The sequence below is a fragment of the Cyclopterus lumpus genome, chromosome 7 (assembly GCF_009769545.1).
Source record: "Cyclopterus lumpus isolate fCycLum1 chromosome 7, fCycLum1.pri, whole genome shotgun sequence".
Taxonomy (NCBI): Eukaryota; Metazoa; Chordata; class Actinopteri; order Perciformes; family Cyclopteridae; genus Cyclopterus; species Cyclopterus lumpus.
This window is the reverse complement of record NC_046972.1, coordinates 11,898,087-11,952,056: the sequence shown is the minus strand read 5'-3', so window position 1 is coordinate 11,952,056 and position 53,970 is coordinate 11,898,087. Positions and strand designations below refer to the sequence as shown.

Here is a 53,970-nt window from a genome sequence, read left to right as displayed (position 1 = left end):
ACATATTGATCCAACAAAACAAAAGAAATGCATAATTATGGCTGCTGCTCTCTGGAAATTACAACAAACAACAGAACACACATTGTGAAATAAAGAGGTATGGTAAGTTGGTCAAATGGGGGAAGGATGATGGATGTGTCAAATTGTGTCATCATCAACCACATCACAAAACCATAGATTCAAATATGAGGAAGGATACCTTCCTCATCAAACCGCAGGTCCAAAACGTCACACCTCCTCTTCATTAGGACATTGATCGGTACAAATAGTCATTGACCATAAAAGACAAGTCTCAATTGCAGCTAATATGTTTTTATCCACTTTTAGGAATTGGAAAATCATTTTTCAACATGGGCATTGACAGGGACTTCCCCCTCTACTTAACATGGAGTATTTACTTAAAAAGAGATGTTTATTTTCCTGCATCTGAAGATGCTGCAGAGCAACTGAGTAAACATGTTCGGGAGGAAAGGATGTCAGCAGTGTGCTCACTGAAAAAAAGCCCTTCATCTGCAGCTTTGGTTATTCATGTGGGAACGTAAATGAGTCATGACATGAGACACATCCTTCTCCACAACACTTCAATACTCACATACCTCTAAATATCCACATATACAATACGTACCCAACACAAACACTGCTGCACTTAATAGGTAACCTCAAGATCAACGGACATAGATTCTTTCTTCTTTTGTTTCTTTTCTATTTTTTTTAATGCATGGCTCAAACTGTTATGTAACAGAAATGTGCTTGGTAGAAAATTAGGTGCAATGCTCATGGACAAACAAGACGTTTAAGTCATTTCTAGTGAATTGGCTCATCTTGTGGAAGAAGCCAGTGAAGATGTTGCATCAGCAGCAGTGTTGTGATGATGATGCTGGTAGTTCCCCAAAATCTGGCCAACAACAATAATGTAACACTGCAAATAAAATCACATTTAATTAGATTGGGATTTCTTAATCAACTCAATCGTAGAACACTTAATATAATAAAACAACTGACATGTGACATTTCTGTCAGAATTTACTTTAGGCTTGACCTAGTTTGATATTTAATTCAGTATCAGGTAAAGAGGAAACAAATCTCTATTTATGAAAAGTGTGGAAGAAACTTTTTATATCATTGCTGAGACCATATTAATAACAGAAGTGTCTGGCTGGGTCCCATGATCAGTGTGTAATGTAACAAGACATTAACATGTCAAGAAGATCATTTCACATGAATTAAAAGGATGATCAAGACAATGTCCACTCAGCATCTACATATTGTGTTTATGCGCTCTTTAGATTATTTTTTTATTGTATTATTATTTATTTATTTATAATAGCAATTTTAAAAGCTCTCAAAATAACTGGTAATGTGGTTGATAATTTGTGTGGGTTTTCAGGCAGTGTGTTTACTTTATTAACATAATATGAATGCAACCATAATACTTTGCCATAATCAGTTTTATCCATTACTGTCATTCTTCACCTCCTCCAGCTTGAAATATTTCCAATAAAGAACAATTAGCTAACCACTCACTAGCTGTTAGGTAAGGCTAAATGTGGAAATTCTGGAAATTCCCCTTGTACATTCAACGTGCAGTCTGTCAAGATGTAAGTGGGAGGGTTGAGGTTAGTAGTGGGTGGGGGCGAGGTAAAGTGACTAAGACGTTACGTTGCATAAAAACAAGGTCCACAACCAAGGGCACACAGAGACAACAGGAGCCAGTCAAAACAAAGAGGGGAGCTAACACTGAAGGAGAAACACTGCTGATTGTCAGTGGAGAAGCTTTTTCATCTTTTTTTGTCTAACTGAGCACTTGTTCACTGCAAGGCTCTTCGTATATATTTAGCTGCAATTTATAACAGGTCTCATCATGAGGTGCTGTGCTTTAGCTGTGTGTTTAATTTTGGGGATAAGCATCCAGGATGGATGGAGCGCTCCTCTGAAGTCCGTCTTTGTCACCTTCCCAGGAGACATCATGAAAAACATGACGGATACCGAGCTGGCAGAAGTAAGTAGCAGATGGTTCATTTTGTCTCGATAGACTAAAAATCCAGCAAACAAGTTTGCAATCAAGCTGTGCAGGCAAGTAATTACCTAGGCAAATACCTCTTTTATGATGTTAATACAAACATATCATCTTCTGAATTCAAGCTATATGAGGGTGTAAAAGTGAGAACAAAAACACTTGGATGTACTTTTCCAAACCAAAGTTTATTCCATAAGAACCCACTCTATCCTGCTCATCACATGACATAAACACAATATGGACTCATTATTGTGGTTTCTCATGTTCTCCTGCCAGGGTTATCTGAAGAAGTTTGGCTACATAAACACGCTGAAACGCAGCGGCTTCCAGTCGATGGTATCCACCTCCAAGGCTTTGAAGAGGATGCAGAGGCAGATGGGGCTGGAGGAGACTGGAGAGATGGACAAGTCCACCCTGGACGCCATGAAACGGCCTCGCTGCGGGGTTCCCGATGTGGCCAACTACAAAACCTTTGACGGAGACCTCAAATGGGACAATCGTGATGTCACTTATAGGTGAGTAGGTAGAAATAATCTGTTAATAGACTGGATGCTATATTATAATGGGTGTGCTTTGTAATGCAAGGCACCAAATAAAAAGTGTATCTCTGATGGAGATGTAAGTTCCTTCACTTACATTGTCAATTCTAAGTCTGAAAACAGTGTCATTATTCTCTTCTCCACAGGATCATTAACTATACTCCAGACATGGATATTTCTCTGATTGATGACGCCTTTGCCAGAGCTTTCAAGGTGTGGAGTGATGTGACCCCTCTGACTTTTACCCGCCTCTTTGATGGAACAGCTGACATCATGATTTCATTTGGAAAAGCCGGTATGTGTTTGTGCTGTGGTCCATTCATAGGCGTTGTTCATACTGATGTCACATACTTGTATAATGATTTTGAACTAATGATTTTGAACTAAGTTTAAAATCAAAAGACTGACGTGCACTTTGATCTTCTGTTCAGACCATGGAGACCCATATCCATTCGATGGTAAAGATGGTCTTCTGGCCCATGCTTATCCCCCTGGTGAGGGTGTGCAGGGTGACGCCCACTTTGACGATGATGAGTACTGGACCCTGGGAACAGGACCAGGTAATAATAAATACCAAAAGAAAGTACTTCACCACCAACAAATAATATGTGGTTGTCTCCCTCTAGTGTTCACATTACACATTACATAACATTTTTGTTTTTTTCTGTCACTGAAGCTGTGAAGACTAGCTATGGGAATGCTGAGGGTGCCATGTGCCATTTCCCCTTCACTTTCGAAGGCAAAGCCTACACCACCTGCACCACTAGTGGGCGTACGGACAACCTGCCGTGGTGTGCCACCACAGCTGACTACAGCAGTGACAAGAAATATGGCTTCTGCCCAAGTGAACGTAAGCTTGACAATTTGTTCCGCAAGGAAAATCAGAGGTCAGAGGTCAGCTAGATGTGTTTACATTCGTGGCATGCTGACTCGCTTCACCCGCTCATCCTTGCCCCTTATTCTCATCCTGACAGTTCTGTACACATTTGACGGAAACGCAGATGGGGCGAAGTGTGTCTTCCCCTTCGTCTTTCTGGGGCAGGAATATGACAGCTGTACCACAGAGGGCCGCAATGATGGCTATCGCTGGTGTGCCACCACAAGCAACTTTGACAATGACAAGAAATATGGATTCTGTCCCAGTCGTGGTGAGTGATAGGAACCAGATTTCCTGAATACTGTGGAGTACTGCCACAATGGCTTGTCATCTTACTGTTGGTATTATGTCTTTGTTTGGCCAGACACCTCTGTGATTGGTGGAAACGCTGAGGGGGAGCCTTGCCATTTCCCCTTTGTGTTCCTGGGTAAAGAGTACGACTCCTGCACAAGTGAGGGACGAGGAGATGGCAAGTTGTGGTGCAGTACCACTAACAGCTATGATGACGACAATAAATGGGGCTTTTGTCCTGACCAGGGTGAGTAATATGAATACAAGAATAAAAATATAGGAAAGTGGAGAAGATAAATGCTATACGTATTTACCCTTGCCATTCATTAATATTCCTTTCTGCGTGTGTTCCAGGTTACAGTCTGTTCCTGGTGGCAGCCCACGAGTTTGGACATGCTCTTGGCCTGGATCACTCCAACATCAGAGAGGCTCTCATGTACCCCATGTACAGCTACGTGAAAGACTTCTCCCTGCATGAAGATGACATTGAAGGCATTCAATATCTCTATGGTGAGGTCATGAAAAACGGTGTTATTATACAAAATCGCATTAAAATGCGTAAATGTCCACTTCTCAACCCTTTCTCTCAACCAACACTATTTTCTTTTTTCAGGAAGCAAAACAGCCCCTGATCCCACCCCCCCTGGGCCCATCACACCCACCACCTACCCAGACACTGATGAGACTGACTCTCCAGATGGACCCACTGATCCCACCACAACTGCCACCACACGACCTGTGGATCCCACCAAAGATGCCTGCAAGTTGACCAATTTCGACACCATCACTGTGATTGATGGAGAACTACATTTCTTTAAGGACGGGTAAGCAATTAGTCTATTTTTCTTTGTAATAACAGCAACATTAACACAAACCAGCCATGCTGATGTGTTAATTGTGTGTTGTGTTTAAATGTGTTTATCAACAGACATTACTGGAAGATGTCCAGTGAGCGTAATGGAGGGCTCCAGGGACCATTTTCTATTTCACAGAAGTGGCCTGCTCTGCCAGCAGTCATTGACTCTGCCTTTGAGAACATTCTGGCCAGGAAATTGTACTTTTTCTCAGGTAATAAAGCTACATACAGTGTATATGAGACCACTGACTCTAAGGACAAAAGTGCACAACATTTTTTTCTAAGGATAATTTTTTTTCTGCAGGAACCCGTTTCTGGGTGTACACAGGGAAGAGTGTCCTGGGGCCCCGCAGCATAGAGAAGCTCGGCCTCCCGAACAGCATTCAGAAGGTGGAGGGAGCCCTCCAGAGGGGGAAAGGCAAAGTGCTGCTCTTCAGTGGGGAGAACTACTGGAGGTGAGTTAAAATTGTGTAAGAAATAAGGATGGGAAGATTTTCAGCTCAATTTCAACCCTGTCAGCTCTTCTTTGACTATTCGTCTTCTAATCCAATGACATCATCTGCTATTATCAACACAGGCTTGATGTGAAGGCCCAGAAAATCGACAAAGGGTACCCCAGATACACAGACGCCGTTTTTGGTGGAGTCCCCAGTGATGCTCATGATGTCTTCCAGTACAAAGGTAATTTTAAACATGTATACTAAGCTCAATAAACAAACTTAGCATATAACAATACATTGTTTCATGCAAGAATCCTCATTTTGTCTTTTCTGCTTTAGCTCACATCTACTTCTGCCGAGACCGCTTCTACTGGCGTATGAACTCCCGCAGGCAGGTGGATCGTGTTGGCTATGTGAAATATGATCTTCTCAAGTGCAAAGATGCTTCAGGCACCAGCTACTGAGGAGATGAACAAACAAGGATGAGCTGGAAATCATCTTAAATGTGGCAGCACCTACTTCTCTCTCCTGTGCAGGTGTCAGGGAGAATGTGATGCAATATTTGTCTGTTGTATGATGTGTTTGCTATCTCGGATGTCAACGATTTCCTGTCATTGACGTTGGCTAATTCTATAACATACAGCATTGAACCAAAGGAAAGCAAAGCCAAGTGATCTTTGGCACTGCCTTGCCCTCAGGCTGATAATCTGTGAACTGGTTGGTTTTGGTGGTCTAAAATTTGAGAGCCATAACTACAACAAATATTCCCAAAAGCTATCTGGATTCCAGATTTGTGATGGTATCTTTATGTCTGACAGGTTGATACTCAGTATTAGATTAGTTTGGTATTTATAGCAATATCTAATAGTATGTCTGTGTCCTAAAGCTTTTTTGGTTTGTATAAATATATTTGTGTATTTCTGAAAATGGCTTTAAAGCCAATCACTTGCACTGGAAGACAATTTAATGTCTCCTTCACTGAAATTATTTATGAGACTGATATGTTTTGTATTTGTCTAAATTCGTTCTTTCAATGCAATAAACGTTATGTGAGAACTACATCCAGTTGTGTCGATCGTTCACTAAAACTGATCATGCTGTATTATTATTGCAAAAACAAACATGTATAATTCACATATTGCTAGTAATGAAGATACACTGACGTCGTAATTTCCCACGTAGCCAGTAAGGATAACACGACAACGACCTGACTAGAAAACTAAATGTAATACATGTCTGCAGTACGGATTATGGAGTCTCCTTAAACGACGGTCCTAGTGAAGGCATATTACTCCGCATCTAATTGCGTAATACGCCTTCCTCTAAAAACAATAGTCCACTAAGGGATTATAACCATAGCTTTTGCCGAATATATGAAACATATAACGATCAATCTATCAGTAAACACAAATTGTTAAAATAGGTAAATATACCAAAGCTCGCTGAACAACAAGCGTTTTCAACTAAAACAATAAATAAGATCCGGTTGCACGGACAGGAAGCAAGGAGAGTCTCATGGCGCCCGACTAGAAAGAAGCAACAATTATCCGTTGCTAATTCCTGTTCTATCCAGCGCGTCTACACGAACGGAAACCCTTCGACTCGAAAACGCACGGTAAGAAAAAAGCGCGGAGATTCTTGTACCGGACAGGGACAACATTTTCATTTTCTTCAGGGAGAGCATTTGGGCGGTCTGCCGCAGCTGAGGCCCTCGAGGTCCCCAGTAGAGCTTTCAGATGCCTGAGTGTAAAGCGGGGCTACTTGGTGGAAAATGGCGACGCGGAGCAGGCAGGATCAAGGGCAGCTGGGCCCGTTTAAAACGGCTAACACGCGCTGTTTAGGTCGCTGTGTTTACACCTGACCTGCCGACTGTCTTATAACTGCTCTTCATTCACGACGCTGTCATATTCAACCACTCAAACTGCCATTTTAGTTGTTTTCCAGCGTCATCGAACGAGATACCGAGCTGACAACAATGTCTGCTAGCCAGCTCAAAGCTCACGGCTCTGCTTCATCGTGAGCTGGCGTTGGTTCCCGTAGTCTCCAAACAACTTCACAGAACAGAGCCTTTAATTCACACCGACGTCCTGGAATGACAAGACTTCGTATAACTTGGCTAACGTTTATTAATGTAGACTTCTGCAGAGAAACTGCTGGAGCAAACGGGGTTTAGGTTTAAGTTAAATATACACAGTGATGTACGTGTATCACTAGTTAACTAACAGACGTGATGACAACTCAATATTATTTCCTGAAATCAAAGGGAAAATGTTATACATAGTATCACAAACACATTCACTGACATTCGGTGCAGTGGAGTAAAAGTATAAACTGTCAGTAAATCAAAGCAGTTTATCTTAGTAAATGTACTCATGCTATTTCACACTCCTAGATGGAGATATTGCTGTTAGCTATTTTAACCTTGTGTTTACATCTGCACACTATTTGATATGAAGGAATTTGCATTTCCACAAAACCCATCACGGTATCACAATCTAAATAAAGACCTCACAAGACAAACACTAAATGTAAAGTGCCAAAGAGACTTTAAAACCAAAAATGAATTACTTGAGTTACCTTTTCCAATATATGCCCTTGCACACATTTAAAAAACGTTGACAAACTTTCAGTTTTCAGTCTTTAAAGTTCTTATTTGCTTTCCATACTTTCATACTACTGTTAATCTAATGTCAAAGTAACGGGGACCATGAACAATCTTAATTATTGCAAACCCTCATAACATGAATGATGAAAGTTGTGTTCATCTTGACCAAGCCATGCTTAATTAAACATGACACAAATTTCAAATTGATGGTGTTTTTTGTTACATTTTGGTGGATAGTTATGGATTCGGAGGAGAATGAGGTGGAGAGCAGCAGTGATGCCGGTCCCTCTGGGATGGAGGAACCGTCCGAAAGCGGCATGGGTATGGAGTCATCAGAGGCCATGTCTGCAGACAGCAGTGATGCGGCTGCCTCTCATGCACAGGCCCCAGAATCGGACTGCCATGTGGGCCAGAGCTCAGAGGGACTTGTGGTAATTTTTTTTTTTTTTTTTTTGTATTTGTATTTTTTTTAAAAAGAAAAGATTTTCAGTAGCGTGTTTAAAAATTTATAGCGGTTTGGCTTTTGTCATTAACGCTTCTTGGTATTCCAATCCGGTTCTGTCAAGGTGTTCGTCTCAGAAACCAGCTCCAGTACAGACGTCAGAGTTTCATCAGTCCACCTCCCAGACTCCTCCTCAGTGGCCCAGTCCACCAGCGTGTCCAGCGTGTCCACAGTGACGCAGTCAGTGATGGTGTCTGAGTCAGTCCAAGTGCTGGTCCACTCAAGTGCTGCATCTGAAAGAGCCATGATGGTTTCTGACTCAACTGCTTCTACCTCGTCAGACCTCGGGTCTGCCATTGACAAGATCATTGAGTCCACCATCGGCCCCGACATCATGAATGGTATTTAGCTGACACTCCACTTTCTGTTGTATTATAGGCTGAGAAGCTTTTATGTTGAGTCAGTTTGAGTATTTTACCGTAGCAGACATCTGATGTTGTCTGCTGTTCTTCTGTTAGGTTGCATAGCTGTGACCAGTGCAGAAGATGGAGGTGCAGAAACAACCCAGTATCTGATATTACAAGGACCAGATGATGGTAAAACTGCTGTTGTTAATGCTAACTCATTAAGCCTTTCTTCAAACCTTGTAAAAGTTAATGAGGAAATTATAAACATGTTTATATATAATATAAACACTATACTGAATACTCTGGTGGGATGTTACTCGGACAGCATTTATTTATGTATATATATATATATATATACTCCATGTCAACTTGTTATGACCCAACTTTATTCTAGTCCTATAACAAGTTAATTTATAATCCACTTACATTGGTGACACACAGTATGAGAATATTTTGTAGTGTGTTCAATCCATCTCTATGTATTTGTCTGCTATAGGGGCTCCTATGGTAGCCCAGATGTCATCTTCGGCCCTCTCTGATCGTATAGAAGGTCTCGCAGAAGGGCCCACGTCCACCTGTCTGGACCAGGGAGACCTGCATGGCAACCTTGAACCTGATCAGCCTGGTCCTTCTGGTTACCCAGAGGACAGCAGCAGTCAGCCTGACCAGCCCCAGCACTCCCACCCCTCCCAGTATATGGACTGCAGTGCAGATGGTCCAGACCAGACAGGGGAGTCTTCATCATCCTACGTGGAGTGTTCAGGCGAGGAACCTGACCAGACTCGCTCCCAGTCAGGTTTCCCTGACTACAGCGGAGATAACAGTGACCAGGACCTGCCTGGATACGTGGAATGCAGTGGGGCTGACTCAAACCTTACCAGCCGAGGTCACTATGTGGTGGAGTGCAGCACTGGGTATCTGGAGTGTGGGATGGACGAGGGAGAGCAACCGCATCATTCACGCAGTTACATTGACAGTAGTGAGGACCACCGGACACAGACAAGTCGGCAGTATGGGGCAGAGTATGGAGGAGAGTGTGTTGCAGCTGCAGACTCTGAGCAACCCGGTTGTTCTCAGTATCAAGCGAGAGACGATGATGACGAGCGGAACCAGGATCCAGACCAGCCGCAGCACTCCCAACAGCAGCCGCAGCACTCCTGTTATATGGAAAGCAGCAATGGTCCAGAGGCCTCTCTCTATGCCGATGACAGCTCCTCATCAGACCACCCTCTGGCAGACACGGTAGGTTCAGGTGGGCTTCCTGAGGCACTGGAGTGCAGCGAGAGCCAGCCTGGGCCCTTCATCAGCAGCAGTGGGACATACACCGCCAATCCAGAGCCTGAGCTGCCCCAACAATACTCACCCAGCCAAGAGCAGCCCCAAGGCTCCCAGGGGCCTCAGGGTGAAGCTGGGCTGGTCAGAGAGATGGAGACATCAACAGTGGCAGAAGGCTCTGGACACAGAACACCAAACATGGCTGAGCTGGAGGAGATGATGGAAGTAGTAATTGTTCAGCAGTTCAAGTGTAAAATGTGTCCATACAAGAGTGCCTCCAAAGACACACTAATTAACCACATGAGAGACAAACACTTCAAACCTGCAGGTAAGGTAGTACGGATGATTATGTATCACAAAGACATATTGCTTTGACTTTTTAAGTTCAGATTTTTTAAAAGATGTAATACTAATAACAATACTTTTTTTTGTGGTATAATGTCTGGATTCAGGGGACATGTCAAAGAAGCGTAAACGTGGACGGCCTCCTAAAAATGAGACATTTGCCCGTCGTCAGGCAGAGAGGGAAGAAGCTGAAGAGAGGAACGCAGCAAAGGCGAAGGCTGCTCAGCCCCAAAAAGCAGAGGAAGAGGAGGATGATATTGTGGATGCTGGTGCTATTGATGATCCTGAAGGTCAGAGAGGAAGATTTTTATTCAACCCCCATTCTTTTCTGACTTGAATCAGTCAAAGGGAAAATAATCATACTCACTTTCCCTCTCTGCTCCTTTGTTTATTCCCAGAGGACAGTGACTACAACCCTGCAAATGAGGACGGCAAAGGAAGACCACCTGCCATCATGAAGAAGCCCGCTCCTCCCATCTCTTCCTCCTCTCAAGGGCGTCCTCGACGTAAGGTTGGCCGTCCAAGGAAGTACAGCCTTCTAGACGAAGGCTACAACGGCAAAGGTTGGCTTTTAGTTTTGAAAAAGTAAAGCAAAAAACAGTCACTGCACAGGAAAGCCTCCACATTCTTCTCTTTCATTGGTTTGTTACAGAAGCAGAGAGTATTGCTAAGAAGCCCAGTGAGGGTGCGGATGCTAGTGTACCTGAAGAGGCAAGTTCTTCTGGGCTAAACACTGGTCCTGCTATAGGGACAGATGGAGACATAGCTGAGGCAGCAATAAGCCAATCAGACTCTGAGAACAAAGACCCTTCATCCAACACACAGCCAGAGTTCTTTGAGAGGAAACGCGGCCGACCCTCAAAGCGTTTTCTTCGCAAGAAGTATAAGAAGTATATCAATCGAAAGTGAGTATCAAATTATGAAATAAACTTGTGTTAAAATAATGTGTTACATAATATTACAACAAGCGAATTGCTTTTTTCTCTTAATTTTCTTACAGTCGGTACTATAAATCCCTGAAACCGCTCCTGAGACCTCACAACTGCTGGATCTGTGGCTCACGCTTCCTCACCCAAGAAGATTTGCACTTCCATGTTGACTCTCATGAAGGCAATGACCCAGAGCTCTTCAAGTGCCTGCAGTGCAACTATCGCTGCAAGCGCTGGTCTTCACTCAAGGTCAGTTACAATAGAGCAGGTCACAGCAATAGGGTTAACCTCAGTTTACATTCCTGTTTGTACGGTGCCCTAAAAGTCTGGTGGGCTGTTTTGCAGGAACACATGTTCAATCACGAGGGCATTAAGCCGTTTAAGTGTGAGGAGTGTGAGTACACGAGTGTCTACAAGAAAGATGTAGTTCGCCACGCAGCAATCCACAACAAAGACAAGTAAGTAACTCAGTCAACATAGAGCACATGCATAATAAATTATTAAAACTACAGAACACATTTTTAATTTTATTTTAAATAATGTTAATTGTCATCTCTACAGGAAAAGAAAGACGGAGTTGGTAAGACATTTTAGGACTCCTTTATTTGAAAGATGTTTAAATGCTAGTTAGCATGCTCATGGTCTCGTGTAGCAGAATTACCTTCAAGTCAATTTGATGGCTTTTATGCTCATTGTTGCAGGTACCAAAGGTGTCGGAGTTCCTCTGCCCTGTGTGTCACAGGATTTACCCCATGCAAAAGAGACTGACTCAGCACATGAAGACCCACAGCTCAGAGAAACCACATATGTGTGATAAGGTCAGATGATAAAGATTGTAACATTTTAAGAACATTTAATGAACACCAATATTTGTGGCACATGGCACAGAATATTTTAAGTGGTTAAAGTAGGCATAGGACAATATGAAAATGTCCTTTCACGACGAACCTGGCAAAAATAATTGCAACTTACAATACTATACAAATAATTGTCAAAGTATGCTTAAAATGGCACTAAAGCAGCACTTTACCTTGCATTTTGTGAAGAAACAGTTAGGACACACCTCCTTTTAGAAAACATCCTTTGAAGTGAAAAACAAACTGTCTTAAATAAGTTCATCCTAAATCATAAGGCTCCACCTGTTCTTTCTTTACATGATATAAATCCAGATGTTGGAAATGTTCTTTGTCTTTCTTTGTTTGTAGTGTGGCAAATCCTTCAAGAAGCGCTACACGTTCAAAATGCACCTGCTGACTCACATCCAGAGTCTTGGAGACAGCAAGTCAGTATTGTTATTATATAGTCATTTATCATTCTGTATTTTAAAAACCATGGATGTAACAGACATGTCTGATCAGCAATGTAGTCTAGAATATGCCTTAATGAATCAGCATTCATTTGTCGTTGATGTGAGTAATAATGATAATATCACAATGATTAACTCTTGGATGTGCATGTGCAAGGTTCAAGTGTGAATTTTGCGATTACACTTGTGACAACAAGAAGCTGCTGCTCAACCATCAGCTGTCCCATACCAACGACCGGCCCTTCAAGTGTGACTACTGTAAATACTCTACTTGTAAGGAGGAGTTCCTGGTCTCCCATCTGGCCATCAAACACACAGGTCTGTGGAGCAGAAAGACTTCCATTAAGTCTATTTAAGATGAGTATGTTCACCTCATGAATGCAATACCGTACAACCCCTTTACAATGAACACCGTCTTCTACAGGGGAGAAGCCTTTCTCCTGTGATATGTGCCACTTCACAACCAAGCACAGGAAGAACTTGCGTCTGCATGTGCAGTGTCGCCACCCTGAGACGTTTGACGAGTGGTCTGTGACGCACCCTGAGGAGCCTGTCAGGAGGCACCGCAGGCCCTTCTTCACGCTGCAGCAGATAGAGGAGCTCAAACAACAACAACATGAGGACAAACAGGATTTGCAGAACACTATTGTGAGTCTGTTTGAGGTTTTCTGTTATTCATCTCTGGCCCAATTTGGATTTTGTTTCAGGATGTGTAATGTTTTGCGGTATTTGGTGATAATTGTTTTTTTCACCCGTCTTCATTAGGTTGCAGTGGATTCTGCAACACTCCAGGCCATGCAGGGAATGGAAAATGCCTCTGTGTCCCAGGATGCATTGGGAAACACCACCATCATCTATGAACATAGTCAGTCTTTTTCTATTCAACAGACATTAATAGTATTTCTGGTATGTGACCATCTGTATGTCTGTGTGTACCTCTGGGGTACACACAGACACCAGAGGTATACTTACCACTACTTGATTTGATCATGCCACCTTGACTTTGTCAATCAATTTCTTCCTTATCACTTCTTATCATTGTTTTCGGTTTCTGTATTAAATGGTGCTTTAAAAAAAATAGCATCGTATTGGTATTTTAGGGGATGCGTGCCCCAGTCATAAGCACCTAATTCCACTTATGCAATTTGTATAGACGGACGCATTGTCTGAACCAGTCATCGCTCGTTGAGTCTAGGGAAGTGAAGAAGAGCTTGGTTGTATATTAATATATCCATTATCCAGCAGCAAAAATGTACCTGTAGTCAATGACCCACAGCCTGTACAAGCTCATTTTAGATGACAATCTCAGAGCCCTGAAGCTAATGAACTAAGTTTTGTTTAAATGAGTTCACATTTTGCTACAATGATTTTTTTCCAGTAGTTTATTCTTGGTTTCCAGATTCGGTAGTCCTTGTTTGTTAAATATGTTGGTAGGATGAAGGTTGAAGATAAATGCTGACTTTTTAAAAAACTTTTCGTGTGCTCCTCAGTTGAATCCAGTGACCAATCTGCCCAGAACGCCCTTGACCTGCTGCTGAATATGAGCAACGCCCGGGAATTGGTTGGAAACGCCTTACAGGTTGGTGCTCATCAAAAGATTTAATTTGACATAAGCGGGTTACATTTATGTGGATAGTATGTATGCATTTTGTAAATAAGATGCATTATGTTAAAAATGACTCAATGTGCTCCTCAGGTGGCGGTGCTGAATTCAGAAGGCAAAGCTTTAGAAAAGGGCACGTGGAGTACGGTGACCACAGCATCAGGCCAGGCGCCAAAGGTTGTGACCTTTCACGTGTCTGAGAACGGTGAGACGGTGCTACAAGAAGCTTTCGAGGCAGCCACCTCCGAAACAGGAGAGCTGACTCAGATTGCCATCGAAGCCTACGAGGGCGAAGGGGACTTCAGTGTGGTGGAACAGGCGGCGGAAGAGATCCACAGCCCTGGATACAGGTAACTTAACACAGAATGAGGGTAAAGCCTGAAATTGACCGCCTATTTCACTCAGCATTCTCCTCCCTTCAACTTCTTACCTGTTACCAATTGGCAGGGGCACCATTGCTGCATCCTTTGCTTGGACAATTGTGATTTGGTTTGAAGAAATACAAACAAGCCAGAGCCTTTTTCCCTCTTTAGCAAAATGATCATGTGGGACACATTTTTTTCGCGCTGACACTGCACTGTGGAAATATCTCTGGCTATGTGAGACTACATAACACACAGTGGGATTTTCTCTGATTAGGTGGAATTACTACTTTAATTTGAATGAGACCATGAAGGTTATTGATGACCTTTATGATCTCTTCTCAATCTATAATGTCATAAAACTGTTGTCTTTGCAGTAGTAACGATGAGAGCAGTCCTTCTCAGGCTGTAGAAGTCTCCGGGTCAGAAAGCCTGAAAAGTGACAAGTACTACTTAACGTCAGCACTGCCTGATGGTGTTCTGCAACAGGTGGAGGTAACTGCGAGAGATCAGTTGTTTTGGCATGTAGAGATCTGTCTACGTCGTGTACCCCTCCTCTCTGACTGCGTCCTCTGTTTTCTCTCAGCTGAGCAGCGAAGATCCAGCCTCTCCCTCTGCTGAGAGCTCTCCCGGTCTGAGCACCAAGAGGTTTTCCTGCCGAATATGCATGGAGTCTTTCCACGGACGCTCTGACATGGAGAACCACAAGAGGGCCCACTTGGACCCCAACACCTTCAAGTGTCCTGATTGTGATTTCACCTCCACGTCCTGGCAGGAGGTCAAGGTGAGTCTCTAAGTTGTGCAGCACTGTCTTATCAAAAACACATGTTTTTTCCTAGCAAATGCCATAAATTGACCCCAGATTTGTCAATGACACTTGCATAAATATCCAATAGCTCATCAAACATAGTTTTAACAGGGTGAAAGACGACATACGGGCATTTCCACCCTTTGTGTAATTTGTAGGTCATTTGTATGCCATTTTTAAAGCATTCCTGTTTTGAACCACTCTTTTTGAATGTGATTATATCCTTTTCTTTAGGCTCACATGGAGCTGCATTCTTACTTGCGCCCTCACAAGTGTCCAAGCTGTAGCTTTGCCTCCAAGAACAAGAAAGACCTGCGGCGACACATGATGACACACACCAATGAGAAACCGTTCTCTTGCAAACTTTGTGGACAAAGGTGGGTATGAAACAAAATTGAACGCTCACAAAACTTGCATTTGCTTTCCATTAGGAGCCCTTATACAAAACAAATTGTTTACATTATACCGCAAAGTGATTATGGACGTTACTGCGTTTTTTTGCCCAATATCTCAGGTTTAACCGTAATGGTCATCTAAAGTTTCATATGGAGCGTCTTCACAATCTGGATCATCCTGCTCGCAAAAGTCGCCCCCCCACATCTCAGCAAACCATCATCGCGAATAGTGATGAGGAGGCCCTGGCCACACTACAATGTAAGGAACACGAATAATATGAGAATGAATGAATGATACCGCATGACACCGCGTTTAGTGGCACACCAATTCACAAAAATCAATGAATGTGTGTGTTTTGGTGTGTGTGTGTGTGTGTGTGGGTCTGTGTGGGTCTGTAACAGCGCTACAGGCACATCAGACAGTGATCACTCCAGAGCGGTTGCAGGCCTTAGGACAGGAGCACATCATTGTAGCTCAAGAACAGGCACTATCAGACCAGGTACCAGCGTTCACATGATGCTGGACATACTTGTAGAATTGTTCTTGCATACAGAATGGAGGCAATTGTAACTAAATGCATTCCTGTGTACATTAATCAGGAGGAGGGAACATACATCCAGCAGATAACCACCATAGATGGACAGACAGTTCAGCACCTGATGACAGGAGAGAACCAGGTGACTGAGGTAAGAACCATTTTGTAGATTCTACTGTATACATTTATATCATAGCTCTTAATATATATTTAAGCTTTCATCTCACCTCATTGGTCCTGTTTCAGGTTCAGTATATCATCTCACAGGATGGTGTGCAGCACTTGATTCCTCAGGAGTATGTGGTAGTAGCTGATGGTAACCACATACAGGTCAGTGTATTGCCTCATAAGTCGCCATAACTGATGGATACATGCAGTGTTTTCAGGGGATAATGTCATGTTCTAACTGCTCTTCTGTTCCTCAGATGCCCGATGGACAGATCATCCAGTATGAGCATGACGGGACCTTTCTGCAGGAGCAACAGGTGAGGCTGAGATTTCGATAACTCTACAGTGAGAGATTGAACTTGACAAACTAAGGCAGATCACCTCAAATGCTCTCCAGTAAGAGTTTTTTGTTTTGACAAAAGCTCATTGCTCCATGTTCTTTGCATGTTCAGATTGCTGTGAGCCATGACGGTCAGATCCAGTATCTTCCTGTGAGCTCGGAGCAACAGTTGGTGAATCCTGAAGATCTGGAGGCCGCTTCCCACTCTGCTGTCTCAGGTCGGCTCTTTTAGGGAACGGATTGCACTTCACTTGTTTTATAATCAGTCCTCCACTACACTGTTGGATTGTTTATTTACCAAATCTATTAAATACCATGCCTGTGTTTAGCATCCAGCATTTTCCAAAGCATACCACACATTTCTAGGTTTATAACTGTTGACTTCCTCTCACTTCACTTTGCTGCTTGGAGGGAGTGTTGTTCACAATCGCTCTTTGCTCGTTGACTCCACAGAAGTGAATAAGTATGCGGTTAGTATATCCAGTATCTAGCAGCAATAGTGATCAGTCAATGAGCCTACAAAGCCCTGAAGCACCACTGCTGCACAGAGAGCTGTTAGTTTGTTTATTCACTTCATTAATATTGAACGTGTATGCTGCATGTCCTTGGGTCCCCAGCAATACACTGCCAGCTGGCAAGTTGATTCAATAAGCCTTTCTTGATATGTGAAGGACACGCACAGATGGAGATTCCTTGCTTTAAAGTTTGATAAAAAGAATAAAAACACTGATGTTGGAGTACCGGTACTCTTGATCACACCATTGAGGAGGCAACAATGACTTATGTCTCTGCAAATTTCATTTCAAACCCCGGTGAAATTAATGGATGTAGATGCTGAAATGTAGATGCTTTGGAAAATGGTGAACATATATCCTCTATAGATAATCGGCTAAAACATACCAAACCACCTGTGTTGTCTAATGGGAGAATAGTTTATGATGTTATTCATTTTAAATAATAATATGTTTGATAATAACATAAACCTTGAAATAGCCCTTATGATGAACACTTAAAGTAACTACATTGCCAACAATCTTTGTTCTTGTAGCAGACTCATCCATGGCTCAGACCCAGACCGTCTACACTGAAGCTACACCTGAACAGCTGGAGCAGCTGCAGCAGCAAGGCATCCATTATGATGTCATCACCTTCACAGAGGAATAGACTGCTTCTTAAAACTGCTGGGATACAAATGACTATAAACCACTTTCAACTGACAAGTACAGTGACCTCAACTTATTTATGCATTTAGCTGGCTGTGAACTAAAACATCATCTCCACACTGTCACCTGCTCGGCGGCAGTTGCACTGTTCAATAAGATCGACAACTTTTTGTAAATTAAAATTATTGCACCCATTGCTTCTAACTTAATCATAGGGGCTGTGCATTTAAGAGTTAATTTAGCAAGGTTGTTCTGTAATTATTCTTGTTTACATGCCTCAACTGCCTCCATTTGCAAGACAATGTTATCAAAGAGAATGAAATGGCTTATATCATAATTTAGAAAATGTACTGAGTATCCAAAGGAACATTTTAGTTTTTGAATGGGGGGGGGGGGGGGGGAAGGGAGTGATTATGTTTGCTCTGTAATAATATTCTTAATTGTTAGAATGCCACAACATTGTGTTTACTAAATATGAATATGTACATACCTTTTGCATTTGTATTCTGTTCAGCAATGGAGGATATGTTTTGATTTGGTGAATATGAAGTGTTTAATAAGCTGGAAGCTGACACCAAATAAATCACTTTGTGTATACTTGTGTCTATGCTGTAATGGGTCCATAAATGTCCAGATAGAGAGCTTGATTTTCATAAAACAACCTATATCTGCTTTAAAATGTCTATATTTCTAATGCATTGGACATCATAAAAGCAAAGCTATTACCAAAGAGTTGTTGTTTACACAATCAGAAATGAGTTGATGCAACTCTATCCTCATTGTGTAATTTGTGGTGTTATATTGTCTTATAATGTGCTAATAGCAATTCCAGCACGTATCAACATTTTGCAGTAGAAGAGTAGAGTAGAGGGAAATGACTAAAACAAATGTAATGCAACACAAGCACACCGCAAACTGCAACCTTAAAACTGAGCGGAGTCAAGTCAACGTCCTCTGACAGTGTGACCACACAGTGGTTGTCAAGTTCCTCGGTGTTTTGGTCAACTCTTGCCCAACTTGAAATGGCCTGGTACATGATATTTGCTGAGAGACCTTCCATTTGCAGGTGCTCCAACTTAAAGTACTGAGCAGCTTGCACTGGCCTGCTGGTGGTGCATTGTGGGACTTGCAGTCTTTTAGCCAAAGCCAAGTGAGCTGATCTGATGAGGAACTGAAATGAAACTGGAAAAATGGTAAAATTGCAGAGTTCCACCGTTTTGTCTCAACAGTGGTACCACACTATGCAGGTGTTCCTGTGTACACCCACATTATGGAAACGGTTAATGTGTACTTACAAATAGGTTGAAAATGAAACGGAGTGTGCCTCTACAATTCTCAAAAGAGTCGCCACGGATTCTCTCTTGGCCCTCCAGCTGCTGGACTGACAACTTCCTCTTTTCTTCAGCAAGGAGGGGCCTCAGATCCTCTAAAAAGTGTCAAAAAGTGCTGCGACTAAGTGAGCATTACGCTGAAGATGAAGTTTTCCTTTGTCTTGTTTCTTTTATTAGGTTTGTTTTTTTCCGAAGAGATCAATTTCCTAAATTGGCTGTTCTCGTGTGCCTGTAAATTACACATTAATAAGAAATGTTTGTTTTCCAGATATCCCTTATCTAAAAGGGCAGCAGAAGATCGAGGAGTTTCAACATGTTCTTCTGAAACTCACATTCCCTTCATATTACAATAGTTACAACAAGTCCTGCTGTAAACTCTACCCAGGAGGATGCTACAAGCTGCTGGACAGTGCAGGATTCACTTGTGAGTTACTGAAAGGAAGAGTTACGACAACTGAGAAAGACGGCTGGATAGAATTTAAAATATCAAATGTGCGCTTTGTGGACGGAGGATATTACAGATGTATTGTGCTGGGAACTCAGAACCGCATCTACAGTGATTACTATGTCGAGGTGTCTGGTAAGCAGTCTTAATCTTCATTATTATGTGGTGTTATAGATGTTAAGTGTGCCAAAGCCACTTGTACAATAACACATGGGCAAAAAAGGCATTATTGCACCTTCATAAGATTAATTTCAGGCATAAACTCTGGAAGCTTATTTGATATTCTTGCATTTTGCAGAGGTTTCTGTTCAGCACAGCCAGACTCAGCCTTTACTGACAACAACTGTCAAAAACCCCAACAACTCCACAATGCTCCCAGGCTCCTCTTGGCCTGCTCTGGCACAGGACCACAGTGACAGGGACAGGTATACATCAGCAGATTACTCGTTTTCTGTTGCGAGTCGGCCAAAAAGTGCTGTCTGACTGAAGATAATATATATATATATGTATATATATATATATCTATATATATATATATATATAGATATATACATATATACATATATACATGTATGTATACATATCTATATATAGATATATATATATATATATATATATATCTATATATAGATATATATATATATATGGAAATATGTGTGTGTTGTTATTGTTTTCTCCTCCAGAGTTCCATGGAGTTTGGGCCTGCCACTAGCTGTCATTGTGTCCATTGCAGTGATGATTTTGATCACTTCAATTATTGGTGTTGTTTGCTGCAGAGTCGAGGCAAGACGTAAACAGCCGGGTAAGTGTCTGAAAATAAATTGTGATTTTTTTTGGGGGGGAATGGGTATAGAGAACCAATGACATTTTGTTTTTTCCTTGTCGACAAATATGCAGAAACTCTATGTGAGTCACTGAAACCAGAAGCCCCGGTAAGTGCTAAACAGGGAACATGTAGCCTCTGTGATTCATTGTCACTTGTTTTCTAAAGCTGATTGCATGTTTATGCTTCAAACTTCCTCCCGGTCTCTTGACAAAGTGTGTCTCCCCCAGGACACGAGCGGCATAGTCTACACAACAGTGGACTTCAGAGCTCACCTGAGACCAACAGAGGTGTATGCAAACCTGAGGATGCACCAAACACAAGCGGGAAGCCCCGACTCGACCTGGAGCGCAGAGCCCAATGGGATGGTGGAGTACTCCACACTGGCAATCCACCAGTGAATCCACCTGTGAGAATCTAGTTCATTTCTGATTTTAATGGCACCGCTTTTGTTTTTTCAATTTACTAGTCATGGTTAGCACTACTTAGACAGTACAGAGTTTGAAAGGGATTTATCAGGCAGACAGGAGCTAACAAAAACATGCATTTGGTTGCATTATGGGAAATGTACTGTAGGATCCAGCATTTGTTGGAGCTTGACCCATATTAGGGACTAACAATGAACTATTCTTTTGTCTTTAGTGAGTCTCTAACTTTATGGAGGTGCAATATTAAATCACTGAACTACACCATATATATAACATGTGTTGTTTGTGAAAATGAGAAGACATACAAATGAAATGATGCATGAATGAAATGAACATAGTCTGGTGAATTTAAGACAAAACTCTTTTGCTTGAGTATTTTATAAATGTGCACAGGTTGAAAAAGCAGCAGAGTTGTCAGATTATATCATCCGGTTATCTTTTGTTAAATCAGTGTTTGTCCTTATCAGTTTCTTCTCGATTACCACCAAGCCCCTATTCGCAGAGCAGCTCGATATTCTATTCTTGGCCTCTTCTTCCTTTACACAAAAAAAGCTGGTGGCAATTCTTGCTTTGAATGCTCTATAAAAGGTCAAGTTTCTCTTAAGAGCGAATGAAGGAATAGACCGAACAGATTCTTATTTCTGTGACATTTCAGTGCAGCGCTGTAACACAAAACGAAAGCGGCTAAAGATGTTTCGAGAGACGTCTTTGCAGCACTGATGTGTGATCCTCATCGTAGTCACCACAGTCACACTAACAAATACACAAGAAATTCAAAGAAAGACTTTAGTTGCTATCATCGATTTATTGCAAAGGCACATGTTCAAAAGTATTTCCAAAATCTCCAGTTGTATAATTATTATAATTTTTTAATCAGACTGTGAATGAACATTTAGAGATATCGATCAGATGTCCCATTTGATTACACAGACTGGGCCAGGCCAACGGTCTTAGTCTCGGAATTAAAGATGACGTAGAACTCCCTGATGAAGACATCTCCCAGGATCCAGAGATTAGAGTCACCGCTAAAGCCACTGTGGCAGCTGTTGTAGCTCTGTGAAGAGACAACAGAAAATACATTTACTTCCCCCCCAATATTCATTATAGTGCTGAAAACGTTTCTGCTCCAGTGGGTTTTTTTGGGTCTAACTTACATTTGAGACGTAGGCAGACGCAGGGACGGAGAAGGCCTGTCCGTTGAGAGTGAAGGTGATTTCAGGCATGTGCTGGATGTTCTGGCAGTTCACTTCAGCCTGTGAGAAGAACGTCACACACACAGTTGAATACCGTGTTTCAGCAGAAGTTGTATTTATTGGTATTGTGCAGGTTTCCAGCTAAAGCAAGTCACCACGTCCTGCCTCATTATTTTCATTTGAGAGTTTTGACGTCAGAGCATTACATGTTTGTTTACCCTGGGTTCAGAACATGGGGAACATGTACTTAAAATGGATACAGTATGATGGTATGACTCACTTCTCCGTACTGGTTGGTTGAGGCTCCAATCCAGGAATTTATGTTCTGGATGTCACTGGTTGGGCCAACAATCATGGAAGTACCAGTGTCAATGATGGCCTGGCAGCCACCAGCGCAGGCCACAGTCTGTCCATTGATCATAACACTTGGAGGAGAAACAGCAGAAAGTGGATTACAGTCAAGTTGCGCAATTTACGTTTGTGCTTAGTATTCAGTTTCGTGTGTTCTTGGTACCTGTCCATTTTGATCTGCCAGTAGGTGGCAGAGGTCAGAGGGATCCATCTGATTTGTCCAGTGTAGTGGCTGCTGTCCACGCCACCGAAGACCACCTCACTGCCCTGCTCACTATTGCTAAGGGAGGAAATAAATCAAACAAATTCATTAAATGTCACAGAAAATGACACCATGACAACCAACAGATTTCCATCCTGTTTCAGTACCGGCTCAGGTAGACGGAGAACACGGACTGAGACACCAGTCCGTCCTTGACCATGTTGTCAAAGACAGGCACGACCTGGTCAGAGGCGATGCTCTGGAAGGCCAGTCCCAGGATACCATCAGATATCATATGGGTCATGAAGGGAGCCTCTGTGCGGCTAATTCCAAACACCTGGTTGGACACTGTGATGCCGCCCACCTGTACACATAGGACAGCTGTCAGTCACAGTTCAACAGACCACAGAGATATGCCTTGTTGCAGTCTAAATAGACTAGGCGTTTTGTTCCAGGGGCTTTGGTTACCTCAACGTTGTCAATGGCCAGACGTCCAGTCATGCTGCCGGTGCCATACTGGATGGACAGAGTCTCACTGCCCCATTTGAAGGTGCTGGACTGACTTGGGTTGAATTTCCTGTGGTTGTCTGCAGAGGAATGGAGTCTTTGTCAGACCTCTGCTGATTCTTTATAAACTCTATTAGTTTTTAAACAAGTAATTAGATCTTCTAGTCGTAAAGTACAGCAGTCTTCAAATAACTGCATTACAAGTTAAATTCCTGAAATCTAAGTCATATCCAAGAAGAAGTTCAAACTTATTAGGAATAATATACTTCACTTTCAAAGATAAAGGTACTGATTTTGCAGAATGGCTCAGCGTAATATTATTATACTGCTGGGTTATTATTAATGTGTCATTACTTTGTATGTTGCAGTCGGTGAATGTGAAGTGACTCCTACTTTCGTTTTCCCATGGTTAGCTAACTTAATCTATAACAATATATGTAATATATCTAATTAATGCAGAATTGCATGATTTGTATATGTATAATATTATTCAGCAAAATAACAAGTCACAAAAGTGAATAGAGAAGCATAAAATGGAAACCTTAAATGTGTAGTTATACACAGTGCTCGAGTAAATATAATGCATTACTTTCAACCGCTGTGTAAAACACTAACCAAATGTTTAAAGCTTAACAGCCCACTTCAAACCCACGGCAGCGGTGGTCTCAGTAACACTTACTGCAGGCCGGGCTGGAGCAGTAGATTGAAGGGACCCACAGGTTGGAGGAGCCGGTGTCAAAGACGACGCTGAAGGACTGAGGAGGGGTGCCAATGGAGATCACACCATAGTAGGACAACTAGAGGGACGCAAGGCGGGAAGTTAACAAGTGCATATGAACATGAACTTGACTCAAATGTCGCACACAATATGTAGCAGGTGGATATCATTTATTGTTCAACACACCGTAAAATAGCTGCTATTTGTGCTTTACATGTTGTCTTATGGACTTACGTCAGCATCGTTGGTCATGGCCTCAGAACCAGTCTGGTAGAACTTTGCCGCGGGGTTGTATGGATACTGCTTCCTGTACTCTTCCCATAGTCCCTTCTCCTGCAGGTCTTGCCTGGCAGTTTTTCCTTTGATCAGGGATATCCTAAGCACAAAAACAAAAAGAACGAATCATCAAAATGTACAGCCGTCTGACATATTATAGACCGACAAATCAGAAAGTGAGCTTTTCTTTGAGCTTTGTGCAAGTTTGAAAGGTGCGATCGCTCAAAGTAAGATGGCCGGAGGACTTTTCCCTCAGGACAACGAGATGGAGAGATTGTATTTCAACAATTCAACCTATTCATGTGTAAAATGTCAAAGAAATAAAGGAGCTGGTGGCTTCTCAGCCAGCCAGGTCAGACTTACTTATGGAAGCATTCGGAGAAAGCCAGGAGAGCTGACAGGACCACGAGCAACTTCATCTTGTCACTTTACTGTTGGACTCAGACATACTTCCAGTGGCTGAGTCCAGCCCTTAAATACAGCAAATCAAGGTTGACTTTCCAAAATGCCCTTCCTCATAAGTTGATACCACGTATCAGCCGGAGATAAGAAATATGCAATGTGCTGCCTCTTATCTGAGAGCAAATATCCCGTTAAACAATAACAATGTACTGTAAAATCAAGTGCTTTATAAAGTGCAGCTCATATTTCATATGTATTTGTTTAAAAATGATTTTGTGAAAATATTCACAGCTTGGAGAAACTATGTTTCTTAAAACTATACTTTGAAAGCTTTGTTTGAATTATCCTACGACTGTACTGAAGAGAAATCCTTCATGTTAAAGTTATGTAAAGGAGCTAATGTTTAGCTCAGCGTTGTTCATTTATTTTCCTTCACTAGCAAAAATAATTCTTTAAAGGAAACGTGTCAACGTGAGGATTGACTTTTGTTATCTCACAGATGATTTTAATGTTCCGTAAGTACAAGTTATGTGTTTAATAACAGATACAGAAGACACTTGGAAATCAGGGGATTTGAGCTCCTGTTTAACATTGATATGGAAACTTTCCACAGGTTTCCAAAGGTGTGAGCTGAGGTTATCTGGGCAGGATTGTCTGATAGCAGTAAGACGTAAAACAGATGCAGCTGACCCAGAACATATGTAATCTGACTTTGATCGGACAATTATGTCATATTTACGTGGTTGATTTAATTTTGTTTTAAAAATCCCAAATTAAAACTCCATTATTCATAACCTTGAGTTGCGTCTAGTTTAACAAAATATGTTTTTGCAGTGAATTTATTCTATGACCATGAAATACTGAAAACTTGATCAAAGCACACTGGTGGAAAAAAGAATTACGATTCTTTAATAATACACAAATATACTGAAGCAACATTTTTTTAAATAACATCCAAAATAAGAAAATTCTATTGGCAGAAAATAAACTGTAAAAGGTTAAAGCTCCTAATGTGAAAAACAAAAAACATCTCTGGAGGTCAGTTGGGTCGTCAGTTCAGTTACATATAATGTCCTAATAATGCATAAAGGTAAAGGACATTATGACCTTCATCATAATCATCAAAACCACTTGACATCCCATAACACTCATTATGTTTGATCAAGCAACATAGACTGCATGGGAAACAAACACTCTAGAGAGCACGTGTGCAACAACAATGTTGGAATTGTACTTTTATTGACAATAATATTTATACATATCTTTTGACAATTTAACATAAAGTGAACATGAAAACAAAACAGCAAATGTTTCAATTGTTCACAAATATCTTCTTTGCTTTTATTAAGTAAAAAGAATCATCTGTTCTTGTTAATCGGTTACACTCTCTTCACATTTCTCTTTCTCTCCTTGATGGAATCCAAACTGTGTATTATAGTGCATAGAGTATGCAAATTAAGAATACAGCCAGTGAAGATTAAATATGTTTTTCAGATCCACAGCCTGTTTTTTTTCACTCTAAATGCAGTTTCCGCTATGGTCTTCTTTATCTGCATTTTTGGGCGTCTGTTAAAAGTCCAGGCTTTTGAAGTCATCAGTACATCTATACTTGCTTTCACTGTACCTGGTGCACATCAAGTGTGGGAGACAGGGGCAGGTGTGATGTTGCCTTTTCCCTGCATAGGGCACCTGGAAGTGGGGAAATGAGGGGGAGGGGAAATCTGACAGTTTAAATCCTTCATCAGCTGACAAGTGGAGTTGATAATCTTAAAATACTGCCCTTTAAAAGTCTGAATTCAGAGACGGATGTGGTGTTAGGAGAACTATAATTGTTGCCATCGCTAGATGATCAAAGTGATGTATGGCTCCGATTGGCCGGTTCACGCTGGAGAAGATCAATATCCTCTGCAGTTATCAGACAACCTGCCAGCAGCTTGATATAATCTGAATTTCTCTTACGCAGAAAACAAGTGTGGGCAAGTAGGACTCTGTGTGTGTGTGTGTGTGTGTGTGTGTGTGTGTGTGTGTGTGTGTGTGTGTGTGTGTGTGTGTGTTTCTCCCCACCTTGTGGCTAAAGGGGTGGCATTCATCCCCTTCCACACCTCTTGGGACGCACATCCTCAGGCCCCTCAGCCAGAGACTGACGGCACAGCAAAGACCAAAACCACACTGCACGTCCCTCTCACAGGCCTGCAGGACAGAGGGAGAGACGAGGTGGTTGAGGACAGATAGCAATGAGTAAATGAGTGACTCAGTTTTATTAATGCTAATAGAGATACCCTTTTGTATTTGCATCTATTTCATTTTTACTTTGTAATAGTAATCTCATGTTCAGACAGTGAAAGCCATTTTGATCATTGCCTGTCATCTCCATAATCCATTTACAAATGAATATCAATCAAGGACTGGGGTAATTTCCTCTGGGTTTTCCATTGGACTTGAAGCGGAGGAGGATGTGGTCTCCTGTCAGTCATGTGTAATCAAATTTTACAAAAATATCCAGAAAAGTGAACACTGCTGTTTGTATATATGTAGTATTTTTTTTTGTGCAATATTTTTGGTTTGAAGTTAAGAAAGCCAAACGAAAAATCAAAAGTCATGGTATAGTATTACATTTAATATAGTATAAAACAAACTATGTATTGGGGTTTGAGTGCAAGTGCAGCACGCTTCCCAGTGCATTGACAGAATTAGCTCAGAAACGATTCAATTCGTCAATAAAAAAAAAGAAGCCATTTTTTAAGTTAATGTTTAAGGCATTTATAAAGCAAAAATGTCACACATTTGCTAGCTCCTGCTTCTCAAATGTAAGGATCTGCTGCTTTTTTTTGTTTTGCATGTTGTAATTTCTGTATTTTCGGGCTTTGGATTGTTGATCAGACAATAACAAGCAACTCGAAGACGTCACCTTAGACTCAGGAATCTTGTGATGACCATTTGTCATTGTTTTGCATGTTACAGACTAAATTAATAATTGAGTAAACAAAGAAAAAACCGACAGATTAAACAATAATGAAAATAAGTGTTAGCAGCTCTAGTAAGTAAGTGTCACTGTAAAATCTCTGTACAATCATTGTAAAATCAGTGTCTCAATATACATTCACTTTATAAATGATAAAGAAGATGATACATATAAATATAATACATGTAAACTGTTATCTTTAACCAGACATGACTCAAAGGAGTGACTGGCATAATGAATAACAGAGCGCAGCAGAGACAGAAACCCCTCACTCACCCCTGTGATGACGGCTCCTCTGGAGCAGCTCAGCGACACCAGGAGGACGGACAGCAGCACCGTCCTCAAGCCCATGACAGCAACAGGAGATCTGGACTCTCTCAACAGCCTCAACACTGGACAGCAGTTGTCAAAGGTCTGTCCGGCACCTCTCACTGGATCCCTGGCTCTCTGGTCAGTCATGAAGGTTCCCAGAACTCCTCAGAGGGGGAGCCACACTCTCCCTCTCTTTATCTACCTCAGACCTCCACCCAGCCCTCCCTCCCTCACCATGACTGAGATCTCCCCACGCCCTCTCTGCCTGTCTCCTCCGAAGCTTCGTCATCTTACTCCTCCGGATGACAGTGTGGAGGCTCACAAGTCCCCTCTACTTGTACATCTTTGCCTGTTGGGATCTGACCAGACATCTGCGCAAAGCAGAGGCTGACAGAGTTTCCATTACTCAAGTGGTTCAAGCTAACACCAACAATATGGAAAAGTACTCCACAAGTGATGACATACATATGAACAAAACACTGACAGCTCTTTGTGAGAAAAAGAGCAGCGTGCCATGAAATGCAGAGTCATCTGTTAGTCCAAAGCATCTGACTCATAAACTGGGCTTCATGAAAAGTGATATTCCTTGTTTCATTACGGGATATATGTGCCATAAACATATGTATTTTGACAGCTACCATAATCTTTAGCTGCACATCAGCATTCATCCACACTGAAGGCCTATAAGGTTAAAAACGTTACGCTATTAATTATTTGTTTGGTAGGAATTTAAATATCTATTTTAATGGAAACATTTTTATATATACATATAATTTTTTTTTTGTCTGAGAGTAGAAATATTCTGTTTTTTTCCAGGTCTGATATGATCTTTAATTAATTCACTATTTGCATTTGATTTATATCTAAACAAATGAATAACAATGCAAAAAGTTTGAGCAAATTTGGAGAGACCACACCTCATTGACGTATTAAGACTTGATGAATAACAGAATATGAATAATGAGTCTTGGAAGTTTTTCCTGATCTGATGTGAGGTCCTGGGACAGGGATGTCGTATGTGTACAGGTTGTAAAGCCCTCTGAGGCAAATTCGTAATTTGTGATATTGGGCTATATAAAATAAATTGAATTGAATTGAATGTGTGCTAAATCACACAAAAGAATCTAAGTGAAATCCCTAAATTGTATCAGCCATTATAAGTATATTTTCGAGGTGATGGTAGGAGTCAAACCTTTGTTCTGGGTTCATTTGGAAATTGATTGTGGCCAAATAGCAAATAATCTAATCTAGTGTTGATGTCAACCTCCCTCCGTACAAGATGTCTTGCATGAGTGTGTGTGATGCACAACTATGAATGTATGTGTGACAAGGGAAGAAGATATCACATTACATACATATGTAGACCTTGTTAATTATTCTGCATGAGTAAACGTGTGTGTGTGCCTACGTGCATGCTCTGACAGTGATGAGCAGCAGGTTGTCAGTGGAAGCGTCTGGGCTCTGATTTAAGATGTGAGGAGAGAAATATGAGAAAGCAAAGAGGAGAGGAAAAGATGAAGCATCAGAGCAGAGGAGGGGGAGCATACTCCATGGGTTAGTCAGCAGCATATTAACCTGCTGCTACACAGGTGATGGATTCCCCCAATGCAGCAGCCACACAATTACATTCATCCATTTCTGCTTTGTCAGCAAGAGCAGTGAAGCCTCGACGTCGTGGGACAGGCAGCAGAAATCATGCAGGGAAGAGAGCCTAGGGGGCGGCCTCAGTTCACGGTGGAACAAATACAAAACCCGTCAACAAAAGGCTGCGAGAAGCATAACATTAATATTATATTTTATGTTGAATGAAGTACATGGTAAAGTTCACATCATCTTCATGCTGTATATTGTTTGCACCAATGTGATGTTTTGTTTTTAAAGATTATTTAAATTCTCAGAGATTAGATCTGATTGTGATCACCTTTGCATTTTCTGAGAAAAAGGTGGGAACTGGATTATCAATAAAGATTATATATTCAAGAGGGGAAAATAACTCAAGCAATGTAATTTAATATTGATGCAACTCTGAATATATAATATATTAATATATTTTCACTGTGTCTGGGGTGAATATAGAGTACAAAATGAATAATGAATATATATACAGGCAGGGTTTCATGTCACAACTAATCCAGTTTAAAAAACATTTAGTGAATGAGAAACTACAGAAACCAGAAATGATATTTACAGCTACAGAATATTAAGCTTATATATCAAGTGCTAACAATCTGCTATCTAAGAACTATGGCACCTCAATAAGAACACAGGGGGTGGTGGTTCAATCCCCGCCCTAGTCGATGTGTCCTTGAGCAAGACACTCAATCCTGAATTGCTCCCTGTAGCTGTGTCTACAGTGTATCAATGTAACATGATTGTGAGTCGCTTGGGATAAAAGCGTCAGCTAAATGACATGTAATGTAATGTAATGTAACACATTAAGAAAAAGAAGGCAATTAAAACTAATTATGTATTTGATGAATGTCTTAAGTCTTATTTATATCCTTGGTATAAACAGTTTAGATGGAGGTAGCCACGCCCTAAAGCAAACCATCCTTTATTGTCTGTTTTACTCTAGATGGGACCATCATTTCCTAAATGAACATTATGCTGTATTTCAGAAGAATTGAACTAGCGATCGAGAAATGGGGTCATTTTCTTACACTTCTATTTGTTCGGACTTCTTCTTGTCACCAGAGTCATTTTGCATGCATGGCTTCATGTTGAGCCAAAGGTTGTTGCCACCTGGGACAATTGACTCTTAGCTGAAGACAACAAAACAATAGAGCTTAGACTATACACTATTCATATGTTTCAAATCACGTTTTGTAAATATACATTCAAAGGATGTTTTTTTTTGTTTGTCCATCCATAAATATTATCAATCAGAAGGTTAATACAAAATAATCAGGGTCAGACTTCTATCTAAAAACAATCTTGTTGCTAAGATGGTGTAAAATCATTAGCATTTCTAAATAGCTTGGAAAGCAGGAGATAAACTATATTGTAAAACATTGTAAACATTGTTAGAGTATGTTTTCATTACACAAGCATTATGTAATACATGCATATGTACATAAACGTGCATGTATATATGTCAGAAAGTATGTGGTCTGTGTTGAATAAAACACTTCCTACTTATACTCTGTGCAGTTTTTTTCTGTAATCCCTCTTTTGTTTTGCTTTAGTTTAGAATATGAGTTGTAAACACGTGTGTCTACTTTCATCTTGGCGGCAGTAAGGTGAGGGATTGCCGAAAAACATTGACAAAACTCCACTTTTGGCAGAGTCATCAGATTTCAGTGACTGAAATATGGCAACTGGGTGCTGTCAAAACCTGCAGTTTGATCTCATATCAAATATGTCTGAACGGATTAAGATGATGAAATACCACCTTTAAGAGCTTTGACTTTATGTTTATTTGGCAAACTGTTTCTTGTAGATTGTCAAGTTAATGGGAATACATACATTATTTGTTATTGTTAGACCTCTCTGCCCAAACACACTTTCTTAAGGTCACATTGCAGACAGAGAGAAACAATATTTGCAGATGATGGAAAAAAAAATCTACACTACATCTGGGCCCGGTTTCAGGATGCTGGTTAACCCACTCTAAGCCTAAACCTGAATTAACTAACCCTGAACTCTGTGTTGATTAACCCTGAAGCCTGAGTTAACTAACTATGAACTCTGAGTTGACTATCTCTGAAGCCTGAGTTGACTAACCCTGAACTCTGAGTTAACTAACCCTGAACACTGAGTTAACTAACCCAGAAGCCTGAGATCAGAAACTCTGATATTGTTGGAAACAGAACAGCTGATCAGAGTTTGTTCAATCAAATTTGAGTTTATTCACCCTGAGTTGAGCTCATATGTGGTGAATCAAATAAAAGCCATCATTCAAGGGTACTTGTTCTTGAGTGTGCGTGTTTTCCGCGTGGCCCTAGCGCCGGTTAGTTTTACAAATATGACTTTCATTTTCGAACTGTAAAATGTGTGGTGTGCCTGTATGTATCCCCTCGGCTCGCATGTTACCTACGCATCGACAGGTAGTGTGTAGGCATACTGTTTACTGGCAGGTTTTTGTTCCGTCTGCTACATCGCTTCGTATAGTTTGGTCCTCACCGTGACCCTTAGTGCACGTGACGATCAGCTGACTCCAACCGGAAGCTTTGAGGACGCAGGCTACAAAAATAACACATCTTCATGCACAATACAGGACTTTTGTAGTTATTAACAATTGATAATAATGGAATCGACCCTCGAACAGCATCTCGATGATACGTGAGTTCATACCCGACTGGGATGAGTTTGTGTTTCAACTGTTGCGACGTTAAAGACGACATGTTTTTTTCTGTGTTGTTGACAGCATGAAAAATCCAGCAGTTGTCGGAGTGCTGTGCACGGATGAACAAGGACACAATCTGGGCTGTAAGAAAACACTGTTCACATAACACATGTTAGTCAAATGTATTTAAACCAGACTGGCTTTTTACATGGTCAATCAAAGTGTTCAATAAACTTACTGCTAATAAATATCAAAGTGGGGTTATTTGTGAGCATCACTAACGATAAGTAACAAAGTCAGGTATAGAATATGACCCTCTCACTGAAATGTTGACCCAAGACCAATTTAGTTGATTTTACTAATGCTCTATCATTTCAGGAGGCCTTCCATCTGTGGCTTTTGGGTCCGACCAATGTGATCGCATTTAAAATGAGAAAAGCCTGTGAGAGATTCAAATGTTTAATATTGGGTGCCCCAGTTGGTCACCTGGTTGTATCTCGTTTGTTTAAGTCCACACATCAAAGTGTCAAAACAACAAATTGTAGTTTTGTAATTCTTTGAGGGGATCAATTAGGGTCACTGGACAGTCGTGGAAATACAAGCTGATTGTCTCTTTGATCAGAAGGGTCATTAACTTGATGAAACTAAAGACATGTTGATCATTTGGAAATGTAGCTCTAGACTTTGAAAAGACACGTCTAGCAGTGATAATGATTGGATCTGTTATCGGAGAAGAAAGTTGAATGAGTGCTCCTTTTGACGTTTCTTCATTTCCGTTTAGTAACACTCTTTTATATCTCATGATCCCCAGGCCGTGGCTCCCTGTCTGATGAACATGGCGGTGTTGTGTCCGTTTTGGCCAAACAAGCAGCAGCTCTCGTCAAAGAACCAACGGATAGTCCGACAGTGTGTTTGGAGTCTGAGTCAGGGTGAGCATTAACAACACCTTTTGGGTGTTTTGCTTGACTGACTTGCAGCGCCTCCTTTTTCTTTCTGGATTTAAGGGGTCTGTCTGCAGTGGTTTTGATCAACACTTGTGGAGATCAATAACTCTTGGGAAGAAAACTGTTGAAAGAGATCCAAAATCAAAGACTGAGTGTGTCTTGTTTGTACCTCAGACTGAGCTACAAGTCTTGGCAAAGGAGTTTAGCTCTCATTTGCGTGACTATGCTGCCACCTTCTGGACTTTGTGAAACATCTTCTGGTTCATTCTTACCATTATTAGAGAAGTAATTCTAAATGTTAGACTTCAAAGTGACTGAAGATGAGTCTGCTGCCTTATTGTGACTAAGTATGGTAGAATTGCAGTCGTTGTCGATGGGCGTTAAATCAATAACTTCATAACTGGGACAGATATCAAAACAAAATCGACATGCTGTTAATCCTCATGCTATTTTACTGTGGGTTAAAAGGTCAACATTCAGTATTGGTAGGTATTTATGCTTTTTAAATGGTACATTTATGCAAAATAAAAGAAAATTGTGGTGGGTTGGGACTATTGCTGATGCCCATCATTTTCCAGTGATAACATCACCAACAATATTATTGCATGTTTAAGGAATTTGATTAAAAATTGGATATTGATCAGTCGTACAACAACTAGTCAAACTGCATCATATTCCCAATAATGGAGGTAAATGGCAGACAAGTTGATATGATTGGTAAGTCCATAAACAGGTTCCCCGGGTGAATATTTCTCTCAGTAAATTGTATTTGTTTCCTTGTTTTGTAGAAACATTCTGGTGAGGAGTCATGGGACCGTCACAGTAGCAGTTCACAAGATATCATCTTGAAGACATCACGACTCACGGAAGACTTTTATATGTAAAGAAATGTACATGAAAGGCACACAAGTATATTCACACAATCCGGTTGAACTTTATAAAAGATCTTCAGTTTGCAAGAGAAATCTGGATGTGTTTTCTGCAGATCCCATATTTAAACCAGAACATGCTTGCCGTGAGATTCCCTCCTTCTAAATATATTATATAAATATGTATACCAAGCTGTCAGTAATGCATTCATAAAAAGGTCCTTCAACATCTTATTTCCAGCTATGTTCATACTTTGTGTGTTTTTGTTATAATCCATATCGTTCAATACCAGGATGCACAGAGAACACCACTTAATAAACTTCAACTTTACTTTACGTTGCCCTCTTCCGTGTTAAGTATCATTTCCTCCTTTGGTCAGTGTGTTGTGTTTAACCAATTCACTGTATGTGGCAGCTGCATGTCGTGACTTGCCAGGTGTTTCTTGTTTCCATTCACCGGGGAGACTCGACTCATCTCTGGCTGAAGGTGCCAGTCGCTATCTCTGCGGTGGAACTGCGCATCTTGGGGGCGCACTGCCTTCCAATAAGTCTGCAGCGACTCTGGTGTTTTCACCGCAGAGCTCCTCTCTCTCGCTCTCTCGCTCTCTCTCTCTCTCTCTCTCTCTCTCGCTCTCGCTCTGATGAGGTTCACTGCTACGTCTCAGTCACGTGCCTCTCCTCAGTGAATACTTTGCTTCTTGCGGCTCCTCAGCAGAGCCAGCGATGTTGAGGCTGCGATGTGAGATGCAACTCAGAGAGTCTCGCTCATAGAGGCAAAGTTATGGCACGGTCGTCCCTGGAGAAAAAGGTCCCGCAGCAATCTTTCTCTACCAAAAAGTCCCTCACTGGTGATGCGCACATCCTTCTGGGACGCACAAACCCGGAGCAAGAAAACTCAAAATTACGCGTCTAATTGAATATTGGGGCTGAGGCGCGTCGAGGACTGGAGTATATTTCAGGTACGGACTTATTTGCACATACAAGCCAACTAATTGTTTTAAATAAAAGTTGACCGAACAAACACATTATATTCACATTAGGCAAGTTTATTTATAGAGGCAAGTTTATTTATAGAGATTAGATTGTATTGTTGGTCACACCAACCCTCCTCCTCCTCCCCCCCCCCCCCCCCCCCCCCCCCCCCCCCTTGAGAGATCAAGCACAAATTACCATCCAAACTGTTAGTTTAACCAAGTTATTTTTTGGTTTTGGCTGAATTGTCGCATCTGCTTGAACGACCCTTTTCTCGCCTCCCCAGCAGTGTTGAGTTGAGCGGAGGGCCACAATGCAACAGGCCTGTGAAGTGGAGATAACAACCAGCTCCCAGCTACACACGGTAAGACCTACCCCGTGTTCTCTCCTCAATAATACGGCTGTGTGCGTGTGTGTGCGCGCGCCTCCGATATAGCGTTTACTATATAAGCTCACAATTATTCAGGACTGACTCGCTGTCTGCTTTTCTTCACAACTCAATGCAGAAGTAAAACTGTGCTCATATAGTTGGAGGCTACAGGTTGTGAATTTTGGTTTAAAATTGTCAGGCAGAATTAAAGACCGACTTTTTCAAACAGTTATTCCTCACTTTGCTGTAATGCAGAGCCATTAATCTACTGGGAGGAATAGAGATTAAACTACTTGTTCAGGCTGCATTTGAGGACAATAATGCTGCAGGGGGACATGTGTCTATTGCTCTGCGGTCTTAGTGCAGTTACGCCAGATATGATTTATTCTCACTGTACCCCCTTTTTTACACTTTTACACAATGCAGAACATGAATGTTTGTGTGAAATGTGTAAGCAGGGTCGTTCTCCACCTTCTTTGTAGAATGGGTATAATGAAGCTCATTTTCTTGTCTTAGCTCTAAGCTCTTGGGGACAGCTCATCTGGCACCCCAAATCTGTGGCAAACTTTGAAATACCTGCCGTTTCAACTTCTGTCTATCACCTGAAGACATGTCTTTGCATATATTTGAAGTGTCAGCTCTTGTTTTAAAATGGAAGAAAATATTTGTGTGGCTGTTTGCAAATGTTTCTGTCAAATTGTACAATAAACCTTTATATAGGATGTGCCTTAATAGGACAAAGCTGTGACCCAGTACTTTAAAATCAGTTGGTTAGGTTTCTTAAAGCACAGCTGTGGAAAAGGTGGGTGGGGGGGATTCTCCTACTTTCTGCAGGTGTTGACGCATGCCTCTTTGGTGTTGCGAGAGCTCAGAGGTCAGCACCAGACTGACATCTGTTTAACTTTATTTAAATCTTCAAAGTTGTACTTTTATGCTACTGAAGAGACATCTACACAGACATTTGAAATCATTTTTTAATACAGTGTTGGTCATGTCTTTGTGTCAGCCAGGAAAGAAATGTTAGTAGCTATTCCCAATTTAAATCCTGTTATTTGTCCAAAACCGTGTTTCCTGTTTTTATCTTGTTCCAGATTCAAACAAACCAAAGACCAAGAAGAGCCTGATTACTGTGATCAAATCAAATTCCTCCCCCCACGAAACTGATTAGATCTTAAAGGTCCGTCATAGATCCATACCGCCACTCTATCCATCTGTTGAAGGCACAGCTGACTCTTGTTGACTACGGTGACAAATGACCTATACCTGATGCCCAATGTTGCTTTTCTAATGGCTTTTCTTCATTACCATACATCTTGTTAGCAATTAAAATGACTTGTCATTATTTCTCATTGAAAATGGAAAGAGCGCAGCATTCTTCGTAGTGTTCCACATCTTTTGAGCCAGACTACTGCCTGCAGCACTATTGCTGCATCCCAGTTCATAGTCCACATTCTTTAAAGTGTGCAGTTGTTGACTTAACTGCTTAACAGTTTATGTAATTATTCACTTGTAATATGTCTCATAATAAGTAAAAATCACACAACATTTTAACATGTGTACCAGTGACAACACTATTTTGCCAAGTTGTGGGCAATTTTCTGTGACTAATTGTGTAAGTTTTTTTGACACAGTGATGACATAATGCTGTGCTGATAGGTCAGTCGTTTCTGTCTGAAATATTTCAACAATGGTTAGATCAGGTCAGTTTTGTACGGAAATGTGTGGTTCCCAGATGAGTTTGGAGGGATACTGTGAAATATTACCTAAATAACATTGATTGGCACCACATTTTATCTACATTGTTGTGTAGATAGTGCGAGTTATGTCTCCGTTTTCAGGTTCCAGAGCTGTGAGCGTGCGCCTGCATTAATTTTCATCTTTTTTTCATCACACTCCTAAATCTTATCGTGGTACACTCCTTGTTGCAGGCGTAACACCAATCCTGATGCAGTCATAGTAACACGTGCCCTTCGACCAACCTGAGAATGACATTCGGAGAATAGGACACCTGAGTTTATTCTCCACCTCCAGAGGCATACTACCAAATCAGCATTAACAGGTAACTCTATTAGTTATTACTTATGGGTGATCATTATTTAGCATCTTCACTGACGGATGTGTTGTCACACAGCTCTGACTTTAGCATCTATTAAATGCAGCTTATTGTATTGACTTCAAACAGTAGTGCACTATGTAGTAAATAGGGATTGATTTCTGACAGATTGGCACTCCAATAAAGCAGTAGAGGAGACTGTCTCTGTCTTCAAGATGCTGCAGCATAGAATTGTTTTTTCCTTCAGACTGGGACAAAACTTCTGCCCCGGCTTTGTCTATCAAAATCATCAATTCTCCAAACTAGTGGACAAAATATGTCTAGCCATAACTCCCGTAACAAATATTTGTGTTTTTAAGTATTTTCCCCTTTATTGGATAGCACGGACGTCACCGCCATGTGGTATGCGCCCAAAAGGCTCAGCCACCAGGACACCCGACAAATTGATGTTTTAATACTTCATTGTGGACGAATAAGAGAGTGCATGGTGTTGATCTTCCTTTCAAACTTGCTACCAGAAAGCAAATAAGCGCATTTCCCAAAATTGTTTAACAATCCTTCAGGCTTCCCTTGAAGTCTTAGTGAAAGGTTCCCGCTCCCCGACCTTTAGTAGAGACATGGAGCCGTTCTCCGCATGCTGCACAGGCACGCAGGTGATTCAAAACATATTCATCCCAATATATTCACGCTATTCCACTGAACAACAGTTGGCAGTAACAAATCAATGTGTGTGCCAGCAAGCTTGTAAACATGGATGTAAACAATGCGTGGTATGAGGAAGGAATGGGTTCAACACATTTATTTGTGTGCAGTCTTCATGCCTCAACTCTGACTGATGAACAGATATGTTTATAGTTCGTCATTGGTTGTTGGGATCCTTTTTTTAAAATGTAAAGCTCAGATATCATACAAGGACAGATTTAGGACATTTGGACATTATTCACCTTTAACCTTACTAAAATCTTATATTAGACTAGATGAATGTAAAAGTTGGAGAGAGGCGTTAGATCAACCAAATATCAACCAGTTCTCTATAAAATAGTGGCGCTGTTACATTTCGAATTATGTCTTTGTACTGCTGTAAAACAATCTTGTATTTTCTTTTCTGTATCACAATGACAAGTTACATTACAAACAGTAAAGGTCTAAATGTGATACCTGTTCAATTTCTTGCAATCAGTCTCCCACATAAAGTAATTTGTAACTTTGCACAGTTGAAATTGGGATATGCCATACAGACAAACTGAAGCCTTGTGCAATTTTAATCATCAAAACCGTAACTAAAGTTTACATCAGAATATACGTACAGAGCACACTGTTGTATTGACAACATGGATAGGCTTTGTGACTATCTTGTTTGGGAAGAATGACACAAAGACGTGTCATTCTGATGGCACTGATATGTTCATCGACATTCATATTTACTTTTGAGAGATAAACTAAGGACTTGGAGCCAGGAAATCCATTTTTTTAGTGCTGTTTGTACAAATAGTTTCCAGAGATGCACTTTTTTGCAAATGTTAAGGATGAATCGAGAAATGTACCAAGGCAACTGAGAAAAACGGTAATACAAAGCTGTGATCTGCAATCCCCTATCGCTCAAACCCTCAGACCCCCAGCACATTCACAGACACGCACCCAAACACACTCTGAGGAAAACCTGTGCACAGCACATGGGGGAGAAATACTTTGCTCGCAGTACACTGGCTCAATTCATTCCCCTTTTAATCCGCTCTGTGCTCTCTGCCTAATGTGGTCGCTGCTTCTTATACATGTCTTAGCCGGACTGAGTTAGAGATGCAGGCTACAAAGGACTGGTGATAAACACAGGTTTACTACGCCCTCTCCTTCTACTCTGTTCAAGGCCTCTTTACTTTCCAGCATATGAGTCTCGGCAGTCATGCAGTCCTTGATTTCTTCAGGTTTCATTAAGACTGTATGTCCTGGGCAATGGTCAGTATTGGATATGACTTCAATCCTATTGATTTATGATACAACAGAATAATAATAATGCATATGCTAATGATGTATGGAAACAACACTACCTGTTGACTTTACTTGGCCCTTCTGGGTAGCATGTATTTATGCAGCTTTTATAGCAAAAGCAATACAGAAAAATAAAGAGTTACAAATAAGTAAATCACACCATATAAAAAGAATAGATAAGAAAAATTGAGTAATTTATATGAAAACAATATATACACAGATTCTCAAAAATATATATACAGAAATAAATAAACTAAGAGATGTGAAAATGCTTTTAATTTTTACTTTTATTAAACTTATTTATTTAGCATTAAATGTACTTCTATGTGTATTCCACTTTATATAACTTATTTATATATTCTTTATTCCTCTTTATATTCCCCCATTTATTTTCTTATTCTTTTACAGGTTTATTTGTTATTATGGCACTCTGATGATCCTTTGGAAACAAGTTCCAAGAAAGGCTAAAAGTCACTCAATGTCCCATTGGCTGTTGAGGTGCAAATACAGCCGCAGTACAGCTGGCTCCTAACTTAACTCCTCATCATAGTCGATTATCCCCCCGTTGGACCCCCTCTAAAAAGTTGTTACTGTAACTTAAAGTGCTCGTAGGATTAAATGCCAAATACAGCTCTGGGGTTTGTTGTTCATAAGTCAATTCTAGGAACATGCCTCAGAGTTTAATTTATTCACAAATTGAAACAGCATTACCACCAAAGTTCATCACCACCAAATGAAACTTAAGCCCACCATACCGAGGTCATGCTGTTACGTGCTGACAAGAAGCTTCAAGATACACAAGATTGGATATTTGCACTTATTGTAAACTCTGCTCATTGAGTCCAGTGCAGTAACTGTAATAGCAGTAAAAAATGTGGACAATTAACCATGTTTAGTTACACTGTAACTGACTTGTTTCACAGCTTATTGACTTAACAACCGATTCATGTCGCACATCATCCTTCTTTTGGAATGGGTCAAAAAGATTTGATTAACATTTTGGTCCACAGTTTTCGGTAAAGTTGATTGAATTTAAACCACTTTAATGAAGAAAAATCATGCTTGTTATGCTAGAATACGTATGGCCTGTGATGTGTTGAATGCTTCTGATTACGCAGCCAATGAGATTGTGAAGTTCTGGATGTTTTATTTACTTTGTTCTCTTCTAGTGAAACCAAGGCAACCATGAACCTGTTCAGGAAAGAGGCCATGGCCTCTAAGAAGGAGAAGGAAAAAGAGATCAATTATGAGGATCCTCCAGATGGAGGTTGGGGCTGGATGGTGGTGCTGCATTGCTTCCTGGTATATCCAACTCAGTTGTTTATGATCTTTCATATCTCAAAAATGTGAATATTTAGCCCAACACTGCCTTCCCAAACATTGTACTCAAATCCAGGTATATTGTGTGGCAATAATGTGGTTTCCAGCCTTTCCAAGCCAAATTAAGCATGACAACAAATGTATGTATTTACCTCACTTGCACTCTTTGTTTGCACTGATCTCATCTCCCATTATTTGTGTGTGTATGTGCATCCCTGCAGGTCAACGTCTTAGTGATGGGAACACTAAAGAGTTTTGGCATCTTCTTTGTGGCATTCCAAGATGAGTTTGGAGGCTCATCAGAAAGCATCAGCTGGATCGGTTCCATCATGTCCAGTCTGCGTCTGTCTGGAGGTTTGTATCAGAATGAGGCAACTCTGTCTGCAACCCCCCTGCGTTGAGTCTTAAGACTGAATATGAAGACGATACATTATATATTACTGTTTGAAGCTACATTTCCTCTGCATATTTACACATAGGCACCAAAAGATTATAAAATAATTCTATATCTTTGTGCGTCTTCTCCAGCACCCATTGCCTCTGTGGCCTGTGCCAAGCTAGGGACCAGGGTGACCTCTATCGTTGGTGCGTTGCTGGTTAGTGGAGGCTTCATCATGAGTATTTTCGCCAGGAGTGTGGTGTTCCTCTGCATCAGCATGGGAGTGATAGTTGGTGAGTAGAAATGTGTGGTTATGCCAAAATGTCGCAATGAGTCATAAATCTGCTGATGATTGAACGAGGACAACTCTTTCTTTCTAGATTAATTATTTCTCTTGTCTGCCTACATTCCTGTTGAAAACACAGTGTCTGATAGTGATAACCTTCCTTATTCTTCTTAGGAATGGGTTTTGCACTACTTTATCAATCCTTCTCAGTCGTCACAGCGCTGTACTTCCGAAAGAGGCTTGCGACAGCGTATGCGATCGGGCGTTCTGGGATGGGTTTGACCTTTGCCCTTGCTCCGTTCACTCAGTTGCTGCTGGAACAGTATGCTTGGCAAGGTATGCAGAACAAATCTGTTAATGACTAGTGCACTATTTTTTCTTTTGTAATTCTTTTTTTGTGTACGTAGAAATACAGCATATACAAGGTGACATTTTGGGTCCTGAGGTCTCTTTGCCCCCCACAGGTGCAATGCTGATTCTTGGCGGCCTTATGCTGAATCTGGTGGCCACTGGGATGCTCCTGCGACCAATTTATTTGAAGCCTACTGTTTTAAACCCTACCTCTTCTCCTACTCAAAAGAGCCCTGCCTTATCCATTAAAAGCTCTTCAGAGAAGGAATACACTAAGAGCTGCTTGAATGGCTCCTCTCACTTATCCAATGGCATCTCCAAAGCAGACTCATTCCCATCCCCTCCTCCTCCTCCTCCTCCTCCTCCTCCTCCTCAAGGAAACACTGAGAACCTGGAGGGCCAATGTACTCAGGGATCCCAGGACCAGTCAGTGAACCCTGAACTGACCAGACTGGTCCTCAATGGTGTGAATGGCCACAAGCCCCACCATGACTTGGGTCAGTGTAAACCCAAAACTCCAGACAGCTCATCGCAGCTCAATGGCAGCATGAATGGGTCCACCATTGTTGCTCACCCGCATGCCAGCACTCCGAGTGAGGTGGCCATCATAACAAACAAAGTACTGGATTTCTCCCTGCTAAAGGACCCGTTCTTTTGTATCTACACTTGGTCCTTGGTTTTCAGCCAGCTGGCCTACTTCATCCCCTATTTCCACCTGTCCGCTCGAGCCAGAACCCTGGGCATCGATGCCATGGACGCTTCCTTCATCATCTCTGTGGCAGGTGAGGCACCCATTGGTCAACATGTTTGTCTCTGTTTTTATGATCCAACTTTAAGGAATAGTTTGACGTTTTGGAAAATAGAGCTTACTCTCATTTTTTGACAGGAAAATTGATACGACTCACATGTCTGCATAGTAAACATAGCTGCAGCCAGATAGCATAGCTTAGCATAAAGACTGAAAACAGGGGGAAACAGCTAGCAAGCTAGCTTGGCTTGCAAAAGTAACAAAATCCTTCAACCAGGAACTCTAAAGCTCACTAATTTAAACGTTGGATCCCATCAACGTCAAATCTTCAGTAAATACATTTTGGCTTGTGGAACCAAGCGGATTTCCCAAAACATAGAACTATTTATGCAGATTATCTCATCATTAGATGAGACTCTTTAGTCATCTTAATTATATTGATTTTGACAATTAAACTATGACGACGGTTCCCATAAATTGAGTTTGAGATCAAGCACAACTTCTCCTCTTACATATAGAAGCATTGTCATACTTTTGTATTTAGATGAACTTTAATTATTTTAAAGTTTACATTTTTATCAATGAAACTATTCTCATCACAAAGGTTTGAGTGTTGCAGAAACTTTCCTCTTTTGGATTAAACACCAGTCTGCATTGACGGAGTTTTAAATCTTCCAGATTCCTGATTGAATAGACGGTGGATTGCTGCCATTTGTCTTTTAATGTGGCTTCCAGCAGGAATTTCACAGGGACTTTGAAAAAGGAGATCCAGGTTTCTTTAAGACTGGGTTTAAGAAGCGATGCAAAAAAAGTCCTCAGTCAACTTTTAGGCATTAATTATTGGTGAGCTGCTCAGACGCTGCAGTCTTATGTAATGAATGTGCTTACATAAAAGCTGAACTTTGGTCCACTGGCCAGGGTGGGTGGGTTCAGCAGTATGCCATTGACGAGGCCTCTCCATTATTTACAGAAAGCAGCATTAACATTTTGAACACCGTTCACATTTGCGTGTAGTTTTGGAAAATTGCTTTGTCAGGCTTTGTGAATAATTGAAATTCTCCAGACGGGGTCGTGCGTTTAGGAGTTACTGGCTTCTGTTTCGTAATCTATACATCGGTAATCAGTCCTCGACATGTTTTAGGGCTTTTTATTGCCTTTATTGTGAGCTGAAGGCTGCTCCAGATAGTATTACCTTTGATGAAAGGAGCTTTTTAGTTAAGAATAATTCCAGTTAAATGGTCACATCAATTCCTTTATGATGTAATAAGGGAGATGATGTAAGGGATGCTATTGTCATAATACAGAAAGTTCAAACATTTCCTATTGAATTATGTATCAATGCCTCGGCTTTTGGGGAAATGGTTTAAATTGCCTAAAGGACAGTTTCCCAAAAAAAAGAGTAATTTGTATCTACGGTATGCAGATGAGCCTGTGAATAATTAGTGTTTCCTTTTGTCAACATTGGTGCAGCTGGATACCACTGCTGGAGGATTGAGTCAAAACTAAGGATGGTGTAAAGTAACACTGCTGGAGAAAATTAGACGTGATTCACTCAAATTAACTGACAAATAGGCTTTATGGGCCCGAAACCAATCTCTACATCGTTTCTGACACAAACCAGAGGACATCGAATTTTCCATCTGGTCTATGGGGTCACTTCTGAGCTTCATGCCAGCAATCAGTGCCAGCGAGCAGCAAGACTGACTGATTCTTTTGATTGGGACACGTTTGTTCAGTCACATTCTCTGGTCATGTGCACTGAAAGAGAGAGAGAGAGAGAGAGAGACGGGGTGCCACCCACACCACAAAGCCACCATCCCAGTGTCCCGCTGTCCCTCTTTCCCCAAACTAGTGCTTGTCATAGAAGCCCATTGACTCGGCTGAGGGAGGGAGGCCAGTCGTCCGGGTCAGTTTGTTCGTCAACCCTCAGCCACCAACACCGGCGCTAACTTGAGTTGCTAAGCAACACCTAACTAAGTAAAGTTGTTGGCAGTGGGACGAGGGGCTCCCAATTTTGTTTGAGTCCCGTCCTAAAGTGGCTTATACTTTGCAGAGGATGAATATGTACAAAAGAGGAGGCAAGACAAGCCAACTTCCACCTTAGAGAAGCTGAGCAACCCAACATGTCTTTTATAACCACTTTGCTTTAATAAAATATCCCTCCTTGAAGCAAAGGGAATGGCACCTCTCCATGCCTTGCAACCTCCCGACGGTCGGGTTAATGCCCAGAAACATGCATAAAGACTACACCTTCTCTACGGGGAGAACTAATAATGTCCCTGATGCTGTTGGCTTGAGGTGCTACTTGGAGAGGCCATATTTAAACTGCAGTGTACTGAGTTTGAATAAGAACAGCTGCAGGCCTGAAACAACCTGCTGAGGCTAAAACACACAAACAAACTCACAACTTGTCTGTGTGCAAGCAGGGACACCCCGGGACACTGTCTTGGGTCACTAGAGGAGGACACATAAACACAGCACAGCTGCCTCATGTCGTCTTTTTCACCTCGGAGGAGAGAAATGCTCTTGAGTCGGTTATCTAAGGAAAGTAAGTGTTCACTGACGAGGCATTTGGTTTTTTATTCATCTGAATTTCAGTCTAAGCCTTGAAGAGTGAAGATGTAGCTGATCTGCATTAATTACATTCACTTGTTGATTTATGTAGTGTCGTGTCACGGGCTGTCCCTAGGGCCGCCTAGGGTGGGGCCGTGCAAGAGAGCTGGAAAAACAGGCACAATCAGAAGGTTTAAACTGAAGGCAAAGGTGTATTGTTCCCTGCCACTGGCAACTCTGGAGATTCATTTAAACCAAAATCAAAAAAAGCCATAAATAAACATGAAGCGTCCCGGAGGCGAAAGTAGTTCCTTAAACCAAAAAAAACGTAACAAATCAACGTCCAGGTTACGGGGCCCTCCTCTTCGAAGGCCTAGTCCATGGTTCTCCTTTCCTCCTCATGGCTGTCCTTTCCTGTACTGCTTGTCCAGCTCCTCCTCTCCATGTGTGCTCCCCTCTGCCTTTCATGAGACTTCCCAGCCCTGCCTCAATCAGGTGCCTTAAGCACCTGCAGCTGGCTGGGTGATGAGGCGGTCTGGGAGATGTAGTGTCGGCCATGGCGGCCATTTTGTGGGGTGGCTGCTGATCCTGAGTGGGAATGTAGCGCCCCTCCACTACCTGTCCTCTTGTGATGCCACAGTCGATTAGTGTAAACTTTATTTACAATACAGATACATATGCATACTTTATTTGGTCACACAGACTGTATGCAAACTCAGCAGAATGTTCATCTGCTCCAAACTGAGTGTCAGTAGCTGCAGCCTGTGCAGCTGTGGGGCAGAGGCTGAGCAAGGGATGGGAGACTGATCTGCAGTTTCTTGTATTTGATCAATAGCTCAGCGCTGCCTGCTTGTAGCTATTCCTGCGGCGGTCAATATACCACTGCAGTTTCTGCACTGCCTATCGCGTTCCAGGTGACCTCAGCAGAGAACAGCACAAATTCTGCCCAGTCATCACACCCGACTGGAGCAAACAATCAATCAGATGGGACGAAGTGCATAATGAGTAGTTTGCCTGGGTGTTGCACGTGTAATACAGATGTTAACAAATGGATATGTTGCCACCCACTGTTTGTGGAAACATTCTTGTTTCAGAGGACAGGGACAACTGGGACTCAAAATAGATTTGTCTAGATGTCCCGTTTGTTATTAATGCAGAGCTGTGTAGTTTAGCTGCAGAGCGCCATTCTTCCCTCATATTCTGTGTCTGCCCCCCCCCCCCCCCCCTTTACAAGATTTCATGTCAATGCATCAAAAAGTTGTGATATTTCAACCTGGACCAAACTATCTACATGGAAGAATACCATTTAGGGGTTGGGTTTTCCCTATTATTTTAACAATTGGGTGAACTGACTTATGCATCTGACTTTATAGTTAGTCTATGAACATTTGTGTTTCAGTAGTATATTATTCCTAGTACTTAATAATCTGTTTGCTTTATTCAGTTCATGACTCTGGTACCTGGACATCTGGGGCTGTAGATTGGATCTGTTTTCTAAATGTTAAATGTGAAGCGTCCCGATTATTAAAGACGTTTGTGTCTAAAGGGGAAGAGAGCAGTGATGCTCTGTTTTTTGTATTCCGTCAAAAACTCTATTACCAATAGATTAGAATATTTTATTGTCTGCCTCTCCGTCCTTCCATAAAGAAACAGAGAGGAATATATTGTACTTACTAGTGTAATAAACTCTGTATCAATAATGCTTTCCAAGGAGTACATACTTTTAAAACAATAAGACAATTAAAAAAACAAAACATAAGCTCTTTTTCACTTATTTTTCCCCCTTTTGCTCCCCAAGACTCATCTTCATCTGACAGTTTTACTTTCAACTGTCTGCTTTCTTTGCAGGTATCACAGAGACCATCGCCCAGCTGGCCTCGGGCTGGGTGACAGACAGGAACCTCTTCCATAAATACCACTACCACAAGGCCTACCTGATCCTCTGCGGCCTGGTCAACCTGCTCTCCCCACTGGCAACCTCTTACATCCTGCTGATGTTTTATGCTATCTTCTTTGCTATCTTCTGTGGTGGATACATGGCTCTGCTCCTGCCCGTTCTAGTAAGGAGACCACTGTATTTGAACACGCATGCTATGCATTTGTACTCTTTATGCTTTACTTCACAGGTCCTGTCATTTTTGACATGTGACTCAATTGGAAGAATTGGACTATGGGGTTACAGATTATGGATGAATGGATAATGAATAATCAAGACTAAGGGCTCAGTTTTAAAAGCTAAGTGAAATGATGAGTGCAAAACGGTAGATTTTGGGTGCACGGACTGTGTGGGCGTCTCCTAGTGCAGATGCTGGGTGATGTGGGATATAGATCAGAAGGTGTAGGGATTCATAAATACTCTCTCAGCCAGTCAGCTCACTGGTCTCCTCGCTCAAACAGCTGTGCCAGCCACAGAGATGCATGACGACTATGCTTCAACAAATGGGGCTTGAAGAGGCTTGAAGAGGCATTGAAATTGTTAAATTACATTTTGGTGTTACTGTGTTGTTACCGCACATTTACTCCAAGTATTGTGTTTGGCAGGAGATTGACATAGCGACAGCAACAGACGTGGTTCTGAGGCCTATATTCTTAGCCTGAAGTCCAAGACACATTCACCAAAATACCAACAACTCACCTGGTGCGCCTCTCCTGTCACCTGAGCACCGCACACTCACTGGCAGTGAAATACTATGAAATAATAATCCTACCAGTGTCAGTCTCGCCATATTATCATTGTGTAGTTTACCAAGAAAGAGCCCTGCAGTAATCACACTCTTTAATATGTTTAAATCACAAAACCCTTTTTTGTGTGTTGGGACTGTTGTGCCATGAATTGTGGCTTCATTACATAATTGTGTCCAAATGCTATGATTTCATGCATATTTTAGACAATTTATCCAAGTCAAATGTAGACTCCTACTATTTAGTTGTTATGGTGTTTGTGCTCTTCTGTAGGCAGGTATTTGTTTTCACCCTTAATCAACTTGCAGATATTTTTGACAGGTAATGTTGTAACAGGAATCTCAAAACATTCATCCATTTAAGACTGTTGTACGCTTTGGAAAATGTATGTTACAATATGGTAGTAATATGAAGGATATGTGATTTGCATTGTTTTCAAATGCATGCAAAACACTTTTCTTTCAATTTGAAAAAAATCCATTAAGAAAGAAGATGACCCAACAAGAGTCACTCAAGAGTTGAATGTGTTGTTCTGCTCTACAGGTTGATCTTGTGGGGTCAGAGAAACTCAACAACTCCATGGGCTTCTCCATGTTCTTTGTCGGCCTGGGTTGCCTGACAGGACCTCCTTTGGCAGGTTAGTGAATCACGTCATGGAAAACCTTTAGTCAGACATGTGCTAACCCACTTTTCTACATGCACACAATAACAACCCCATACATATGCACCGCTTATGTAGCCATGACTTTACTGTCCTGAAGTCATCTGTTACTCAGAGGGCAAGGTGAGGTGTGTGTGTGTGTTATTGTGTGTGCGTGTATGTATGTATGTGTAGGTATGTAGGTATGTATGTGTGTGTGTGTGTGTCTGTGTGTGTGTGTGTGTATGTGTGTGTGTGCTTCAGTCCACAAGAGTGAGTGAGTGAGTCTTTCTTATGAACATATATGTTTTGGAGGGTGTAGAGGCACATATTTTCATGGGGCCCTGAATTCCCTGCAGTGCCTCTAAGTGTGTGCCTGCCTGCCTGCCTGTGTGCATGCAGTCATCATGAAGAGTGAAAACTGAAACACACAGGAGAAAAACAGCCTCTAGTTAGTGCAGCCCTCATTGCTGCCTTTGTGGTTGCTTTGACAAAAAGGCGTACATGGTTACTGGGTCAAATGTCATCTTGCCTAGAAGTGAGTCAAGTAGAAAAACAGTGTTGTGCTCATGGCGGGGTTTGAGTCCTTCTGTTTATCTAGACAGGTTGTCTTTGTTAGTCTTAGAGGGCTGTTTCTAATCTGTAATTAGTTCTTTGTTAGTGTTTTATTTTACAACAGGTTGCAGCAGATTCATGAACTGCCCCTTCTTTCGGTTAGCCAAAAGAAAACAGAAACTCATCTGCATAACAAATCAACTGTGGGCGTGAATAAAACCAGTTTTCATCATTAATCTATAGAGCTCGCACGATACATTCCCCTAGATTTATTTTAACTCTTCGTGCCCTTAGGTAACATTTGGCTCCAGTTAAACCGGGGGTTCCCTTGAACATTTTGAAATGGACCCTGTAAACTGAGTTGGGCAGTCCCTTCAAAGGAGCATATGGATTTCGGGGTTGAAATGTGACTAATGACCCCCTTTAGGGTTGTATGGAAATAGCATGTGGCTCTGTTTACCATCCCTGCTGATCAAGTAGGAAACGAACATAAGTCAAACTATGCACCCTCCTTGTGACAACTTTGTTGTCATATCCAGTTGTTCCGGATTTCCAATGTCCACGACTGTTGTTGTTGTACCTGTTTTTTATCTGATCCTGTATCACTTTTTGGTTAAGTGTCAGGTTAATGTGTCATGTGAAGAAGACCAATAAAACGACAGAAAGTCATCTGCAGTATAGTTTACACACAAGTCACGCATGCTAGAAATGTGAGCTCCCACCATTCTGTAGTTGAGACGTATGAAGAATGTAAAACTGTGCAAATTAGAAACATAAAGGGTTCACTTTAAAACACTTAAATATCCATTATGGAAAGACATATGACCTCAAATTAATTGTATAACATTTAACAAACTAAACAAATGTGTCCTATTTACCAATGTCTTTGCAAGTTTTGGTACTATGATCTTTTTTTAATTACATTTTTATGGTATATCATACTTTACATATTTTTTGATGAACCATACTGTAATATTTCTATTGGCATTTGTTATGAAAATCTTTTTTAACATACTATGTCATTTTTATGAATAAATATAGTGACTTTTTGCCACGTACAGTATCGCTTCATATAAAGTGTGTAAAGTGGTTAAATGGACCCTCTAGAGTCGAGTTTCACTTTGGTTCATTTTTGCTAAGTTTCTAAGCATTCATTTTATATTATATCTAAACTATCCTTACCCCACATGTATTGTATCATTTTTCCAGCACAAACTCAGTTGCAAATCTGTCTTGCATACAAGGAAAATGACACACACTCCTATAGAAATTTACAAATCATTATTGATAATTGCTCAACATATTATTACAGAATATTTCAGGGTTCCACTATTTATACACAGAAATAGAGCACAGAAATGTAAGAAATATAACTATAATTGTCTATTAGCATGTGAAGGGATTTGATCCCAACTAAGTATTGTGCCTTTTCCATTAAAAGTACATGTGTGCCTGTAAATCAACATTAATTCCAAGTTTTAAAAATGGCTTTTGAAAAATAAGATATGTATGAGATCCCCACATCAACACGTTCAACAGGCTTCCTCAGCTTGTATCCACATGATATATCAATATAGTTATGTGGCTATAAATGAAACGTGCCGCGTGTTACTCAGTAAATAGACTATTTTTGTGTTTTGCAGGCTTCCTGTACGACTACACTCAGACTTACGACTGCTCTTTCTACTTGGCTGGGCTCTGCTATCTGCTTTCCTCTCTCTCTCTGTTCATGGAGCCGGTGGCTCAGCGCTGGAAGGCCAGGAACCAAGTGACCCAGACCACGAGAGCAGAAAGCAGCTGTAAGACCAACGGCTGCTTCACCCCTGACCGCCTCCAGAACGGCGCTGTGTAGGAATGAAACCCGGGGAAGGCCTTCGATCTTGAACCAGCATGCTCACAACTTGCCATGGGCCTGCATACCTTGGACCTTGGACTCCTGCTTAAAGTTGGGACCCAAGTGACCCTTAATTTCAGCAGGAGCGACTCATTGGCCGGGGAGACCACAGTAACGTGTCTAAGATGGGACGATGGCGAATAGATAATTATGTTGAGCCTTTAAAGAGCCAACATTTTAGTGTTCTGTTAAATATTTGTACTCCCTATTGTTGTTCCTATCAGAGGTACATGCATCCAAACTGAAACATACATCCTCCAGCATATTTTAATACTACATGTTAAAACACAATCTAAATTGGTTTCCCCATGTGACAACAAAGCTGCATTCACTTTGCAGCATCTTTTCATCGCAAATAATATTGCTGGAAACTAAGCTACGCAATTGAGCTTGACATCCTGTTATCATGACTCCTCTTATTGTTACTGTGATGGAATTGATGGAAGCACAAATCCATGAAGAAGCTTTTACCTGCGTCTGTAAACCTGTACTCACTGGTATGCACTTTGGGCCAAGTTGTGATTATGCTGCATGACATTTCCTCTGACCTTTTAAATGCCCGATAATTAGGAGAATGAGCAACCACTTCAAGTGAAAATGACGCACCTTTTTATGTGGATGTCCAATTAGATAAATGAAGACAATCGAGGCAATGCATTCATTATTGACGCCTATATTGAAAGAGAGAACTGTGCCTATATGTACCATGATGCATTGCATGTGAGCTTCTGACACCCGGAGGGTCCCTGCTGCCATATCCTCTTGCATTTCTTCTGCGGTTTACTCTGGCTCGTATAAATAGGGTTGGATATCTGAGTCAGCCAAATTACTGCTAAGTGTGTCCTCATCCAAAACATCCACTGCACTCGTATTTTGGAAATGTAGCTAGTTTGCAATACAAGTGAAAAGAAAAAGGCAGTTTGGTTTTTGAGCAGCATCGAGCGCCCTCAGGCATTCCTTGCCTCGAATTACGTCACTGGACACAGGAAGAGCAACGCATTGTGCAGCTGCAAACTCCACTTTCTGGGTCAATTTAGCACACAGTGAAGAATGTATTGCTTCAAAAGATGATTTCCTATCAACACTGATTGGACATCCACATAAAATGTCCCCTCTAATTGCAACCTGCTTTTCAAAGCCAAAAAGCAGCAACTGCTTCAACATTATATCCTCTTGCTCCAACTAGATTATTGTAGGCACGGGAATAGATTGTATGGCATGTGCTATAGCATTTAGAGACAGTCTCATATTAAAATCCTTATTATTGGTATGCTGGCCGCTTTTTTGTCTGAACTACTTCAGCATACTTAAACGATCAAACTTCAAAATGTTACGCTCATGTGGGGCACTGTTTGGATATCTTTCCCCATAGATTATAATGGACAGAACATTTTCTTTTCCTATTAAACTCTTCTTTTTTTTAATGCCTTCATCTACTGCCGATTAAACTTCATAACATTAGTTCAGTTGTTTCATACCTCTCTTTTCTGGAATTGCAGTTGATGTTTAAAACTTCTTTTCATAACTTTTCAGGAGTTATGATGTGTGTGTATTCTGTAGCCAACACTGACTTCTGGGAGTGGAGCATTTAGTGTTGAACTGAATGTCAGCTGCCTCTCGCACACGTCCTCTCACCTCGACTCCTAGCAATGCTTACAAGTCAAAGAACAGTTTATGTGTTTCTAAGTATTTAAGGACTCCGCACGTCAACTTCTTAAATCACGTTCTAACACATTTTAACCCGTTTGCAGTTTTTGCACCTGCAGTTTTGAGTGCAAGTTATTTTGTATCCTACTAACTAGAAACTGCCTCCCTCCTTTTTTGGTTCAGTAATGACTCCATTTAAAAACTTGACATTGTGTTTGACTTGCAAGCATCTGCAGATTACAAAACAGTCACGGCTCATTGTCTGTGAGCTGTTCTATGCAAGTGCACACAGACAGATGTCATCACCGTTAGCTGTAGCAAAGATACCAACCCCCATAAGAAGAAGTGTGTTTGTTTGAGATTTAAGTATGATTCCTGAATATATTGATCACAGTTGGACTGCTGACGAGCTCCGCTAAATAGCAGGTTTTCTGTGTCATTGCGTGTGATTAAATGTCAAGCTTGAATGTCTGTTAATCTCTGACTCACTGTGTTGTCTTGCTGTTGTTTCCCATTTAAACTGGTCTGGCAGGGAAATGTTGTCCCGCCTTTACAGTGTTGGCAGGCAGCCAATTAATGGCAACTCAATTTAAAAATGATATTGTGTTTATGTTTGGGAGTATGATGGTTGTTCAATCTGTTTTCTAATGTCGTAGAGGTTTTTGTGTTTTCAGTGAATTACTTGTTTTTCACCACTGTTTGCCTTACAAGGTACTGCATTGTATCTTTACTAACTTTCCTGTGATGTCAGCCAAAGACACATTAGAAACCTACCTACAACTTGAAGCTTATTATTAGTAAAATAATAGTTTGAAACCACGATGATCACCCATTATTTTGTCATTTCAAAGTCTTAACTGAGGGCGGACCAGATCCAGTGATGGACACGTGGACATGTGTTTTGTCACGCTGCCCTCTTGTGGCAGAGCAACGCCTCTACACAAAGAATGCTGCCTCAATTAGTACCAAATTATTCCCCCTCATCTCACTTTCACAATACTGAGCAAGGCTCTTTGTATTGTTTCAATAATGACAGTCATGCACAAAAGCTCTTTTGGCTCACGAGTTTCATTCACCACCAGTATGCTTTTGTGATTGAGGGCCACTGAATATTTTGTACCATAAGAAATCTTTTATGAAATGTATGCTTTAAGTAGATTTTGGTTTGGGATCTGGATATTTTAAGAAATTGTATGCTTGAGCGATATCTTGAAATAATTTGTACGCCCCTTTGGAAATGTCTTAAACTCATAATGAACTGAGTTATTTTTAATTTTACGTTTTCTTTGCAGGAAATGCATTTATGGGTAAAGCACTGTTTTGTCACTACTCTGGCGCCGGGATTTCTTAACTGATAGTTTAGAAAATATGCTTAACCAATCATAGATATCCAAGTTCTTCCTTCGAGGTCCCTTTGTGAGCCTTGTAACAGGCTGAAATGAACTGGCATGCGACTCAAGTCTGCTCTTGTTTGATTCAGACAATAAATGAACCGATATCACATCAACGTCTCCCTCTTCAAAACAATTAAAAACAATTTGAAACATCTTTTATATATTTTATTGACACATTTTTTTAGACACACATTAAACAGAATTATTCTGACTATATCATTACATACATTTGTTTATGTTAATTAATGAAAGGGTTCAACCTTTAATGTCATTCAGACTGTTAATGTACTGATAATCAAACGGGTTACTTACAGTCGATGACATCACAGAGTGTGTTGCTTGCCGGCCTGGAAACGCACCGCTGTCCATCATAACTCTGTATAGGAAA

At 41.1% G+C, this 53,970-nt stretch overlaps 7 protein-coding genes across 11 annotated transcripts; 5 read left to right on the top strand and 2 right to left on the bottom strand.

Moving 5' to 3' along the window:
• Positions 1-1,671: 1,671 nt before the first annotated feature.
• Positions 1,672-6,081, top strand: mmp9 (matrix metallopeptidase 9). Its single transcript, XM_034538347.1, has 13 exons — positions 1,672-1,999; positions 2,294-2,532; positions 2,703-2,851; positions 2,988-3,116; positions 3,233-3,406; positions 3,531-3,704; positions 3,798-3,971; positions 4,079-4,234; positions 4,338-4,548; positions 4,653-4,792; positions 4,885-5,035; positions 5,158-5,261; positions 5,360-6,081. Exons 1-13 carry the CDS (start codon positions 1,862-1,864, stop codon positions 5,482-5,484), a joined length of 2,064 nt encoding a protein of 687 aa, XP_034394238.1. The 5' UTR covers positions 1,672-1,861; the 3' UTR covers positions 5,485-6,081.
• Positions 6,082-6,339: 258 nt separating this feature from the next.
• On the top strand, positions 6,340-18,307 carry LOC117734182 (zinc finger protein 335-like). 2 transcript variants are annotated; one of them, XM_034538346.1, is made up of 28 exons: positions 6,340-6,635; positions 7,863-8,056; positions 8,192-8,468; positions 8,586-8,663; positions 8,971-10,077; positions 10,202-10,384; positions 10,493-10,657; positions 10,747-10,999; positions 11,095-11,272; positions 11,369-11,481; positions 11,585-11,603; positions 11,725-11,841; positions 12,229-12,305; positions 12,487-12,647; positions 12,754-12,977; positions 13,095-13,194; positions 13,820-13,908; positions 14,026-14,282; positions 14,672-14,789; positions 14,881-15,078; positions 15,337-15,479; positions 15,617-15,756; positions 15,900-15,997; positions 16,098-16,184; positions 16,280-16,363; positions 16,459-16,518; positions 16,654-16,759; positions 17,593-18,307. In XM_034538346.1, exons 2-28 carry the CDS (start codon positions 7,865-7,867, stop codon positions 17,703-17,705), a joined length of 4,737 nt encoding a protein of 1,578 aa, XP_034394237.1. In that variant the 5' UTR covers positions 6,340-6,635; positions 7,863-7,864; the 3' UTR covers positions 17,706-18,307. The 2 variants fall into 2 exon arrangements, with proteins under 2 accessions (XP_034394237.1, XP_034394236.1); XM_034538345.1 differs by having other exon boundaries at positions 17,590-18,086.
• Positions 18,308-18,705: 398 nt separating this feature from the next.
• LOC117734184 lies at positions 18,706-20,992 on the top strand. The gene is made up of 7 exons (XM_034538348.1): positions 18,706-18,897; positions 19,110-19,212; positions 19,304-19,615; positions 19,779-19,905; positions 20,164-20,282; positions 20,378-20,412; positions 20,534-20,992. Exons 2-7 carry the CDS (start codon positions 19,179-19,181, stop codon positions 20,702-20,704), a joined length of 798 nt encoding a protein of 265 aa, XP_034394239.1. The 5' UTR covers positions 18,706-18,897; positions 19,110-19,178; the 3' UTR covers positions 20,705-20,992.
• A 661-nt stretch (positions 20,993-21,653) lies between these two features.
• LOC117733387 (pepsin A-like) lies at positions 21,654-24,460 on the bottom strand. The gene is made up of 9 exons (XM_034537009.1): positions 24,342-24,460; positions 23,937-24,078; positions 23,664-23,781; positions 22,946-23,064; positions 22,645-22,841; positions 22,439-22,555; positions 22,205-22,349; positions 21,886-21,984; positions 21,654-21,785 (listed from the first exon to the last, which is right to left on the bottom strand). The coding sequence occupies exons 1-9, from the start codon at positions 24,395-24,397 to the stop codon at positions 21,654-21,656; spliced, it is 1,125 nt and encodes a 374-aa protein (XP_034392900.1). The 5' UTR covers positions 24,398-24,460.
• A 1,489-nt stretch (positions 24,461-25,949) lies between these two features.
• prok1 (prokineticin 1) lies at positions 25,950-27,805 on the bottom strand. The gene is made up of 3 exons (XM_034537713.1): positions 27,619-27,805; positions 26,445-26,570; positions 25,950-26,069 (listed from the first exon to the last, which is right to left on the bottom strand). The coding sequence occupies exons 1-3, from the start codon at positions 27,799-27,801 to the stop codon at positions 25,950-25,952; spliced, it is 429 nt and encodes a 142-aa protein (XP_034393604.1). The 5' UTR covers positions 27,802-27,805.
• Positions 27,806-31,784: 3,979 nt separating this feature from the next.
• On the top strand, positions 31,785-34,088 carry lamtor5 (late endosomal/lysosomal adaptor, MAPK and MTOR activator 5). The gene is made up of 4 exons (XM_034537058.1): positions 31,785-31,935; positions 32,021-32,082; positions 32,751-32,868; positions 33,672-34,088. Exons 1-4 carry the CDS (start codon positions 31,901-31,903, stop codon positions 33,730-33,732), a joined length of 276 nt encoding a protein of 91 aa, XP_034392949.1. The 5' UTR covers positions 31,785-31,900; the 3' UTR covers positions 33,733-34,088.
• Positions 34,089-34,447: 359 nt separating this feature from the next.
• On the top strand, positions 34,448-53,691 carry slc16a4 (solute carrier family 16 member 4). Of its 4 annotated transcripts, none has more exons than XM_034538224.1 (12): positions 34,448-34,711; positions 35,014-35,088; positions 36,186-36,271; positions 37,023-37,153; positions 40,303-40,435; positions 40,675-40,807; positions 40,982-41,125; positions 41,293-41,454; positions 41,583-42,251; positions 46,619-46,830; positions 47,996-48,089; positions 50,291-53,691. In XM_034538224.1, exons 5-12 carry the CDS (start codon positions 40,319-40,321, stop codon positions 50,497-50,499), a joined length of 1,740 nt encoding a protein of 579 aa, XP_034394115.1. In that variant the 5' UTR covers positions 34,448-34,711; positions 35,014-35,088; positions 36,186-36,271; positions 37,023-37,153; positions 40,303-40,318; the 3' UTR covers positions 50,500-53,691. The 4 variants fall into 4 exon arrangements, with proteins under 4 accessions (XP_034394115.1, XP_034394113.1, XP_034394114.1 ...); XM_034538222.1 differs by having other exon boundaries at positions 35,011-35,088; XM_034538223.1 differs by lacking the exon at positions 36,186-36,271.
• The last annotated feature ends 279 nt before the right edge of the window (positions 53,692-53,970 follow it).

Excerpts from the sequence above, each read along its gene's own strand:
- mmp9 (XM_034538347.1), top strand. The coding sequence starts at position 1,862 with ATGAGGTGCTGTGCTTTAGCTGTGTGTTTAATTTTGGGGATAAGCATC. Across the intron at positions 2,000-2,293 it reads CGGATACCGAGCTGGCAGAA|GGTTATCTGAAGAAGTTTGG; the intron begins GTAAGTAGCAGA and ends TTCTCCTGCCAG. Across the intron at positions 4,549-4,652 it reads CTACATTTCTTTAAGGACGG|ACATTACTGGAAGATGTCCA; the intron begins GTAAGCAATTAG and ends GTTTATCAACAG.
- LOC117734182 (XM_034538345.1), top strand. The coding sequence starts at position 7,865 with ATGGATTCGGAGGAGAATGAGGTGGAGAGCAGCAGTGATGCCGGTCCC. Across the intron at positions 8,057-8,191 it reads AGAGCTCAGAGGGACTTGTG|GTGTTCGTCTCAGAAACCAG; the intron begins GTAATTTTTTTT and ends GGTTCTGTCAAG. Across the intron at positions 16,760-17,589 it reads TTCCCACTCTGCTGTCTCAG|CAGACTCATCCATGGCTCAG; the intron begins GTCGGCTCTTTT and ends TTGTTCTTGTAG.
- LOC117734184 (XM_034538348.1), top strand. The coding sequence starts at position 19,179 with ATGAAGTTTTCCTTTGTCTTGTTTCTTTTATTAG. Across the intron at positions 20,283-20,377 it reads GGCAAGACGTAAACAGCCGG|AAACTCTATGTGAGTCACTG; the intron begins GTAAGTGTCTGA and ends ACAAATATGCAG. Across the intron at positions 20,413-20,533 it reads CACTGAAACCAGAAGCCCCG|GACACGAGCGGCATAGTCTA; the intron begins GTAAGTGCTAAA and ends TGTCTCCCCCAG.
- LOC117733387 (XM_034537009.1), bottom strand. The coding sequence starts at position 24,397 with ATGAAGTTGCTCGTGGTCCTGTCAGCTCTCCTGGCTTTCTCCGAATGC. Across the intron at positions 23,782-23,936 it reads CCATGACCAACGATGCTGAC|TTGTCCTACTATGGTGTGAT; the intron begins GTAAGTCCATAA and ends GCGTCCCTCTAG. Across the intron at positions 22,556-22,644 it reads TTCTCCGTCTACCTGAGCCG|CAATAGTGAGCAGGGCAGTG; the intron begins GTACTGAAACAG and ends TTCCTCCCTTAG.
- prok1 (XM_034537713.1), bottom strand. The coding sequence starts at position 27,801 with ATGACTGACCAGAGAGCCAGGGATCCAGTGAGAGGTGCCGGACAGACC. Across the intron at positions 26,571-27,618 it reads GAGGAGCCGTCATCACAGGG|GCCTGTGAGAGGGACGTGCA; the intron begins GTGAGTGAGGGG and ends TCTGTCCTGCAG. Across the intron at positions 26,070-26,444 it reads GCCACCCCTTTAGCCACAAG|GTGCCCTATGCAGGGAAAAG; the intron begins GTGGGGAGAAAC and ends CCCCACTTCCAG.
- lamtor5 (XM_034537058.1), top strand. The coding sequence starts at position 31,901 with ATGGAATCGACCCTCGAACAGCATCTCGATGATAC. Across the intron at positions 32,083-32,750 it reads ACAAGGACACAATCTGGGCT|GCCGTGGCTCCCTGTCTGAT; the intron begins GTAAGAAAACAC and ends CATGATCCCCAG. Across the intron at positions 32,869-33,671 it reads TGTTTGGAGTCTGAGTCAGG|AAACATTCTGGTGAGGAGTC; the intron begins GTGAGCATTAAC and ends CTTGTTTTGTAG.
- slc16a4 (XM_034538223.1), top strand. The coding sequence starts at position 40,319 with ATGAACCTGTTCAGGAAAGAGGCCATGGCCTCTAAGAAGGAGAAGGAA. Across the intron at positions 41,455-41,582 it reads GGAACAGTATGCTTGGCAAG|GTGCAATGCTGATTCTTGGC; the intron begins GTATGCAGAACA and ends TGCCCCCCACAG. Across the intron at positions 46,831-47,995 it reads CTCTGCTCCTGCCCGTTCTA|GTTGATCTTGTGGGGTCAGA; the intron begins GTAAGGAGACCA and ends TCTGCTCTACAG.